At 43.8% G+C, this 71,126-nt stretch overlaps 6 protein-coding genes across 9 annotated transcripts in view; 5 read left to right on the top strand and 1 right to left on the bottom strand.

Moving 5' to 3' along the window:
• LOC306714293 (NLR family CARD domain-containing protein 3-like) overlaps window positions 1-6,962 on the top strand; it is a 17,216-nt gene extending 10,254 nt beyond the window's left edge. For 2 of the 3 annotated variants that reach the window (XM_079184278.1, XM_079184279.1), the window contains 7 exons: window positions 1,357-1,461; window positions 1,856-1,932; window positions 2,121-3,894; window positions 4,050-4,223; window positions 4,400-4,573; window positions 4,857-4,903; window positions 5,103-6,962. In XM_079184278.1, coding sequence (XP_079040404.1) covers window positions 1,357-1,461; window positions 1,856-1,932; window positions 2,121-3,894; window positions 4,050-4,223; window positions 4,400-4,573; window positions 4,857-4,903; window positions 5,103-5,626 — 2,875 coding nt within the window. In that variant the 3' untranslated portion in view covers window positions 5,627-6,962. The remainder of the gene's footprint in view (window positions 1-1,356; window positions 1,462-1,855; window positions 1,933-2,120; window positions 3,895-4,049; window positions 4,224-4,399; window positions 4,574-4,856; window positions 4,904-5,102) is intronic. The other variant, XM_079184280.1, reaches the window with a different exon arrangement.
• A 5,194-nt stretch (window positions 6,963-12,156) lies between these two features.
• Window positions 12,157-22,571, top strand: LOC306715022 (serine/threonine-protein kinase DCLK2-like; the record flags this gene model as incomplete). The annotated part of the gene is made up of 15 exons (XM_079185240.1): window positions 12,157-12,598; window positions 15,246-15,703; window positions 18,342-18,468; window positions 18,632-18,766; window positions 18,904-18,992; window positions 19,178-19,250; window positions 19,379-19,484; window positions 20,223-20,280; window positions 20,782-20,901; window positions 20,994-21,140; window positions 21,238-21,371; window positions 21,467-21,544; window positions 21,639-21,735; window positions 22,232-22,312; window positions 22,446-22,571. The coding sequence occupies 15 exons, from the start codon at window positions 12,157-12,159 to the stop codon at window positions 22,569-22,571; spliced, it is 2,271 nt and encodes a 756-aa protein (XP_079041366.1).
• A 5,577-nt stretch (window positions 22,572-28,148) lies between these two features.
• Window positions 28,149-29,759, top strand: LOC306714518 (E3 ubiquitin/ISG15 ligase TRIM25-like; the record flags this gene model as incomplete). Its single annotated transcript, XM_079184561.1, has 1 exon — window positions 28,149-29,759. The coding sequence occupies one exon, from the start codon at window positions 28,149-28,151 to the stop codon at window positions 29,757-29,759; it is 1,611 nt and encodes a 536-aa protein (XP_079040687.1).
• A 520-nt stretch (window positions 29,760-30,279) lies between these two features.
• LOC306714372 (uncharacterized protein) lies at window positions 30,280-45,839 on the bottom strand. 2 transcript variants are annotated; one of them, XM_079184390.1, is made up of 17 exons: window positions 45,343-45,839; window positions 41,279-41,315; window positions 39,426-39,466; window positions 38,706-38,799; window positions 38,191-38,326; window positions 37,946-38,114; window positions 36,762-37,871; window positions 35,827-35,898; window positions 34,893-35,109; window positions 34,504-34,810; window positions 34,130-34,321; window positions 33,895-33,953; window positions 33,468-33,739; window positions 33,269-33,300; window positions 32,788-33,013; window positions 32,516-32,604; window positions 30,280-32,242 (listed from the first exon to the last, which is right to left on the bottom strand). In XM_079184390.1, the coding sequence occupies exons 1-17, from the start codon at window positions 45,422-45,424 to the stop codon at window positions 32,135-32,137; spliced, it is 3,243 nt and encodes a 1,080-aa protein (XP_079040516.1). In that variant the 5' UTR covers window positions 45,425-45,839; the 3' UTR covers window positions 30,280-32,134. The 2 variants fall into 2 exon arrangements, 1 of the variants encoding a protein (XP_079040516.1); XR_013767622.1 differs by lacking the exon at window positions 30,280-32,242 and having other exon boundaries at window positions 32,520-32,604; window positions 33,468-33,762.
• Window positions 45,840-49,235: 3,396 nt separating this feature from the next.
• On the top strand, window positions 49,236-60,249 carry LOC306714517 (FHF complex subunit HOOK-interacting protein 1A-like; the record flags this gene model as incomplete). The annotated part of the gene is made up of 15 exons (XM_079184560.1): window positions 49,236-49,340; window positions 49,941-50,424; window positions 50,635-50,797; window positions 51,386-51,497; window positions 53,943-54,044; window positions 54,955-55,011; window positions 55,086-55,172; window positions 55,752-55,919; window positions 56,055-56,134; window positions 56,267-56,439; window positions 56,522-56,633; window positions 56,956-58,178; window positions 58,802-58,980; window positions 59,064-59,184; window positions 59,673-60,249. The coding sequence occupies 15 exons, from the start codon at window positions 49,236-49,238 to the stop codon at window positions 59,903-59,905; spliced, it is 3,399 nt and encodes a 1,132-aa protein (XP_079040686.1). The 3' UTR covers window positions 59,906-60,249.
• A 6,482-nt stretch (window positions 60,250-66,731) lies between these two features.
• Window positions 66,732-71,126, top strand: part of LOC306715053 (uncharacterized protein) — a 6,388-nt gene continuing 1,993 nt past the window's right edge. Inside the window, exons 1-8 of the mRNA XM_079185277.1 lie at window positions 66,732-67,031; window positions 68,194-68,247; window positions 68,817-68,953; window positions 69,181-69,310; window positions 69,758-69,790; window positions 70,360-70,439; window positions 70,550-70,640; window positions 70,740-70,847. Of these exons, the coding sequence (XP_079041403.1) occupies window positions 67,001-67,031; window positions 68,194-68,247; window positions 68,817-68,953; window positions 69,181-69,310; window positions 69,758-69,790; window positions 70,360-70,439; window positions 70,550-70,640; window positions 70,740-70,847 (664 nt within the window). The 5' untranslated portion in view covers window positions 66,732-67,000. The remainder of the gene's footprint in view (window positions 67,032-68,193; window positions 68,248-68,816; window positions 68,954-69,180; window positions 69,311-69,757; window positions 69,791-70,359; window positions 70,440-70,549; window positions 70,641-70,739; window positions 70,848-71,126) is intronic.

The following is a 71,126-nucleotide window of genomic DNA, read 5'->3' as shown; positions in this document are numbered from 1 at the left end:
TTTATACCTGGGCCTTCTGTGCTGTCCTACTACACTGGAGCCATCTCCTAATAAGCTCATAATGACGCCACAGCTACGGTTATTTGTTTCTCGGGGTGCAACAATACACGTATTAGTATTAAACCGTTCGGTACGAGGCTTACGAACCAAACAATACGTTTGAATAATACTAGTGCATTTGGAAAATGCAGAAGCTTAAATTGTGGGAAATATAATGTTCTCGGTGGACTGCGCTCACGTAACAGACAACGGACTGTGACCTCTGAACCCAAAACAATAACAAAAAACAGCTGAGGCTGCGGCATCGCACGTGTTTTCAGGGAGGCAAAGCTAAACTAGCTTAGCGGGGAAACAACAGCCCGAACGGAATTAATTGTCTGGACAATAACCCCGCGCATGACGGCATGCTTCGTAATTAACGGACAATGCATATCGTCCAAATCAATGTAAGTAATACAATGACAAGAACAAACTCACAAGAACCAGTCACATGTATTTATATGACAACAAATCAACAAATCAATGCAGCAACACTGCAGCGCTAGAGCACGAGCCATTCATATTATTCATAAAGACAACACGATAGACAAATGAACGCAGTATAAACGCTGCTGCAGATGTAAAAACTCAAAAGCAGTTCACTTACAACCCCACAGCTAGCAGGGCTGCTAGCTGTGGGGTTGACCGACCCTTTGATACGATGTCCAGTTTTTCTGTAAATGTCCTCCAGAAATCCGTTTCTCCTCCTTCAGCCATTGAGTGTTAAAAAAAACACAACTAGGTAAAAAAAAGAAAGAATCTACACCAAGCAAAACGCGAAAAATTTCATAACTTCTCTTACATATGTTTCAACATGCACTCTTAGTAAACACTGAGATCTGCTAGCTAGCTTTCTGTTTGACAAAAGTCACGCTAGCCCACTGACCAATCACGGCGCACGTTAGTGGCACGTCAAAGAATACGCCCAACATGTCAAACTAAAGATGTGATTGGTTGAAGACTATGATAATCAACAATATCGTCCCCATTTACTTAAACTGCAAAGTCTACCTAGAGGGCATCAGGCCTCTCTCCTTACATAGAGACATAGGGGCTGAATCTGATTGGATAAAAGCTCTCCTCAAAACAAGCTGGAAGCAGAGCAACTGAGGAAGACAGTAGCTGTGCAATGAGAAAATAAGATAATGGGAAAAAAATAAAGAATACATTTGTGAAAAATTATTAAATTATAAAATAGCTATAATTTTGTGATTCCGTTTAGGCCAGCAGAGAAGGCTTAGCTGGCCCCGACGGCCCACCACTGCTATATATATATATATATAATATATATATTTATTCACTCTCTTCTCTTAATAGTTCACAGACGAGTGAAGCTGAGTCCTCGGGTCCCAAACGTGTCTCTATGAAGGATGATGCATCCATGTACGAGCCGCTCAGGTTTGGTGTTAAAAAGAGACAAAGGTAAGTTTACTGAATAGTATTCCGCAAACTAAATATCACGCATCTAAAAGCACATTATGGTTCATCAAAGATTCGTTCTGCTAAGCACTTTGACACACATGTCATATATTACAACACAAAACAACAATCACCACACATGCTGTAGTCTTCAGGAATGATCTACTACCAAGTACGAATGAACACGTGCTATAGTCGTCCAGGAATTATGAATGACTGAGTCGTAATTATTTACTGTCCTGTATGAATAAACGCTTTAATTGTCAAGGAAAGTATTCTTTTTGAAATAAATGGAAAAAAATATCCTGAAACTGAAAGTGTACCAAACTGTGGCCCCAAAACCGACAACTGACACACAACTGACGGACTAATGTTGGTATTTTTGATCACCCTTCAGCCAGCGGACTGGGGAACCGTACAGAAAGAAACTCAGAAAAGATCCTGAATACCAGAGAGATACTGAGGAAGACCCTGGTAAGATTAGTTATCTGTACTTTTTGTGTTACTCCAACTAATGCTAGTAGTACATTAATACTTGCATCAACAGTGTCGGAGGTCAAATGTTTGCTTGTGCGTTTGCAGGACCTAGCTAAACATATTTGACAGTAATCATTTATTGTTGGAACTTTGGACTTTGCTACCATTCATTTTGATTGTTTCAGGATGCAGCCATTTTTTGAAAGCAAAGAAGAATCTTAAAGAAGCAATGGAGAGGAAATTTACCTTGACATTTGAAGGTAACGGTGACCAAGAGAACTCCATGAACAGCATCTACACAACACTCTTCATCACCACCGCAGAGAGTGAAGGGAAACATGAGGAACAATCGTTCAGACACACCAAACAACCACAATCTTATGAACATTCAGTCGATCTCAGTAACATCTTGAAACCTTTGCCAGGCCAAAAGACACCAATCAGAACAGTCCTGACGAAGGGTGTTGCAGGAATTGGAAAGTCGTTTTCTGTGCAGAAATTCATCCTTGATTGGGCCGAGGGGAGAGAAAACCAGGACGTTGACTTCATTTTCAATCTCGCTTTCCGAGACCTGAATTTGAGTAAAGATGACAAAAGCTTGCACCAGCTCCTGACTGAACTTCACCCTGCAGTCCACGATCTCAAAGACTCAGAAGATTTCGTCAAAGCCAAAGTTATCGTGATCCTGGACGGTCTGGATGAAAGCAGACTTCAGCTGGACTTCAAAAACCAGCGGGTAACATCTGTCAGTGAAGTAACATCAGTGGGTAACCTCCTAGCAAACCTCATCCAGGGGAACCTTCTTCGTCATGCTAAACTCTGGATAACGTCCCGTCCAGCAGCAGCCAATCAGATCCCTGCAGAGTTTGTCGACATGGTGACGGAGATAAGAGGGTTCAGTAACCCACAAAAAGAAGAATACTTCAGGACGAAGTTTCTTCAGGACTTGGGTCTAGCTGACAGGATCATTTCGCACATTCGCTCCTCGCAGAGTCTCGACATCATGTGCCAGATCCCGATCTTCTGCTGGATTGCTGCCGTATTGTTTCAGGAGATCTTTGGGGGAGACGAGAAAGCTGAAACTCCTCAAACTCTGACAGAGATGATGGCGCACTTCCTGTTTACCCAGACAAAACTCAGAAGCAGAAAATATGACCAGAAGACAGAGAAAAACGAAGAGAGACTTCTGAAGACACACAAGGAATTCCTTCTGAAACTCGGTAAGCTTGCATTTGTTCAGCTGCTGAGGAACAACCTCATGTTCTATGATGAAGACCTGGAAGAATGTGGCATTGACATAAAAGAAGCAACCGTCTGCTCTGGATTTTGCACCACCGTTCTTCCGGAAGAACAAGTCTTTTCCCAGAAAAAGGTCTTCTTCTTTGTGCACCTGACCATACAGGAGTTCTTTGCAGCTCTTTTTGTCTTTGAGTGTTTCACCAACAAGAATACAAAAGAGATCGGCAACTTCCTCGATCTGAAGGACAAAGAACATACTTTACTTGATCTTCTAAAGATGACGGTTGACAAAGTGTTGGAGGATAAGAACGGCCATCTGGACTTCTTCTTGCGATTCCTTCTTGGCCTCATGGTCGAACCAAACCGAAGAGTCCTTCAGGGCCTGCTGACGCCGCCGGACTCAAGCCAAGACACCGAAAAGAGAATCTTGACTCACCTCAAAGCCATCCGAAGAAAGGCTCTCTCTCCAGACAGCTGCATCAACCTCTTCCAGAATATGGTCGAGATGAGAGACCACAAAGTCAAAGATGAGATACAAGAATATCTCATATCGCCCGATCGTTTAAAAACAGAGCTGACTCCTCTGCACTGCTCTGCGCTGGCCTACATGCTGCAGGTATCAAAGAACGATCTGGATGTGTTGGACTTGAAGAGTTTCAACACATCGGAGGAAGGCAGAAGGAGGCTGATACCAGCTGTGAGGAGCAGCAGGAAGGCCATGTAAGTTTACCTTCTCTGTAATATGTCACATAATCTGGTTGCATTGGTTCTTTCACTCCCGAGTAGTGTACTGTAGTCTTGTCTTATTTTATGTATATCTTTACACAGTTTCACCTTTTTCTTTTTCATATAATAACCCTATCATCCACCCCTAGACTAGCAGACTGCAAAGTGAATGAAGAGTGGATTAAGCATCTGGCCTTTGGCCTGAAGTTCCCCTACTTACCGCTGAGAGATCTGGATCTGAGCAACAATGACCTGAAAGATTCAGGAGTAAAGCTCCTCTGTGATGGACTGTCGAGTCAATGCTGCAGACTCAAAACGCTGAGGTATGCATGGTTTCTGCAGCAGAGTTCATTCTTTGCACTGCTGCTTCGTCAGTCTGAGCTGGGACACAATGCTTCCGGCTCATTATGTTAAGCTTACCTTCTGGACATTCATTCAGGGATGCAAGAAACTCACTTCTAGAACCTGCATGCTAATAAACCAAACATTGTTTCCTCAGCTTGTCAGGTTGTCAGATCACAGAGGTTGGCTGTGGTTCTCTGGCCTCGATTCTACGTTCAAAGACCTCCCAACTGATGGAGCTGGACCTGAGCTACAACCATCCAGGAGAATCAGGAGTGAAGCTGCTCTCTGAGCTGAGGAACGATCCGGAATACAAGCTCAGCAGACTCAAGTAAGTATCATGCTAGATTTTTGACTTTTCTACTGAACTGAGAGAGAAGTACTGCTGGAGTACCTTTACAAACTATCTAGAGTGAGATGGAGTTTACTGCCAACTCAAGGGTACCTTCTGATCGGACAGAATTCTACCACAATGTCATCACATGCTGTAGCTGATAGCAACAACAACAACATGCAAATAATAAAGATTCACAATGAACACATCTGATAGCAAAGGTTCTGAGACCAACATCAGTTAAATGGTTGTTCTTTGTCTGATTGTCATTTCTCTTCAGTCTTGCTCATGGCGGAAGTCACCGGATGAAACCGGGGTTCAAGAAATGTAAGAATCAGTAGAAATCCTGGACAATTGCTGAATGTTGTTACCACAGTGATTCATTTGCAGATAGTAATTTCAATGAATTCTTTCGGAGGAAAGGCCTTGTGTCTGATGGATATCTTTGTAACTTGCTGACTGTAGTGCAGCCCAGCTTATTCATCAAATATTTTGGTTCTAAAATAAAGTGTTTTCTTACCTCCAGATGCCTGTGAGCCCACTCTGGACCCCAACACGGCCCACAAGAACCTCCTTCTCTCTGAAGGGAACAGAAAGGTGACCTGGGTGGAAGACCAGCAGCCCTACCCCCATCATCCAGAGAGGTTTGATCGCTGCCTACAGGTGCTGTGTGAACAGGGTCTGGAGGAGCGCTGCTACTGGGAGGTGGAGATGATGGAGCCCTTCAACATTGGGTTAACGTACAGAACCATTGGCAGGAAAGGGGATGTGAATGATTGCAAGCTGGGACGCAACGACAAGTCTTGGTCCATGAGTTGCTCTGATGGTGGTTGTTTTGTTTGGCACAACAACGAGCGTATCTGTGTATTATCCCAGTACTCACGCTCCAGTCGGGTGGGGGTGTATCTGGATTGGGCGGCTGGCACTCTGTCCTTCTACAGAGTTTCCTCCGACAGTCCGATCCGCCTCCATACCTTCCACAAGGCGTTCAAAGAGCCCCTCTATCCTGCTGTTGAGCTTCACCCTCATTCCTCTGCATTATTTTGTTAGCTGACGTAGCTCAATCAGCAACCGAAGGTGTAGATTTTTTTGTGGATGTTTGGAATCATCACACAAGCTTGATGTAAGACGCGTTTGTCCAACAGGGAGTTAAAGCAGTTTGCAACTGTGTGTAAATGTAAGTGTTTAAACCAGGGGTCCCCAAACTTTTTCCTGTGAGGGCCACATCACTGAACATATCGTTTGACCTAGGGCCGCACGATTATGGGGGGGGGGGGGGTGCTACGTGCGTGCTACTCGCAGGTGAGCGACTGTTGCATCGTGCGCGCGGATCGGGGCGGAACACCGCCGTGCGCGATACAGAGAGCAGTGGAATTGAAAACGCGCGACCATGTAGTGACAGACATGACATGCCGGCGTGTAAATAAATTAAGCACAAGTACTCGTCCTTCAAGCTCCCGTCTCTCTGCTCTACTACTTCTTCTACTCTTCTACTTCTACAGGGTGCGCGCATGACAGCTCTCATCTCGTTCGCCCCCTGGTGGTTGGCTGATTCAGGAAGCGTTCAAATTCGATTAATTGTGCAGACTGAAAAAAAATCATAATGCGTCTCTGGTATTGTTCAGGGTTAGGGTTAGGGTTAGGGTTATCTGCTTTATGTGCTTTACTCTGTAAGATTTGACAAAATCACTTTTAAATGGTTACGTTTGACCAACTTTAAGTTTTACGGGTTTGATAAAATAGCATTTAGCACGTTGGGGTTATAAATAACTTTTATTTTTATTGCAATAGTTTGAGGAGTTGTTCAGCCGATTGTCTTCTTTAATCTCCTTCAAACACGTTTTATACTTCGTACAAAAAATATAGCGCAGCATAAAAGCATTAAATAAGCTACAACATTAAAATGTGTGCATTGAAAATAAAAACATGTAATCTCTATAAACTGTTAGATTGCACTTCCTTAAGCTCTCAGTTCATTCGTTTGTTTCGCTGTGTGAATAATAATCTACATGTTTTAAGTCATAGAACGAGAATCAGATCTCAACAGTTGACTTTGTGTAATATTGAATCTGTGTGTGTTACGCTGGAGGTTTGTGTCGTTATAAAGATTTGTTATAAAGAGTTGGTATAACCTTTGTAGGAGATCGTGTTTCACTTTTTATCCGTGTTTATCTGCATTTGAAGTGTTTACTTTATCGACGGTATAAAACAATGTAATCATGTTTCACCTCCTCAGATTTGATGATAAAATATTTAATCCAGATTTTACGTGTTAATGAACACAAATGTCAAATATTCATCTTCATGTTTTGGTTTTCACGTTTCATGTGAAGCGTTGATGCACAAACACAGAAAAACGCCATTTTGAATTAAAACAGTTTGATTGATATTTATTTGTTTCTCAATAAATCGATCAATAAAAATCAAAGTGTTTCCTGAATGTTGATGTAAACGCTTCACTTACTGCACGTTAGATCCTCTTTCAACATTATATATATATATATATATATATATATATATATATATATATATATATATATATATATATATATATATATATATATATATATATACATAATGGGGATATATATATATATAAATTATCTTTCATAATGTGCTGAAAGAGCTTCAGAGAAATTAAAACACATTTATAGTGCCGGTTTATCTCTTTAATAGATCATTTTATTTACACATTCACACAAAAACCTTCCGTGGTGTGAACAGTGTGAACGCTGGTTGATGATAAATACAAACTGAACATGTACTCACGAGGTGTGGATGTGGATGTGGATGTGTCACAGGAAGCTGTGAAAAAAAAAAAACATACAAAAGTTTATTAAAGTGAAGTAATAATTCATAATCACATTATTCTTTATCATTTTTAATTCAGACTTCAGTCACAGTGAGTCTGCAGAGAGGAAAGAGAATGTCGATGAAGATGAAGAAGAAGATGATGATGATGTGGTGACATCTAGTGGAGGAAAACAAACACAAAGTGACGGCACAACTGAACTGCATACAAAGGACGCTGCTGCAACATTTATTCTAATCTGTAGCAATAAAACTGCAATAAAAGCACCAATAACACCGTGAAAATACTCCAAAACCTGAAGTAAAAGTACTCTCTACTTAATGTACTTCAAGTAAAAGTATTTATTGTCACTATTATATCTGATGTGTTTAGATTAATATTAGTTCTGTATTATTAATGCATCATATTCTATCAGATCGTCATGTGTTTGCAGCGTCGCTGTGCTGTGCTGGACCTCCGAAACAAAGACCTGAAGGACTCAGGAGCGGAGCCGCTGTGTGCCGGACTACCCGGTGAACGCTGCAGACCGGAGACACCGAGGTATCGACACTGACACGAAGTGCGTGGACAAACGTTCATGGTCCCCAGAGGATTTGGATCCTAATGACTTTGAGGATCCCCTGACGTCTATCCAGTGAACTCTCTCAACATCTCCAGGACGGATCGGCACAAAAACGTGTCCAGACGTTCACGGTCCCCAGATGATGAATCCGTCAGACGTAAAGTAAAGTCTCATCCCACCAACACCGGTTCCACAGCGTCTGATGGTTTCTGGCGTCTTTCTCAGGTTGTCGGGTTGCCAGATCACAGAGGTCGGCTCTACGGACCAGCACCTCCCGTCTGGTGGAGCTGGACCTGAGCTACAACCGTCCAGGAGACTCGGGAGCGAAGCTGCTCTCTGAGCTGAAGAACGATCCGGAGTACGAGCTCACTCTGGACCCCAACACGGCCCACAAGAACCTCCTTCTCTCTGAAGGGAGCAGAGAGGTGACCTGGGAGGAAGACCAGCAGCCCTACCCCCCATCGTCCAGAGAGGTTTGATCGCTGCCTACAGGTGCTGTGTGGACAGGGTCTGGAGGAGCGCTGCTACTGGGAGGTGGAGGTTGTTCGGACCCTTGAGCGTTGGGGTCACAATACAAAGAGACCGACAATAAAGGGACGATTGAGGAGTTTAAGATGGGACACGATGACAAGTCTCGGTGTCTGGTTTTGCTCTAATGATGGTACGTTTTGCACGGCAACAAGAAAGTCGATGTGTCCTCGCTTGGACGGCGCTCCGGTCGGGTGGGGGTGTATCTGGAGTCTCCTCTGATAGTCGGACCCGCCTTCATACCTGCAGAACAAGGTTCACAGAGCCGCTCCATCCTGCTGAGCTGGAACACACTCGGTCTTCAGCGTCATTTTATCAGCTAATGTAACCGACCGTTCAATGCATTCAGAGAAAAGCACAGACTCCTGTTTATTTCCATAGAAAGCCTTAAAAATGTTGATATTTGTAGTGCAACAAGCTCACAAAGACGTAGACTCCCAGAGTCCAGCAACGTTTCTAAAAATCTGTAAAATATGTGGGGGAATAAAACACATTCTGTCAGGTGAAAACTAATTATTGTGTTTGCAAAATATTTCTAAATTCCTTTTTTTTTGGTTGCCAGGATCATAGCTTCCATACTACAGTCGTTTACTGTAAATATACACGTATAATACATTTTAATACATGTTTATGAGAGTAAACGTTGAGGTGTGAGTGAGTTTCTTTTGACTGACATTAAGACTCTGGTTACTTCTCTTTATAATAAACTATTTCTCAGTTTCTCCTTTGACTTCATTCACAAAGATGAAAGAAAAACCTTTGAACCTCCAATGAGAACAGAAACAGCCTCATGAAGCTCTGAACATGCTGCAGTGTTCACCGTGTTGGTTCATGTGGGAACATAAAGGTTTGTTCAGCAGTCATATTGGGATGAATGGTTCACTGGTTTGGCTGATGGTTAAGGGGGGGGGGGGGGGGGGGGTCCCAGCTGTCGCCCCTCACCCCCTCACCCCCCCACTCACTGAGGAAGGGTGGGGCGTCTCATCAATGTTTCACAATAAGAGCCCTGACTCTGAGACTCTTAGACGCGTATCGGATGCACAACATTGAATTAATGTAAAGTGTTGAACAGCAGGAAGCACTGATCAACACGTCGCGTCTCGTAATATAATTTCCAAAATAAACAATTGAATTAAGTCAAAGCTCAAGCAGTACACATACTTCCCATTGTTTTAACCTTTTGTTATTGTTGTTTATTATTATTATGATTATTATTATTTCACTTCGTTGATAATATTAAATCGGTGTCAGTATATCGATTTAAAAACAATATATTGTCTGATATTCATTTCTAAATAAATAACTAAATATACTGTATACAGCCGACATGAACTAGAAGTTATAAAGTGACATAAGTTAATATTTAATCACTCGTCCCATAATTAGCTCTAACGGAGGAGAATTATTTATGACTTCAGCCATTAGAGTCATTTATCATCATTTATTTATTAGCTTTGGCTCTCAATTGCTTTTCAAGTCTGTTTTGTAACCTTTTGTCAAATTATTATTTTAAATATTGATGTTGCATCTGTTGTTATTACAAACCCTGCTGGAGGTAATAACACAAGCCGAAGCAGTATATTAGTATATTAGTATATATATTAGTATATTAGTATATTAGTACTAACAGAAGTAGAAGTACCTGCTGCTGCAGCTGAAGCAATAATAGCACATTTAATAAGATTAATAGTTTAATTTCACACCTTCATAATTACTTTTATAAAACATTTTCTGTTTACTCGTAAATATAGTTCCATAACTTACTCATACATATTTTATTGAAACATTTAGTTATTGATGTTAATGTAAAGAGCTGCAACTATTTATTATCTTTCATTTCACTCATTCATTATTAATTATCATCTTTATTGGTTTGTTTGTCAGCCTGAAGGTAACAACATGTAAATGAACACATTATTGTTAAATTAGTATTAAACTGAAGTGTAAACATGTTGTGACTATTTCCTAAATGAATTTAATACAGAAAGCTATTTTATGAATGTATTTCTGATTCTTGATGTCATTTAATTTCATTTAAGGGTTTAATTAATAATGATGATTATATTATTGTCATCATGACAACTAACTGAATTAGAGTTTCAGAGAGAGAGAGGGAGACAGAGAGAGAGACAAAAAGAGAGACAGAGAGACAGAGAGAGACAGAGGCTGTCATCACGTACATGAGGGAGGAGAAGGGAGGGGGTGTTCAGCCGGTCTCTCCTCCCTCTCTCTCCTCCCTCTCTCTCCTCCCTCTCTCTCCTCCCTCTGCTGCAGCGGCCATGCTGCTGTCCGCCGCTCGTCTCGGTGCATCCCGGTCCTCCTCCTCCTCCGGTGTAGCCTGACCCTCCCGCAGCATCCCTGAATCCCGGGTTAGCGGACCGGCTCGGACCGGGTCGTATAGTTCGCGGTTCAGTCCCGCCTGGGATCCACCGGAACAGACCGGAACACCGCAGGAGGAGAAAAGCCTCCTGCATAGCAACAAAACCGGTTCCACGGCATTGTCGGTAGGTGCCTCCCTCGCTGTCAGCTCGGCTTAGCAGCGTCCGGACGGACGGATGAAGCGCTTCTTTATCAGGTTTTAGAGGTTTGAGCTGTTAGAAGCACGTGATGCATCAGCTCAGTCTGGCTGCAGGTACATTTAATGTGCATGCAAATCAGCGGAGATCTCTCACTCTGGCCTCTGCAGGACATTTCATTTCACTGAGACACGGTGGGTGCGTTTCACTTGCAACCTCTCTTTGCATGTTTGATTTGGCTGTGAAATATTAATAATGTGCATGAAGTCTGTGTGTTGTGCTCAAAATTAAACCTTAATTAAAAGCAAGCCTGCGTTCAGTAGCTTACATCTTCCTCTCTTTCTGCACCAGTAGAGATGTGTGAAGGCTGCACATCTACCTCATCAGTAACACCGTGTGATTATCTTCTCTTTCTGTCAGTGGAAGAGTGTTGAGGAGACAGAAAACCCCCAAAACCAAGAAGATACCAGGACTACACACCATCACACCAGGTGCACTGCTGGGACTCCACGGACTTGTACCAGGTCTGCACAACCAGGGCACAGCAGGAAGGTCACTGTGAGGGCACATTCAAATCATCAAGGAGAGAGTTCTGGTTCCAATAGACGGATAGTGTCCATCTACAGACCTTTAGCAAGAAGCTCCACCTGATCTCAAAGGATTAAAGCATAAATGAAATAGCTACATGTGGACAAAAGGCTGTTCGTTGCGTTAAATACAATTTAAATAAGATACCACTGGATTTACAACACTGGAGCTACATTTACTACCTTTTCACTCATAAACTTCAGTTAAACTAAAAGGTACAACAACCAGGACCAGATACCTACTCTTCTTCAAACGGGTTCATTGGGGCAACTGGACTAGTAGAAGTCTGACCCCCAAAGGGATTACAGCTGGGTTTTTGAGAATTGAAAGCCACATTTTGAGGACTACAACCAGATGACTGTGTCTACAAAAAGGCTCCAGAGTCATTAAACTCAAACTCTAACACGCTAGAAGCCAGGTAGCCAGGTAACCAGGTAACCAGGTAACCAGGTAACCAGGTAACCAGGTAGCCAGGTAACCAGGTAACCAGGATAAGAGTCACGGTTTATGGTTTTTGGAAGATGAACCTTATGTAGCAGGGACTCTGTTTAACGCTACTGGACCGGTATTCACCATGTCTTTGAGTAAGACACTCGAGCTGGAGCACTTTGATGAACGCGACAAGGTCCGCCGGGGACGCTCCACCCGCACCAAGAGAGACCACTCCACCGCCAGCGCAGGCGGCGGCGGCGGCGGGTCTGGACCCAGTTCCCGGGGAAGCAGCCTGGTCCCCAGTCCCGCCCACAGCGCCAACTGCAGCTACTACCGGACCCGAACCCTGCAGGCGCTCACCTCTGAGAAACGGGCCAAAAAGGTCCGGTTCTACCGCAACGGAGACCGGTACTTCAAGGGTCTGGTGTACGCCGTGTCCAGCGACCGGTTCCGCTCCTACGATGCGCTGCTGATGGAGCTCACGCGCTCTTTGGCGGATAACTTGCATCTGCCACAAGGGGTGCGGTCGATCTACACCATCGATGGCAGCAAGAAGATCACCAGCATGGACGAGCTGGGGGAAGGTAGGACTCAAGGCTTTCTCTTTACTCTGCCTTCCCTTAAAGTAACACTTCAACATTCTGACTCAACGTACGCTCCCTGGTTAGCAGTCACGTCTTGGTCCGGCCCTTAGGATTGGGATAAAAACCGATGCTGGCTTTCTTTACTGGATTTATATTGGTTATATAAAATCAGACGGTAACCTCCAGGTCTTTAAAGTGCTTCATGTGTTAAAGCTGCATTCTCTCTAGTGTCCACCAGGGGGCGACTCCTCTGGTTGTATAGAAGTCTATGAGAAAATGACTCTAATTCTCTCTTGATTTATTACCTCAGTAAACATTGTAAACATGAGTTTATGGTCTCAATCTCTAGTTTCAAGTCTTCTTCAATACAGCATGATGTTCATTTAGTAAATGATGGTCCATTTAGAGTCAAACAGACCATAAAGCAGGGGATGCTTTAGGGGCGGGGCTACACAGTGATTGACAGGTCTCTACCACGGTGTTGTCCAGTCTGTGCGTTCCAATAGACTACCAGACTATTTAGAATATTACTAAAACATTTACTGTGTCCCGATACGTAGGATGTCAAATGCAGTTTGCCAAAAACACCGCTACACTACATCCGGTCACATTTCGCCAGCGTCCTTTTCTGGCTATTCTGACCCACAATCCTTAGCGCAGCAGATAATCGGGACAACTCGACTCTTATTTATGCAAGAAAACCGTCTCGCAAAACTGAAATTTAAATACATATCGAGGTGTCTTTGTTAAAGTAAAGCTGTTGCCGTTCAAGGTGCCCACTGTCACGTCTGTCTGATGGTTTTTTTAATGACTGAAGAAAACACCAACGTTTCCCGTCTTTGCTGCCTTTAAGTAAAGAACTGCGTTGTCACTCTGCCTGAACCGTCTCTCATAGGATTCAATGGAGTTCTGGTGTACTGTAACATGACATCACAGTCCACCACCCCTGAGTCGAGATCATCCAGACTACTTGTCACTCTCTCCATCGATCGATCGATCTGTCCTCTAAACCTCCTCACTGTCTCCTCTCTGCTCTCTGTCTTTGCAAAGTTATTTATTTCTGCACATCATAAATTCATGATATATATACAGATACGGATACATACTGAAGTCACAATGCAAAGAAAATCGACTTTATATCTACAATACATCTTCCATCCACAGGGATCCCACTTCACTGTCCACTCATCTCATGATATATTCTGGAGATCTTGTCTGACAGCGACTCTGAATGTCAGATATAAACGTTCATTTCTTTATAATGTAACCGCTGTAACGTCCGGTCTGCTCCTCCTCTCTGTCGAACATCACTGAACATCAATATTGATGCGTGACCGGTTGTAATGTCCACTAATGAGTGTGAGAGCCAGGAAGCTGCTCAGCCAGAGACGCACTAAAGGACGATGCATCGCTCTTCAAGAGTTAATAAACTCCAAACAGAACCTGCCAGAGAGAGAAACTACTTATAGATAGTAAAGAATACCATTTATTTTAATATCTCGAGAATGATGCATATCATGATATAGGTCCTTTTATATTTTATATTAATTAAGAACTTTAGTGCAAAATAATCAGACTATCTAAAAAAATGTAGTTAGTATGTTCTTATTATGAGTTTAGACGACGTCATTGTGTATCACGATATATATTTCATCACGATATGATTCCATTGAAAATGATCATGTCGAATTATCGCCCGGCCCTATTTTTATTCATTTCAGATGTTTAATCTTTTTTTTTTAATCTGTCCCATCGGTCCCGTCTGTGCTGGTCTTTAACCACAGTCCATGAGCAGACCTGTCCAGCTGGTTTGAATAGCAATGTTAATGTCAGAGACACACACACACACACACACACACACACACACACACACACACACACACACACACACACACACACACACACACACACACACACACACACACACACACACACACACACACACACACACACACACTACCTGGCAGTGTTTGTGTGAACACGTAATAAAAAAGAGGAAGAGGAAGAGGAAGGTGTGTTTTTGATGGTTACGGAGGCTGACAAGTTAGTGTGAGAAAAAAGAGGAAAGATAGTGAGCTCTGTCTCCAGATTGAAATATATATATATATATATATATATATATATATATATATATATATATATTTATATATATATATATACACATAGCAAGAGAAAGACAGAGGCGATAAAAAGACTAGGAGAGAGAGAGGTGAGCCATTTGTGACCATATAAGGTCAAACAGGAGATTTATATGCTTATTTATTATAGTATTTATGGTCTGTTTGACTCTAAATGGACCATCATTTACTAAATGAACATCATGCTGTATTGAAGAAGACTTGAAACTAGAGATTGAGACCATAAACTCATGTTTACAATGTTTACTGAGGTAATAAATCAAGAGAGAAGTAGAGTCATTTTCTCATAGACTTCTATACAACCAGAGGAGTCGCCCCCTGGTGGACACTAGAGAGAATGCAGCTTTAACACGTGAAGCTTTGGCTTCACTTAAAGAACCGGAGGTTGCCGCCTGTTGAGCCCACCACCATCTCTTGAATATGAAACGAAATGATGTTTTACTTCATACAGTATTTTGTCAGATAAACAGTAGTATAACTGGTTCTTCCCGCTCTCTCTCTCTGCTCAGGCGAGTGCTACGTTTGTGCCTCCAACGAGCCGTACCGAAAGGTCGACTACACTAAGATCTCCGTCCAGAGCTGGAAGCCAGGTGCCGGTGCCGGTGCCGGAGCCGGTGCCGGAGCCGGAGCTGGAGCCGCGAGCTCGAGCTTGAGTCGGCCCTCCACGGTGTCCGCGGGGGTGTCGGCGAGCACCGCCGCCGGCTCCTCCAAAGAACGTCTCGAGGGTCGTGAGGGTCGTGAGGTCCGCGAGGGTCGTGAGGGCCGAGAGGGCCGTGAGAGCAAAGACTTCATCAAGCCCAAGCTGGTGACGGTGATCCGCAGCGGCGTGAAGCCTCGCAAGGCGGTGAGGATCCTGCTGAACAAGAAGACGGCGCACTCCTACAATCAGGTGCTCGCCGACATCACGGAGGCCATCAAGCTGGACTCCGGGGCCGTGAAGAGGCTGTACACGCTGGACGGGAAACAGGTGAGAGGATGTTTTGAGTCTTTGGCGGTTCAGGTTTAAAGTTCTTCACATTGATACGAGGTCAGATGGAGATGCTGTGATAGAAACTTCAGATATTCAGGTGCTTCAGTGGAGAAAGTGTTTGTTTAGACATCAGGTTTTGGTTTCAGTGGATCATTCAACAATCAAACGTTTACCGCACAGACTTCTGCTTTTGTAATTCCTCTTTTCAAAAATGGGTAAAACTGTTGTTCTCATACAAATGAATGAAATTTTATGTTTTTTAAAATTTAAAATTTATGTACAAATTTTATGTTTTTGTTTTAGGGTTAAAAGAAGAGAGATTACAGGAAATGGGGAAGGACAATGCTTTAAGTCTGTAGTTGTTTATAAAACCTGACATCCAGCGATTGGTTGAACGTGGCTCCACCCTCTTGTGTCACCTCTGGTTGCAAAAAACCAAGATGGCGACCGCCAGAAACCAAGATGGCGATTGCCAAAAAGTAATATGGCGACTAAAGGGTTCAAAGCTGTAGTCCACAACACAATGGGGGAATATACAGTATATATATATATATATATATATATATATATATATATATACTGTATATACACAGTATATATGATGATGATGTCAACCGCTCAGCCCTAAACTGAAGTAGAATCAGAGAAAAGAATCATATTACTGCACTTTATTATAAAATTCCTGCTGGTTTGCTGAATATCAGGATTGATTTATGTATAAAAGAGTCGTTAAGCTTTCCTTTTTTAGTCTCCAGGGAGCTCGGTCTCTTTTGAAGCTTAATATTTGGTACTTTTAGTGAAATACAGCGTCTGTTTTAAAGCCCTGGAACTGCAACAGTTCTGATCCTCCTGAAACTCTTTTATGTAACTCATATAGAGTTGAGGATTTAAAACACACACACACACACACACACACACACACACACACACACACACACACACTTTGAAGGTACAGATAAGGCTGTCTGCTGTGACACAATGAGCTGAATAAAGAGTCGGTGTGACTGAATTAAAGTTGTTGCAGCTCAGATTCAAACATCGGCGTCCACCAACAAACACACAACACTCTACACATTTACACATTTACACATCTACACATCTACATTTTGCTCAGTTGTTGCTGCAGCGTCAGCCTTGTGTGCTGCCTTCAAAATAAAAGCATCCATTACATTAGAACTCTTCAGCTTTCTTATTCTTTTACTTTTTAAATGGTTCTTACTGATAAATACTAAGCTCATGTTTTTATGAATTGCTGAAGTGTCACTAAAAAAGAACACAGAATAAGCAGGTGTGATACACCACTAAGTATATAAAGATGTTCAGTGTTCGGCACTAAAACATGAAGATGAAAGACGTCTTTAAATATTTATTATTACTTATTACTTATTTTAGATGAAACCTTGAAGATGAAACCTTGAATCAATAATGTTGATGAGTTATCTGCAGACCTTCACTTAGCTGCATTTCTTGGTTATTTAGATTCTAGTGTTGTTTTAATAAGTTCATATTGAGTTCATATTTTGATGGACAGAACCGGGTGAAAATAAATCTAAAATACCGATTAGTTTACTCTAAATGGAGGCTTTTATTTTGAAGGCAGCGCGTCTTAATGAAGGCTTTTATTCTTTGTCTGCCTCAGACGGCTTTCAGACTCCATCAGTCTGAATGAAACGCTGTGTGTGTGTGTGTGTGTGTGTGTGTGTGTGTGTGTGTGTGTGAGAGAGAAGCAAGGACGGGGTGGCTGGTTACCATGGTGACCACACTGCAGTGTCAATGTGTGTGTGTCTGTGTGTGTCTGTGTCTGTGTGTGTGTGTGTGTGTGTGTGTGTGATGGGGTTTTCCGTCCCGCTGCTGGAAGTGGCTGCACAAACTGAAAGGACGAAGGGAGGACACACACACACACACACACACACACACACACACACACACACACACACACACACACACACACACACACACACTGCAGTTCCTGAGGCGTTGAAGCGATGGGAGACAAAAGGAGGTGTTATCAAGGACTAAAGGAGGTGAAATCAAGGACAAAAGGAGGTGAAATCAAGGACGAAAGGAGGTGAAATCAAGGACGAAAGGAGGTGAAATCAAGGACAAAAGGAGGTGAAATCAAGGACAAAGGAGGTGAAATCAAGGACTAAAGGAGGTGAAATCAAGGACTAAAAGAGTTGAAATCAAGGACAAAAAGGAGGTGAAATCAAGGACAAAAGGAGGTGAAATCAAGGACAAAGGAGGTGAAATCAAGGACTAAAGGAGGTGAAATCAAGGACAAAATGAGGTGAAATCAAGGACAAAGTTCATTTCGCTCATAGTACTAATGTAGTTTTACCTCAGGAGAATTATGAATGCAGGACTTCTACATGTTATAGTGTACTTCTACTGTATTGTACTTTTACTGTAGTAAAGGACCTGAATACTTCTGTGTCTGTCTCTTTAAATCTGGGACGTTTTGATGCACAATTTGTATTTTAATCCTCAAGACATTTCTCAGAGATCAGCTTGTTTCTGTGAGTCCATCTGTCGTCTGTCTAGTCACACTCACACGTGTGTGTACGTCACAGCACTGCTTCCTAAACGTTGATTATTTTGTGTGTGTGTGTGTGTGTGTGTGTGTGTGTGTGTGTAGCTGACCTGTCTGCAGGACTTCTTCGGGGAGGATGACGTGTTCATGGCGTGCGGGCCGGAGAAGTTCCGCTACGCTCAGGACGACTTTGTGCTCACACAGTGCAGCAAGACACCGGCTTTTGTTAGCGGTGAGAGACACACACACACACACACACACACACACACACACACACACACACACACACACACACACACACAAATATATTACTGTCTTTAAATAACTTTAAGCATTAAATCACACCATAAAACTCTGGTAATAAATAACACTTCTCTCTCTCTCTGTCTCTCTAGAATGCAGAGTGAAGGTACCTCGCCCGACCGCCCATCCCAATCCCAAAACTACAACTCCCAAAACCCCTAGCGGCTCCAGCCTGTCCTCTAAGACTCCTCCCAAAGGCCTCTCCAGAACGAGGTCACCCGGTCCAGGTGTGAACCAACAGGAAGTCACTGCTCTACGTGAGCCAGAAACGTTTCTACAGGTGTGATGAGCAGATTGTTTTTGACCAATCAGATGGCTCCTTTCTCTTGTGTGTGTGTGTGTGTGTGTGTGTGCGCGTGTGTAGCCAATGAGGCCTCAGGATCGCAGTCAGCTGGGAAGCCGTCCAGGTCAAGCCCCTCCCCCACCAGCCCCGGGACACGACGCAGCCTCAAGGTCTCATCCATCGATTGATTGATTTTAGCAGTAACGACTAGGTTCTTCAAATATTATGTTACTTTTATAAACATTTTTTATTTTATTAATATTTTTTATTAATATGTTTAACTTTAAGCCGGAGACTCTTTCTGATCAGATTCCTTTCAAAATAAGACTAAATCTTCTCTTGTTTTACTCTGAAGGTCTCTCCTCGTCGTGCTTCCTCCACAGATGTGAACGGAGAGGCTGAGCAGCCGGACGACACCGTGGTTGAAGGTGTGTGTGTGTGTGTGTGTGTGTGTGTGTGTGTGTGTGTTGATCTCAACACAAGAAAAGACTGAAGAGCCCTTAAAACAAACTAAAGATGTCTCCTCCTCCTCCTCTTCTTCTTCTCCTCCTCACAGTGAACGGGAATCGGTCCGTTTCCTCCTCCACCATCAGCGACAAGTACAACGTCGGTAAAGTGATCGGAGACGGGAACTTTGCGGTGGTGAAAGAGTGCGTGGAGAGGTGAGGAGCGTCAGTTAGACCCTTTATTAATGTGCATCAGTGTGTTAACCGCACAGACAACAACGAAAGAAATACCAAAAATAAATACATGTAACTAAAACAATAACAAGCAGCATAAAAATCTCAATAAATAAATAAATAATAATACAAGATAAATGTAAATGTTGTCTTGAACAGATACTATGAGTAACGTTCATGTTGTGTTGGTTTTGGCGCCCCCTGTGGACAGAAGTGATATTGTTTTCTGAGCACCAGAGTCCCTTTAAAAAAGCTAATTTTACTGCGATTATTAAAAGTTTTGATTTAAAAAATATATAAAAAATTGTTATTAAATAATAAGTCAGATCTGTATTGTTTCCAAACTTCAAGTCATGTTTTGGGTTATTTTAAAAACTCAAACGATCCGTCAAGTGACAGAAAATAATTGACACAATTGTTCGTCATCAATCAATAAAAAAAATCAAAACATTTGCTGATTCCAGCTTCTCAAACGTGAGGATTTTCTGTTTCTCTCGGTTTTATATCATCAAGTATTTTGGGTTTTTTTTGGACTGTCGGTCGGACAAAACAAGACATTTGAAGACGTCTCAGTCATTTAATAAATCTTTTCTTTTCATTTTCTGAAATATTAACTAAATGATTATTAAAAAGAGTCATTTAAAGCAGCAGCCAGAGTTACTGAAGTTGTGTCTGCTTGATGGACGGCTGTAGGAGTGTCTGTTGTGTTTTGATTGACAGGTCGACGGGACAGGAGTACGCTCTGAAGATCATCGACAAAGCTCGCTGCTGTGGGAAGGTAACACGGATTATCATCACTCTCCTGCATTATTATAATAACTATAAATGAAAGATGAATCAGATCCACACCTCCAACTTCTACCGAGAGTTAAACCTTCAGCCAATCAGGAAGGAGCAGTTATCCGTCACATCCAATAGAAATGTGCTGTTTTAAACCATGTGGCAGCAACACACACACGTTTAAAATGTTACTTTTCTTACAAATTTAATTAATACAAATTTAAAAAATAAGTACAAATTGTAAAAAATAAATAAATACAATTTAGTGTTGTAAGTGAGCGCTGAGGCCATCATGCCCGTCATGCAGCTTCTAGTGTCGGGTGTCAGTTTGTAGCTTCATGTCACCGGCTTCCTTTGACAATAACAAACAGCAAAAACCTCAACACGACATGAAGTAACAAACCAGCTGAAGAACTGTGGTCATTCTATGTAAGAAGACGGTAAAATGTTCTGCACCTTTATGAGTTATTCCTCTGTGAATGTGTGTTTGTGTGAACAGGAGCACCTGATAGAAAACGAGGTGGCGGTGCTGCGAAGGGTTCGACATCCCAGCATCATCCAGTTAATCGAGGTGGACGAGACGCCCAGTCAGCTGTTCCTGGTCATGGAGCTCGTCAAGGTGCCTCTTCTTCTTCTTCTTCTCTTCTTCCTGTTTGTCTTTGTAACCGAGAACACGAAGACATATTTACGTTACTATTTTCACGCCTTCAGGGCGGCGACCTGTTCGACGCCATCACCTCCTCCACCAAGTACAGCGAGCGAGACTCCAGCGCCATGGTGTTCAACCTGTCCGGAGCCATCAAGTACCTGCACCGCATGAACATCGTCCACCGGGACATCAAACCAGAGAACCTGCTGGTACACACACACACACACACACACACACAACTATTACAACCTTTACTTTGGACATACGAGTGTGTATTCTGAAGTGTTGTGCTTGTGTGTGCTGCAGGTGTGCGAGTACCCAGACGGCACCAAGTCGCTGAAGTTGGGCGACTTTGGTTTGGCGACGGTGGTGGAGGGGCCGCTGTACACCGTCTGTGGCACGCCGACGTACGTCGCTCCGGAGATCATCGGCGAGACCGGGTGAGGAAATCAGTTTCTGGGTGCTAGCTAAGCTAAGCTAAGAAGGTGAACAGACACTTTAATAAGAAACGGTGTGTGTTTGTGTGTGTGTGTAGCTACGGTCTGAAGGTGGACATCTGGGCAGCTGGAGTGATCACCTACATCCTGCTGTGTGGATTCCCTCCATTTAGAAGGTCAGCGTGTACAAGGTTTGGGTCATCAACAACGTCAAAGTGTCATTTTTGGTCCAGTTCATTCATAAAAGTTCGCTCTTCTTCCGCTCCTCAGTGAGAATAATGTCCAGGAGGAGTTGTTCGATCAGATCCTCAGAGGGAAGCTGGAGTTTCCGTCTCCGGACTGGGACACCATCAGCCTCCCAGCCAAGGTAAAGAGAGTTTAAAGGGCCAGTGTGTAGGATCTGACTCCATCTAGTGGTGAGGTCACAGAATGCAACCAACTGAAACTTCTACGACACAAAAACGTAAATATCCCCCTCTAGAGCCAGCGTTTGGTTTGTCTATTCTATTCTTTTAATGATGTGTTTTTTTATCCATATGAAGCTGTTGGTTCGTCTGGTTAACTTTAGTTGAATACTTTTTGTGTACTAAGTGAGTTGTTATCACCGAATCTAGTCAGATTGTTTTCCTCTCTTATTTAAATTATGATTTTGTTGATAAACCATGTTTATTTAGAATAAAACACAATATATTGTCTGTGTGTAATAATAATTAAACCAAAACACTTGTTGTTTTTAAGTTTCTATGATTGACTGCGGCATAAAAAAATCGAAACACCATTTATGTGAAATTGCCACCAGGTGTAGAATATGAATTCAAACCGTTTACTGCCGGCTGTTAACAGTCACGTGACCTGATCCTCAGATGCTGATTAGTCAGATGCTGCAGGTGAACGTGGACACTCGATTCACCGCCGAGGAGGTCCTGTCCCACCCCTGGGTGACGGTAAGAGCACAACAGCAACATTTTCAAAGCTTGCACATTCAAGTAACTCATAACAAAGTAAAAACAAGCATATTGAATTATAACTTAACAGTGAAAAAAGTAATCTGAGTACTCTCATGTTAACTTTGTTCAGGATGAGGCTCCGGTAGACTCCACCACTGTGAGCAGCACTGAAGAACCGACCGGTGGAGACGCACTGGACCCAGAGCAGGAATCCCCAAAACTGGAAACCAAACAAGTTCCTTCCCCTCTGGTTTAAATCACATCAATCTTCCATCAACTGGAAACCAAACGCAACGCAGATGTTTCTTTTTTTTTATCAACTGGAAACCCCAAAAAGGCTTCCCCCCCCATCTCTGGTCTAGAGCCGTCCAGGAAACCAGATAAGTTCCCTCAAATCTGGTCCGGATCTTGTCCTGTTTTTTCATCACCATCAGTTAAGAACACGTCCTGTTTGATCTTTTGGAAACCAAATGAGTTTCACCTCCTGGAAGCCAAACCACCATCTGGTCGAGTGAAGGACCTGTTTACACCTACTGGAAACCAGATGAGTTCTCTTAAACCTGAACCAGAACAAACTCCCCGTTTCTTCTACTGGAAACCAAACATGTTCCCTCATTCTTGGTCTACAACAGATCCCCGTTCATCCACTGTTCCCTCTAAACTCCCTCCTTCAGCTCTGGTCTAGAATTGGTCCCGTTTCATCTCATGGAAACCAAACAAATACCCTGCCCCCCCCCCCCCCCCTAGCTCTGGTCTAGAATATGTCCAATCTACTTGTTTCCCTTTGCCTGGACACAAAACCAGAAAAGGTCTTCTTTCATCTACCGGACACTGAACAAGTTCCCTCACCTCTAGCCTCGGACTTGTTCCCTCTCCATCCACTAAAGACCAAACAAGTTCTGGTTCAAATCTGGTCTAGAATCAGTCCTCTTTTAATCCACTGTAAATCTAACATGTTCCCCAAAATCTGGTCTAGAATCAGTCTTTTTGGAAATCAAACAAGTTCCCTGAACATCTAGAACTCGTCCTGTTCTTTCACTTAAAATCAAATAAGCTTCCTCAGCTCTTTATAGAATAAATCCCTTTTAACAACTGGAAACCAAATAAGTTCCCACACTCTTGTCTGAAACATTGTCCTTTGCATGTACTGGAAAATAAACAAGTTCCTTAATCTTGGTCCAGAACACGTCCCGTTTCACCTTCTGGAAACCAGAAGTCTAGAATCAATCTAGAATTGCTTTGTTGCTTCAACTTGACACCAAATGAGTTCCCCTCTCCTCGGTCTGGAGACTGAACAGGATTCTTCACCTCTAGCCTAGGACACTTAGCGATTGCTATACTGAAAACAAATTAAAGTTCTCCATTGCCATTTCCAATCTATCTCCTGGAAACTGTCGGTCTAGACCAGCGTTCTATCTACTGAAGACTTTCACAAGCCCCGCCTCTGCTGCTGTACTGGAAAGTATTTACATCTTCTTTGATGAGCTCCATCAAGAGATGGGGTCCCATTTTACTGTTGGCAAGACCCTACTGAAGTCGCCTCACTGCTACTTGAAGGACACGCACTATATCGACACTGGGAGACCATGAAAGTGATATTGGACACATGAGTGTTTCATCACCCGGTGTCTCTTGGGACTGGACCCATTTCCTGAGAATGGCCCTTAACAAAGGCCTCGAACCACTTCCACAGGGAGCAACTGATTCCATTATTTTCTCAGTAGCCCATGCCGCCTGGCGACCAGGATGTCTTCCACTTATTCTGGGAAACGTGCCGTTTATCCTGCCTTTACCCTCCAGCTCTCCTTTGCGCTGACCTGAAGGACGTTTCTCATTTCTTCTACTTGGCGCCCACCAACCCCGAGGAGATATTTGAGTACTGTGCCTGTTTACGCTGCTGATGAATTACCCCTTAATATCCTAAATCTCAGCCCTTTCCTTCCATAGGATCCACTCTTCAGACCCCCCCCAGCACTCCTCGTCATTGGCTGTATAGACGGCCGAGGCTCATTGTTTTGTGGTTTTTACAGATTTCCGCAAAAAACCTATTGATTGATTGCCTTCTTGTCAAGATTTGGGTGAGAAGACGTCAACCATTCCCATGCCGGTACATAAAGCGTGGAGGCAGTTCAAAATATCTGCCTCTAAAGCTCACTAATAAACCCATTTCTGTAGAAAAGACACATTGTGTTCTTGTTCACCAATAAATTGTTAAAGATGTAACTCCTCATAAAACCACAAAATGTTGTTTTTACAGCCCGATTTCCACTTGGATTTTGGTCGTATTGATTTTTCCAAAGCCAAATTTTGAGCCAAACACAAATAACCCTTAAAATAATGAGCCTCGTCTACGTGGACTCAGTGTTCTTCACTGAAGGACTATCACCATCCCCCATCTACCGTCCTTCACCTTTTCTCCAGCCTTCGTACTGTAACTCAGATTTACTGAGTGACTTCTAAGCCTCACAATTTAAAAAGGGGCGTGTTTCAGTCCAAACTCCGCCTCTCCTCCCGCCTGCAGATACCGGAGGATAAAGTACGTTGTACATACTGTAAATATCACTCTGTCTGTTGGTGTCTGTCTGTGTGAGTCAGTTGTGAAGTAGGGAAACAGTAGCAGTTCTGAACAAAAATAAATACAATGAAAAGAAACAATCTCATCATAGACATGATGTGTCAGCATCCCCCCAAAAAAACCTTGTTTTTCTCCCAAAAGAGACAATTAAAAATATATACAGTGGTGGAATGTCACTGAAGTACTTTTACTACAGCACTACTTCAGTATCAGTACTTTACTTGAGGCTCATTTCATTACACTTATTATAAATTTGCAAATTTTGTACTTTTTAAAAATCTAACTACAAACGCCATATACAGTTTGAGAATGAATGTTCAACTATCAAATATGAATCAGTGATTGTTGAAGTAAATTTTTCATGCAAAAAAAAAGCCAAATATTTTGACTTCAGCCTCTCTAATGATGATTTGCTGCCTTTTTGTCCTAAAGACTTTAAACATTTGGATGATTGCGACATCATTTCCTCACTTTTATCTTACGATAATCATAAGTTGCAGCCTAATATACAACAGTTAACTGTACTCCTGCTTTAAACATGAATACATGAGTAATAATAGATAATATACACTATATATACTCACAGGGGACACTTTTGCATTGTTTACGTTTTAGTTTTTATACTTTAAGTACAATTTCCTGATTATACTTGCATATTTTTACGAAAGTAACATTTTCAATGCTGTACAACTACTTGTAAAGGAGTATTTCTACAGCGTGTTATTGGTACTTTTACTTCAGTAAAGGATCTGAATACTTCCTCCACCACTGACAATGTGTTTTAGCCCCTTATTCAAATATAATAACAAGGTTTCTGAGGGACGTTGACGAACTGATGAAGGAGTTCTTCACCTTAAAGTCGAGCTGCTGGTAGATCCGGTAGCACCAGAAGGACAGCGACGGATCTCTTTCCTTATATGGTCATGTGTCTGTTGAGCGGTGACGTTAGCGGGTCATCCATCAATCATGTCGCTCCATCCACACATCCATCACGTCGTCTGTTGATGTTTGTGGTTATCAGAGGACGAAGGACAGATGTGTGTGTGTGTGTGTGTGTAAATACGTGTGTTTGATTTCCACAGTGTGACGTTTAAACCTAAAAGAGATCATGTGGACAGTATGCGGTTCAGTATGAGTGTTCAGTGCGTCTGCATCAAAGGAAGAGTAAACGTGAAATGTTGAGTGAATAAATCGTTGACCTGATGACCTCACCTTTCCATGGCCTTGACCTTTAGGCCGGAGTCGCCGATTAAGAGTTTGGCGAGGATGGGAGCGGAAGATTCAGCATCACGCTCACCGGAGTTATGTCAGTGGAAAACATTCAAACGAGAGCTTTTTAAAAGGCTGGATCCATCAAGCTTTGTTGATGTCACATATTTAGCTCGGTGTGATTATTTTCGATGTATTGCCGACAGTATCGATGTTAGAAAGTTGCTGAAAGTGTCATTCCTCACGGCTGAAGAACTCTTCTGATCGGCGGCTCGGCCTTCGACCTCCTATGCCTGCTATGAACCCAGTCGTCTTAATTCCTTTTTCTCTTTGCTTTATACCGAAAGGAGCCTTCTGTTGGTGTTAGCGGTGCAGCCACGCCCGGGTCAACGAGCAGCCAAAATCTTTAGTGTTACCTTTGACTGTCACCTGACGCTAACTCACGGTTTGCTACAAGAAGAACCAGATCGTACGTACTGTTTGTTTTACCACATTTTATCAACTTCATGTTGTTTTTGGTTCATTTCTTGCAAAACCTCGGTTGGCTGTGTCGCTGTAAGTCAACCTGAACACTTCTGTGGTCGCCGTTTGTTACTGCAGTGACAAGAAACTGTTTGGTTTCTTTTCTTGCATGCAGCGGTGTTCAAATATCGGAGAAATGACAAAATCAAACTGATTTCAATCAAACTGTCGAGTCAGAAACTCGATTGAACCGATCAGTCAAACACTGAATGAGTTTGCAGTTTTATCCCGACGGCACGTATCTCAACTTTAACTGACTTTTTCAATGTGTTTTGAAATCTTGTTGCATAATTGTGACTTTTCGTCTCCGTTTCCTGTTTCGTGCTGCATTCACTTCCCAGATAAATGACGGCATATTGGCTTCATACCGTGCAGGTTCATCTGACCCGCCTCTCTCTCTCTCATATAAACTCACTATATTAACTTAATGTTTTGTTCAGGACCAACTTAAAATGAGCTCAAAATAGCTTCAAAAACTCCCTCAAACCGTGACTTCATTGGGACTTGAATGCAGCTTTGATTGACAGGTGGGCGGAGTTAATACATCAGAGATCAGACCCGGGGTGGCTGTAGTTATTAGGCCCTTTGTGTGTTTCTATCAAATGCAGAATGTGTGTTTGTGAGTGTGATCATTTCACATCATGCCTCATCTTAGACAGGAACTGATTTTTTTATGAAGTGAAGTAGAGAAATTAGGATTTTGAACCAAACTGGGCTGCTTTCCCTGAAAGGAATCTCTTGATTTATGCTCAATCAGCTAAAAATGATTTTTAAGACAATCTAATTCCTCAAATGACGAGACTGAACTTTGAACATTTAAAACGTGTTTTCTTTGAGCATTATAAAATCTAAAATGTTTCTTCTTACTGAGATACTTTTAGGAAAACTAGTCCAGAGTTGAAGTGTGATGAGACGTGTTTTAATGCCAACAATGATCTGTGATGTGATGTGTGTCGATATGAAACATGTACGTTTGTTGGGATCAGGGTTCGTCCTGGTTCGGTTTGGAGAAGCGATGCGTTCAACTGTGAAAATAAAAACTGATGCTGTGGCGTCACGTTAACCTGGTCGTCTGTTTGACTGTCATTACATCGTGTTAAACGTTTAGCACAAGAACAACTGGAGCAGAATATTGGGTCAATGTTACCTCTTAAAGCTTTTCCTTTTGGAATTATAGAGGAAGTCGCTCTGCAGATTCATATTTTAGATTCAACATAAGAGCTCATAAAGTAAAGAAAATATCACTTTTGTTCAATTACTTCCTTATTTTCTCCGTTGCTTCCTCTTTCCTTTTTTCTGTTTGTCAATTTACCAGAATTTTGCATCACTGATAGCCCCTCCCTTATCTCAAAACACAAGAGTCCACCTCTGACGGTTTATGTCCTGGTTTCCCTGCACCTTTCCACACATGCGGATCAGCTGACAGTTATGTAACAAAGAAAAAGGGGTTTGGCTTCCTGTGAGCTGCTGTTATTTGGCTGCCAGCAGCATGAAAACGACACTCCTTGTTCTGTCGAAGAAGGTGAAATGGCGCAGCGAGCCCATCGAGCAGACGAGGTGCAATTCTGCTGTTCCGTCTGTCTGGATCTACTGAAGGATCCGGTGACTCTTCCCTGTGGACACAACTACTGCGTGAGCTGCGTTACAACCTCGTGGGACGAGGAAGACCAGAAGAAACTCCTCAGCTGCCCTCAGTGCCGACAGACCTTCGGCCCGAGGCCGGCGCTGGCGAAGAACTCCTTGTTGGCCGAGTTGGTGGAGGAGCTGAAGGAGACCGGACTCCGAGCCGCTCCGGCCGATCGCCGCTACGCCGGACCTGAAGATGTGGCCTGTGACGTCTGCGCTGGGAGGAAACTGAAAGCCTTCAAGTCCTGTCTGGTTTGTTTGGCCTCTTACTGCGAGCAACACCTCCAGCCTCACTACGACTCTCCTGCTTTTAAAAAGCACACACTTGTCGAGGCCTCCGCCAACCTCCGGGAGAACATCTGCCCTCGTCACGACGAGGCGATGAAGATGTTCTGCCGCACCGATCGGCAGTCTGTCTGTTATCTCTGCTCTGTGGATGAACACAAAAGCCACGACACGGTCTTGGCCGCAACAGAACGGACCGAGAAGCAGGAGGAGCTCGATAGGAGTCGGCAGAGGATCCAGCAGATAATCCAGCTGCTCCAGATGGATGTGAAGTCGATGCAGCAAGAGGTCGAGGACATCAATCGCTTTGCTGATGAAGCTGTGGTGGACGGCGAGAGGATCTTTACCGAAATGATCAGTTTCATGAACAAAAGAATCTCTGATGTGAAGAAGGCGATCAGATCTCATCAGAAATCCAACGTGAGTCGAGTGAAAGAGCTTCAGGAGAAGCTGGAGCAGGACGTCGCCGAGCTGAAGAGGAAAGACGCCGAGCTGGAGCAGCTCTCACGCACAGACGACAACGCCCACTTTCTTAAAAGTTACCCCTCGCTGTCACAACGTACCGAGCCTCCGTACTTAATGCAACCTTACTTTGAACGCCTGGGGTTCTTTGAAGAAGTAATGGCCGCCGCTACAGCAACCAGACCAAAAATGCAGACCGTCCTCACTGAGAATTGGCCCGTTCCAGAGATCAGTGAACGAGACGAGATGTTACAATATTTCCAGGAAATCACGCTGGATCCAAACACAGCAAACTCTTCTCTGGTTTTATCAAAGAACAACAGAAAAATAACACGTAACGGCAAACATATTCCGTATTCTAAACATCCAGACGGATTCACCTTCAGAACTCAGGTCTTCAGTACAGAGGAGCTGACTGGACGTTGCTACTGGGAGGTGGAGATGAGCGGACACGCTGTAGTAGAGGTCGCTTACAAGAGGACATTGATGGACATTGATGAAGGTGCATTTTACAAGTCTTGGGCATTATTTTGTCGCGATGGTTTTACCTTCAAGCAAGACGAATACTATGTCATCATCTCAGCTCCTCGGTCCTCCAGAGTAGGAGTGTTCTTGGATCACAGAGCAGGGTTTCTGTCCTTCTACAGCGTCTCTGAAACCTCGACTCTCCTCCACAGAGTCCGGACCACGTTCACCGAGCAGCTCTATGCCGGACTCTGGCTCGGTTCTACAGGAGACACGGCTGAGTTCTGTTCACTCAAGTAGACAAAGACCTTCTGTGCGTTAGGATGAAATTATGAATCAATAACTTGTTAAATCTGTTCACTTCCTGTGTATAACTTCATATTACTGTAGAGTCCTCTGGAATATTGCAAAGCTTCTACTGATGTGATTTATTGAGTTTAGAAGAAGTAACAAGAACATTTAATCAACTAAAGGATGTTTTCTTTTGATGCAACGTTAGCGAGAACGATGACGAAAATGTGAAAAGTGTTAAAAGTCTCATTCTTCTAATCTTAGACGTATTTACATGAAGTAAGCAGTAGAACTGCTGCATAATTAAAGCACAAACCCAAACAAACTTGACCTACTTTAACGGACATAAACATGACGACAAATACAACATTCAACGATATAAATCAGAGACTGAAAAATGATTTGAAGTGTTTTGTTCTCTCGGGTGTAATTTTAACAGTTAATCTTCTTTTAAACATGTTATCAGAGACCTGAAACAAATCAGCTGATGAAAGAAAGAAAAAATAGACAAATTTAACTATTATTGAAATGTCTGAAAGTTTTATTTGTTAAAAAGTTGGAATGTTTGGTTATACATAAAATATGTCTCACAAAGTAAAATCTCTCTCGTTGTGCGTCTCTCACTACACTACGCTGCTGCGACAGCATTAAAGAAGACAGATTTATATTTACACAGAAACAAATCAGTTTCACTCATTGATGGATAAAAGCAGGAAATACAGATCTCTAATAATTTAAATGTACTAATATATATATATATATATATATATATATATATATTTATATTCATGTAAAATAAACTAAAAAGCTGCTGTAGTAAATTAAAATCTTTTCTTTTGCTCATTAACTAAATATAAACGTCTTCACTCGTGTGCAGAAGAAAGTTCATGAACCAAACACCATCGATCACACGTCTACTGATCAATGAGACGGTTTATTTATTGTTTCTTTATCTCCAGAATAAAAGCAGCAGCTTGAATCTGCCTCCTCAGTCTGGAGGAAGAGGAAGAGGAGGAAGAGGAAATGAGCTCTTTGTAAAGACGCTGAGCGGCAGGAATGAGAGTAAAACGTTCGTTTAATCAGAGAAATTCATCCTCCAAGTTCCATCTTTAACACAAACACTGATACGAGTTCATTCAGTCTGGAGATGTTTTTAGATGTTTCTACACGTTAAGAAAGAAGAAGCTACAGAACTTTATTCATCATTTACACAACTTACACAAAACCGTCATTAAAACAGTTTGTGAGTTTTGTATTTATGGACGTTTATGTTTCATGACGACGTCTTTAAGTAGGATTTATAAAGCTTGTTTTTAAAATCTCAATAAACATCGTCACAATAAGCGTTTTGCTGCTTTAGTGTCAAGCTTCAGCTGCACGTTTACTTTAAACATCGTGAATCAGTTTGGAGATGAGATGAGACGCTTTAGTGTTGTGTAAAATGATCCGGGTCAAAGGTCAGAGCTTAGTGATCATAAAACACTTCTTGTGCAACAATAAGGAGCTTCTATAAATAGCTCCGCGAGACTAAAGACGCTCACGGTTCATCAGAACCAAACGTCTGAAAGACTTCTAGTGGCGACGCGACACATCTGATGTTCATGTCCCACCATCAGGATCAAAGTCTCTGAAGGTTTGAAGTTTAAAAAGTATCCGACACATAAAACATGTTAAAAAGCCGTCGGTAGAGCTTTCTATAGCACGTCTGTGATACATAAACATTATAATGCATCATAATCTGCTCACAGCACTGTTTCCATGCATTGATATTCATCAACGCTACACACCAGAGCATCAGGATCATAAACTATAACGTGATTATGAGTTATTATAAGTTATTATAAGTGGTCATTGTTGGTTTGATTCCAGTAAAGTGAAAATATTAAATCTATGAAAGAATAAGAAACCAAATGTGATACAATTATAAAAGACAAAGTGTTGTTATTGTTGTAAAGCATTGTGTTTGTGAGTATAATCAAACAGCTGGAAGCAGATATTAACGCACTAAACGTGTGTTTTAATGCGTCACAGACGTGAGAGGAAGTGTTCCAGAGAAGCTCCTCAGAGCAGAGCCTTTAGAACCTTTAGAACCTTTAGAACCGGTGTAGGTTCCACTGCTCACTGGTTCTTCAGCACTAATGAACCGAGGACGAGTCGGTGAAAGACAAACTTTAGTGCAGCAGCTCAGAGAGCGACGATCCGATCACAACTCAGAGCTCCAGTTTATACTTTAGTGACAAAAAAAAAGCAGATTTTGTTTCATTAAAAAATGTCTGAAACATTGAAACTCTGGACTTCAGTGAACGCATCACTCAGAGGAGCTGCAGAGACTAAAATAGAAGAAGAAGAAGAAGAAGTTTTCTCCTCATTAGACGTTTTCCTCATCAGAGAAGTGAAATGTAGTTTTTAGGAACAATCCCACGCCTCCCGCCTACAACTCCCAGAATCCACTGCTCATCCACAAACTCCACCTGCGTTATGGCGTCACCGACCTGCAGGAGGAAGAGGAGGAGACGAGAAGGAAGAGAAGAAGAGAAGGAGGAAGAGAAGAGAAGAGAATAAGAGAAGAAGAGAGGAAGAGGAGAAGACAAAAACAATGAGAAAAGAACATGAACTGGTCTAAATAAATATTAAACATAAACAAACATCCCACACACACACACACACACACACACACACACACACACACACACACACACACACACACACACACACACACACACACACACACACACACACACACACACACATACACACACACACACCTTTAAAGTGAGCTCATCTTCGCTCTCTGCTGTGAAGTCAAACTTGGCCACTCCTTTAACCGCCGACTGCTGGTCTGTGATTGGCTGAGCTGGAAACAGGAAGAGAAGTTTTTATCCTTTAAAGTTTATTCACTTTTACTGAAATAACACTTTCACTGCAGGAGAGTATACAATACTGTGTGTGTGTGTGTGTGTGTGTGTGTGTGTGTGTGTGTGTGTGTGTGTGTGTGTGTGTGTGTGTGTGTGTGTGTGTGTGTGTGTGTGTGTGTTACCCTGGCAGGCCTGTGTGAAGGCAGCAGGGTAGATGCCCTCCCTCCCCTCCACTCTTCCTCTCCTCCACTGGGCGTCGATGTGCTCCGTCACCCTGATGATCGCCCCCTTGTGGAAGGAAAGGTCGTCTGCAGTCTGACCGGGGAAGTCGAACAGAGCCTCAGCCCACTGCGCCTCCTGCTCCTCCTGCGCCTCCTGCGCCTCCTGCTCCTGCTCCTCCTGCGCCTCCTGCAGGAGCACGAGTATGAAGATCAACGTATAACTAACAGAGAAAGAACGTGACTATAAAAAACACAATGAGACTAGAAAGACAATCTCTTGTTATCTTTATTGAAAACAACTTCAGACAATAATGAAGCTCTCTCACTCACACACACACACACACACACACACACACACACACACACACACACACACACACACACACACACACACACACACACACACACACACACACACACACACACACACACACACACACACCTCTGAGTCGGGGTCCTGTGAGGTCTTTGGTGCTGTTGAGACAAAATGTTTCCTTCTTCAATGTTTATTCCGCTGCATGATTTCTATTGTTCATGATGTTGACTCTTATGAAGACATTGTTGCTTTTAATATTAATCACATCTATACGTCTCTTTCTATAGTTTTATATCATTCGAGGTGAAACCATCTTTCTGCTCACCGGTACTTTCTGTAACCGAGTTCTCTGTTGACGTTGGTTTTCCGTCTGGCGATGACGATGATGATGATGAAGACGACGACACCGCCGCCGGCGCCGGCGGCTCCAGCACCTCGGCGAAGTTGAGCGGGAACACTCCGACCCGCCCGTGGATCTGGCCCCGCCCCCACTCCTGCCCGATGAGCTCCAGGAGGGCGATGACGTCGCCCTGAGAGAAGGTGAGCTCGTCGTCCTCCTCGCCCTCGTAGTCGAACAAGGCGACGCAGCGAGGACCGCTGCACACACACACGCACACACACTGTTAAACACACACACACACACACACACACACACACACTGTTAAACACACACACACACACACACACACACACACACATACACACACACACACAAACAGCTGTTTGTATGGATGAGTCTTTGAGCGTCTGACCTGACAGCAGGAGGGTCGGGCTGCTCTTTGGGCTCAGAGGGCTGAACAGGAAGAATGGACTGAAAACAAAAACACAGAGAAATAAAAAGGTTTACTCGTGTTTTATTATATTAGTATACTTAATTAAGTTAATACTTAACTTAGTATACTTACTTAATGGCAGAAAACACAACATTTAAATGAGCAGGAAGTTAATTATCGGCAGCTCCGCGTTGTCTACAGTCTGTTCGGGTACCTGTGCGTCTGATAGGCCGAGGCCCCCCAAGGAGGCTTTTGATTGGCCGTCCTGATCTGGGGCGGGCTCTGGTCGGGGGTCCAGGTCCAGGAGACTCTGTGACGGGTCGATGACGGCGGTCTGACTCCTCCCTTCACCCGATTGGTGCTCCGAGGGACTCGGGTCGTCCAGGACGATCAGGACTTCCTGTTTCTGAGACAACATGAAGAAAATGAAGAGAATGTCTATGACGGCGTGTGTGTGTGTGTGTGTGTGTGTGTGTGTGTGTGTGTGTGTGTGTGTGTGTGTGTGTGTGTGTGTGTGTGTGTGTGTGTGTGTGTGTGTGTGTGTGTGTGTGTGTGTGTGTGTGTGTGTGTGTGTGTGTGTGTTCATACCACGTAGCTGGTATAGAGCGGGTGTCCAGGTTTAGGGCGGGGGGGCAGAGGCGGTCCTCTCTTTGACGCCCGTGGAGGCTGCGTCTGATTGGCCGGTACAGGAGAAGGGGGCGTCGTCGTGGTTTGCGAAGGCGACGACCGGCCGGCCGGCGAGGACACGGAGGGGGCGGGGCTTGTTCTGGACGGAGGAGGCGGAGTCGTCTGGTTGGCCGAGGACGCGGAGCCGACAACGGCCGGAGGCGGCGGTCGCCCCGGGCTGGATTTGATTGGAGGAGGACGAAGGGGGAGGAGCTTCGCGCTGGAAGGTCTGGAGAGGAAGAGGCAGAATGAGTTTTTTTTAACCCTTTGACTTCCCTTAGTTTCTGTTAAAGATCAGGTCTCTCAGTTACCGTGGAGGCAGAGGAGGGTCTGAGGGGTTCTGGGTTGGAGGGGTGGGTTCTGGTCTGGTCTGGATCACGGGGCCTTTCCTGAGGGCCGGAGCCGGAGCCGAGGGTCTGGGCGCCGGTGACGCGGCGGCGGCGGCTGTAGGTTTGGACGGGACTGCCGGGTTGGGATCCGGAGGCGTCGGCGGCGAGGCTCCGGCGGGTTTGGGGGCCAGATTAGGAGCTGGAGGTTTGAGAGCAGAAGACAAACTGTGTTCTCTCATTCTAAACATTCAGGATGATCCTCACAGATTAAATGACATAATATTAGTCAGAGCACCTTTAGCGTGCTAAGCTAACAGAAACACCTCTTGTGTTTATGTTACAGAAAGGTCAAACGTTTGGATATCATATCACACACTTCACAGCTTCTTTAAAACTGAAGGTAACAAACATTGTGCACACACACACACACACACACACACACACACACACACACACACACACACACACACACACACACACACACACACACACACACACTTCTCTTGAGACACAACAGAGAGCACCGACTGTAAACTTCCTGGTTTATGGAGCAGCCAATAAGAAGCCTGGAGAGTTGCATAATGAGAATTCTCTGTCCAGCTGACCAATCACGAGGCTTGGCTGAAGATAACACAAACACACACACACACACACACACACACACACACACACACGTAGAAATCACACAGCACTAACAAACAGAGGAGGCTTCTTCTTCTTCTCACACAATCGCTGCATTTTTCTTTCACAAGCTTTGGATTGAATACAAGAACCCCCCCCCTGTTACACACACATAATGAGCAAGTTCTGCGTCTCTAAGCTCTCAAACGATCCATTGTACTAAAGCCCCCCCCCCACACACACACACACACACCACACACATACACACAGACCACACACACACACACACCCTTACCGCTGGCTCTGCGCGGTGACGTCAGCGCTGCTGGTTTGGTCGGGACTCCTGGACGAACACTTCCTACTTTCACTGAAACAAAGAAATCATGAAAAAAGTCAAATATAAAAAGTTAAATGATGATTTAAAAAGAACAATAACATGTTTTGTTCTTTGTTCTGGTGCTACACGGCTCACTGACTACAGAACAGGAAGCTAACCGCTGCACACGCTTAACAGTCGTATAAAGACTTCAGCGTCTCTTAGCTCACAATTCATTTTTACTGAATGGAGCTTGAACGCATCACGATGTAACTCAACCTGCGCTAGTGCTAAGCTAACTCAAGGTCTAGTTTCCGTATCGACCTGCAGCCTGTAATCAGGTCTGAGGTTCAGGGAACGGCTGAACTCTTTATCAGCAGCTTCTCTCTGTTATCTGCTGGACGAGCTGTGAGTGACGAGCGGCACGCTTCAGCCAAACCTCAGGTCAATGTTAGTGAAACAGAGGAAGAGGAGGAGGAAGAGGAGGTCACCAGCTGAGGCTTTAAAGGGACGTTCAGTCCAAACCCAGCTGCACTGAGAGCAGATTAACACCAGCGTGTCTCACAAAGACGTAATAACCTTTTACACATCACACAGCCTACATTTAATGAGTACACTTAGTGTACACATGTAGATCAACAAAAGAACAAATATACATATTTAAGAACGGAGGAGTCTGTTTTTCTGCTCATTGACTCATCTCTAGATTTAGAGTTTGAGGTCCTGTTGCCAGTAAAAACACGTCTGTCATTTATTATGAGTCACTCTGTTTAGCAGCAGAAAGTCTTAAATGTGGAGCAACACGGAAACACATGTGGAAACCCTTTGTGGCTCCAGCTGCTGTTGGAGCATCATTGTTGTTGTAGTTCCCACCCGCTGCCTGCAGAGGGCAGTGAAGACAGAAACACACTCACCGGTCTGGTTTGCGTTGTCCAGCGTCTCGTCCGGGCCGCCGACCTCCACAGAGGGTCTCGGGGGCAGAGTCGGGGTGTCGCGCCCAGCTGTGGCGCTCCTTTCCCGGTGTGGAGCTCCTAGGCTGGCCCTGGGGGCGACCGGAGGTCTGGGCGGAGGTTTGGCGTTGGCCGGCTCACTGACGGAGGAGGCGAGCTTGGGCGGAGCGGGTCTGGGGGCCGGGACGGGGGCGGAGCTCCCAGACTGGAGGAGGGGGTCCGTGGCGGACTGGGGTTTTGGTGCCACCGAGGGTTTCTCTGCGGTCTTGCAGGGCCCCGAAGCCGGAGCGGATTTCGGCGGAACCGTCGGTTCGGTCGCAGTTTGAGCCTCGGCGCGACTCGAGTCCGTCGAACTGCCGTCCTCCCAGAATCCCTTGCTGGACGGTTTGGGTGCTTGTGAAAGGTTTTTAGGTTTCGGGGCGACGGCGGGCGGGACGGATTTGGCCGGCTGCCCCTGAAGACGAGGGCGCGGCCGAGGTTCGGGTCTCTTTGCGACGACAAAGTCGGCGTCGCCGCCATCTCCGCCGCTCCCGTCGGCCCCCTGCTGCTGCTGCTGCTCGAAGGCTTGTATCCTCGCCTTCAGAGTCGCCATGTCGTCGTCCTCGTCCTCGCTCTCCGATTGGCTGTCCTCACCGCTGTCGCTGCGGCGGTCGGGGAATCCCCAGTCGTCGTCGCCGAAGGCCTCGAGCAGCTCCTGGAGGTACGTCCCCCGACCCGCTTCCTGGTCGGCGGTAGCTCCCGCGCGGGCGGCCAGCAGCAGCGTCGCCGCGCCGTCCTCGCGCAGCTTCACCAGAGTCTGAACCCTGACGTCGCCGTCGACGGGCCGAGCGTCGAGCCGGGTGCGGGGGCGGGGCCTGGGGCGCTCCGACGGGACGCGGGAGGAAGCGGCCGGAGGGGTTGCCACGTCAACGGCGGCGAAAGACGGATCCCATCGGTCGGTCTGAGCGCCGGAGGTCGAGGTCAGAGGCGGGCAGAGTTCGGCGAGGAGGTCCGGCGACGATCGGCTGGCCGCGACGGTGATGTCATCAACGTGAGACGGTCTGGGAGGGCGCGGCGGTCTCACCGGTTTTCTCGCTGAACACAAAAACACACAAATATTTACAATAAATAAATGAAGAACTGAACTAAACGAGGAGCTTCGCTCTCACCAGGAGAGGCCTCGGGGTCGGGGGCCGGTCCCGGGTCGGTCTGGGTGGCGATCGTTATTGAAGACGCCGGACGTGGCGAGGAAGAGGAGGAGCAGGAGGACGGAGGAGGAGGAAGGAGAACCTGCTCCTGGGTCTTCTCTCTGATCACCTCCTCGTAGGACGGAGGAGGCTGAGGAGGAGCAGACAATATGATGTCACAACAAACTCATTTCAGCACATAATTAGTAGAACATCTGGTGCGTTACCTGTACAGACGGGGGGATCGTGGGTCCCCAGATCTGCGCCGCGGGAGGAGGGGGAGGCGGGAATCCTGCCGACGCTCCGGGGAACCAGGAAGTGGACGACAGCGGCTCGGCGGACAGGATGGTGATCTCCGGTCGCCTAGCAACGGGTAACACAGGAAGTCAAACGACAGAGAAAAAAAAACGCACGTTATCGATACGCATCAGCAGAGCGAACGAGGAGATTAACGTGAGGACGCCCGTGTTATTACATCATTATTATTAAATCATCTGGAGACAAAGAGTGTCTTCATGACTCAAATCAGAGAGAATGTGAGGAGGAGGAGGAGGAGGAGGAGGAAGAGGGTTTAAACTCTACGTGAGGACTATTTACTGTAAACATGAGATCACGCTCGCTTGTTGACCACAAACATCGTCTCTCGTTGTTTTCCTGACTCGACAAATGAATTAAAGAGAAAACCTCAAGAGACAACAAAGAGCTGCTGAGGGACGTTCTCTGATGAATTGAAGTGTCTCACCTCCTGTCTCTCTCTCTGTCTCTCTCTCGCTCTCTCTCTCTGTCTCTCTCTCTCTCTCTGGACGGCTCAGAGACAGACGTGGACCTGGTGGAGGCTGAGGACACACAGACAGGAAACAGATGGATTCAAAGCATCACAAAGCGTCTGAGTGTCGCAGAATAAACACAGAATAATAAAGTCATCAATGCAGAAACATGCAGCGTTTATTCAAACCCACAGAGCTTTATTTAAAACCACAGTTAAGCACAAACGTTTAAAACGTAGAATATTGAGACGTGTATAAAATATAAAATCAGCTGGTTGAACAGAAGACTGTGTGGCAGCTGCTGGATTTGAATCACCCAAAAATAATGAATTAGTTTTTCACGAGTTAAAATAAAAAGTAAATTAACTCGTGAATTCCATTTAGTGTCCAACATTTCTTTACCCGCTCTGAAACCTCTGAGCTTCTACCTCGATGTTCCTCTGTCTACATGGAGTCTATCTGCAGACATGAAACAGAAGAACGAAGAAGAAGCAGGAGGAGGAGGAGGAGGAGGAGGAGGAGGAGAAGGAGAAGAAGAATGAGGAGAAGAAGAAGAAGCAGGAGAAGTAGAAGTAGGGGAAGAAGTAGAAGAAGGAGGAGAAGAAGAAGAAGTAGGAGGAGAAGAAGAAGCAGAAGGAGAAGAAGAAGAAGAAGCAGGAGGAGAAGTTGAGGAGGAGGTGGAGGAGGATACTCACTTCTCTTGATGGCTGCTCTGATGGAGGAGAGAGGCCCGTGGCTGCAGAGAGAGAGAGGATGAGAAGAAGGAAACCATGAGTCACTCCTCTCTCCTCGTCCTCAGCTTCTACAGTTTGGATTCTCTGATCATTCCGGGCAACGACAAGTTAAAAAGGTATTTCGTCTGAAGCGCAGGAAGGAGGTCAGAGGGTCACCGGTTCGATCCCCCAAACAGCTGGTGTGTCCTTGAGCAAGGCATCGGGGAGAAAACCCCCGTGTTCTAAAAGGTTGAATGACTCAATGGAGTCCGGTGTGACAGAGAGACACCGCTCCTCTCAATCCTGATGAATTAAACGCGTTTTCATCCAAACTTCTTCCTCTTCAAATAGAAGTAGTTGTTGCTAGGCAGGATAGGAACCATCACACTCACCCAGACGACAGAAGGAGGTCGGACGTCTAAAACTTTTGTCTTTTTAAATCCTCTTTCAGTCCGTTTTCTTTGTCTCTCTCTCTCTCTCTGCCACAGAGCTGCTAACTATGAACAGACACACATGACTCACCGCTGACCAAACACACACACACACACTAAACTCTCTGCTTTACTTTAAACACTGATGGACAGTAAGCTTGCATCCTCGTCTACTGACAGGAGTTGGACATAAACACCAGAAACTCGTGTCTGTTTGTTCATTTTGTGTTTTAGTGAGCGTTTTAAACACCGCCCCTCTTTGCTGATGTAGTTTTTCCGTGTTGGAGCCTTTTTCCTCTCGTTCCCATTACGTCACTTTTAGGCGTGTGTGTGTGTGTGTGTGTGTGTGTGTGTGTGTGTGTGACCAGCGGTCCAGCAGAGAAAGTGAAGGCTTTAGTTCTTCATCGGATGGATAAATCACAAGTTACACACTCATCTTCACCAACGCGTTCATGGTTTGAGGTTCGACAAAAGGTTCCAGAAGTAACTGTGTGAGGAACAGAGAAACATCGTCTTCATAACTGTGTAGAAGAAGAAGAGAAACCGTAGCGACACACAACAACAACCACAGCTGTGAAGAAGAAGAGCGCCGGCCAACAAACACGCACAAAGCACGAAGTTAATGTCTTTAGAAACACGGTGTTTGTCTTTTACAGGACCAACGTGTCTTCATACAGCAGCTCGTATGAAATCAGCCCTCGCTACATGCGTACAGTCTTTAGTCCGGTTCATCTATTGCGATGTTAGCTATTAAGATGAAAAGAAAGCTGAATATGGCTTTTAATATGAAGTGTAAATATCATTTCCTTCTTCAATAAACACTTCTTGTTGAATTGATGAAGGCACTAAATGACCAGCGAGTTCAACATGTCAACCGTACTTTGCTGTTTCATTTTTACAAAATATACAGAAACACGACGTCAGGTCGATAATAACGAGAATAAATATGAAACTAAATGTAAATCAAACACTATTACGCTCTTAAATAGAGTTTAAACACGCTGCTGTTCATTCATTCATTCATCAGGGGATTTTGTGTTTCACAACCTTCTAACAATCCCTGTAGTTTCTCTTGTTACGTCTTAAGTTAAAGTAAGTCAAACTGAGGCTCCGCCCCCTGAGGCTCCGCCTCCTCGTGAACACAAAGTCTCTGAACTCGCTGACTTCTCTCGCTGGTTTCCATGCCAACCGGCCAACAGAGAAAAATACTTGTCGGAGTGAAGAAGAAGAGGAAAGTAGTTCCTGCAGCTCTGAGAGGACACCACACAGAAAATAGTCTCTCTCTCTCTCTCTCTCTCTCTCTCTCTCTCTCTCTCTCTCTCTCTCTCTCTCTCTCTCTCTCTCTAATAAACCAAACCTCCTGGTAACTCTTCCTCATCTAGACGAGGAAGAGGAGTCTCTTACCTGAGACGATGCTCCGGCTTTCTTCTGTCGGGTCGACCTGTGAAGAAGAAGAAGAGAAATAAATGAATAAAAGACGCTCTTTGATGAAACACTGGTGTTTTGGTGCAGAACTAACTAAAGAAGCAGGAACTGCAACAGTCAGGAAACCTACATATAGAATACAAATATCATAAAGGAAATACTACAAAGCAAGTAGAATATGTGTTTTAAGAGAGATACCAGTCCAGATGTGTGAGTGTAACATGACACCTGTGTGTGCGTCCAGCGTTCACACACATGTGTGTTCATTCATGCAGCTCCTGTGACTCACAGGTGACTTCATGTGAGCCCCTCTCTCACATTAACAAAGCTATTTAAACACTGAGGCAGGAAGACATTTGTTAACAGAAACAAGAAACAAACGAGGGTTGGAACTCGTATGAAGAGCGTTGTTTGTTGACGATAAAATCCTGAAGAACTACAAATAAGTTGCAAACACTGAAAACCGTCATTAAGCCGTTGATTCTAGGAAGAACCTCACAAAGAGGATTCATTTGACTGTTTTGCATTAAATACAAGCCTCCACCTCACAGGAAGTGATGTCATTTATGTTTCCAGCTTGTTTAGAATACACAGAAGAAGAACTGAATGTGGTGGTGGAGCACACACAGTAAATAGCGCCACCTACAGGAACTACACCCAAAGACAATCCAAGGAAGGAGGACGTCAACGTCCTGGTCCACTGATTGACAGGTGATCTCTGGGAAATGTGGTTTAGAACGACGATGAGAATCAATGTGTCCTCACCTGAACCTCCAGAGACAGTAAAGGTAGCTTCTAGTTCCTCTCTTCTTGCCTTTTAGCGTCTCCTACCTCCTTTTCCTCGGCTTCTCTTCACACCAAACTGATAACCAGGTCGGCTTCTCTTCCTGCAGCGTCCAGAGAAACTAACTTTACTCGTTTCTAAAGTATAGAGACGTCTTTCTTCTTACTCCACTATCTGTTCTTTTCTGTCTTCTCTCTTTCCTCCACTTTTCTCTCTCTCTCTCTCTTCGTCTCTAAAACTCTAAACTGGACCGCCCATCTGCTCCGTCCAAGCTTCCCGATTGGCCGAGAGCACCCAGGAAGTGAGGCTGTGATTGGCTGCTGTGGGATTCTGCTGCTGTCATCAGGAGAGGTTTTTTTTAACACTTCCAGATGTTTTTTCCTGCCTCAGCTGGAGCTGCGTTCAGACGTGTAAATGCACACGGCAGCAGATTTCTCCTCAGCGCTTGTCATCGGTGTGTGTGTGTGTGTGTGTGTGTGTGTGTGTGTGTGTGTGTGTGTGTGTGTGTGTTTGTGTGTGTGTGTGTGTGTGTGTGTGTGTGGGGGGGGGGGGGGGGGGGGGGGCACGGTTAAACAGTTCATTATTAACATCACTACTGCAGAGACCTGTGCTCTGTTTGTATCAGAAAAACACAAAGATGAATGTTAAAATGTCAGCAACTACGTATTATTATTAGAACTGTCATGGTATTCAGTACTGGAAAGTACTCAAATGTAAGTACTTGTACTGACAGCTTTAACACATATCTTTGTATTAATAATGGATCAAAGGTGACAAACTCCAGCTTTTAGTTTTACGGTCTGTAACGTTACGGTGTTTGTTCTCTCTAACTGCTCTCATCAAACTCAATAAAAAGCTTTGATGAAGTTCTGCTCAGCAGCAAACAGACAACTAGAGAGCAGCTGGAGGACATAGTGGAGCATTTAGAGGAGGAGGAGGCCAAAAACAGAGCAACAAGAGAATATCAGACGAAGAACACGACTACGACTAAGTCTTTTCATCATTGATTGGTCTGTAAAATGACAATCGCATTGCTTTTTACCCAGAAATCATCACCTAAAGATACTTCATCATCACAAACATCTCAGGCTGGTGGGTCACTTCGTGCTGGGGGGCGTGTCCCAAAACCTTTGAGTTTGACTGGCTGAGGAACTCTATCAGTGAAAGACTTTCACCTCCATCTTTCTTCTTTCTTTGACATGTGATTATCTTCACTCTCTCGTTAATAAAAAGCTAAAACTTTGTTTTGAGGTGGTGTTTTTAAGCTGAAGCTAAAAGGAGCCGATGAGGACAAACACTGGAAACAACAAGACTTCAGATGCCACAGAAATGACTCACAGACCGCCTTCAAACCAGAACCACGGAGCTGGAGCGCTGCTCTCAAAACGCAGATCATTTCCAGAGGTTCAGTTCATGCTGAGCCTCCGGATCATTTCCATGATTTACTATTTAATTCCCTGCGTGTTCAGATGAAAAGCACAAATGAGAAACACTGCTGAGGTCAGCTCGTCACGCTCACATGAGTTTCATTACACAACAGATCGGAGAGTTTAAGCCTCTCTCCTCCTGAGAGAGCGGTGGTTGATCAATTAACAGCGTTTTTAACAGCGTTCATCGGGACGTTTGAATGTTCTCCACTTCCCCGTCAGGTCACCTGATCACCTGTCGAGTGAGTCATAACTTCCTGTTTCTTCTTCTTCTGTTAATCAAATACAAATCATGATATCGCAGATTTTCTGGGACATGTTTGCCTTAAATTTGACAGCTGATTTGATTATTGCTCGACAGAAAACAATCGTAACCACAACATTTGACCTGATCGATCCATCACCTTGTATTTGGGTTTGTTGAGTTTCGATTGGTTTAGTTTTCTGTTAAGACGCTAATAAATCTCTCATTCAACTTTTTATTTGTTATTATATTAACAAAGACTAATGTAGGAAAAACTCCGGTAGCTTCACACCATTAATCAGGCTAGCTTGAGAAATGCTAATATAGCAGCTAGCACTAAAGCAGTGGTGTTTTAGAGGTTTATACCTTTAGCTTCTTGCGAATGATGAAAGTTAAACCTCAATGGGTTCCATAAGTAGATGAATTCTCTGGATTTGGAACCATAATGTTATTTATCATCATACTGCTGAACCCTGACGTCATGAAGTATCTCCTTTCAGAGCGGCTATTTACCGAACACAGAAGGACAACGTCAACAGATAAAGGTCTGTCCTGAAGGAACCTCTGTCCTGTTCACCGTGAAACTAGATTTAAAGAATAATTTCAGGTTCTACTGTATTCTCTCGGTTCTAAAGTCTGGACCGAGTGCTCGGTGGTTTGGGGTTCTAGTATCACTTCAAACAGGAGCTGCTTTAGTGTTCAGATGAACCCGGAGGCGGTGGGATTACATCACTCCTCTGGTCTCACACACGTGAAGAGACACGTTGATTAGAACCTGTGTGTGAATGAGACGTAAAGACACTTCAGCCCTCACGGCTGAACGTCCTGGCTCAGGCCTGCACCGCTGCCACCGGGACTCTGTGTGAATTTAAGCCTGCATGTGGGAACTTTGACCCACATCTCCACATGTTCATGCAAGAATTTATGGCTTTGGTTTCCAGCAGACTACACCCACACTCTCACAGTACGACTGGCCTGCAATGTGAATCTTCTATACGTTCATATTCCTGCAATATTCTCTTGATAAATCAATAAAAGTCTACGGATTGTCAAAAGAAAGTAAATTCTGTCCATCGAAACGTGTAAAACCTCAAGTTTGTGTTTTGTTTACCCGAGAGTCCAAAACCTGGAGATATGTATTTACACATCATGAAAATAAGACAAAAAACAACAAATACTCACATTTAAGAAGCTGGAAACGCACAATTCAGCACATTAAACCAGCATGTTACTGGTGTTTCAGCCCAGTCAGCACATTAAAGGGCCACGTTTGTACAAACAGCTGCATCACCATGAGAGATTTAACAGCGATACTACAAATACCACAGAAGAAGAAGAAGAAGTACTGAGGAGGTAGAAGTACCTTTAAGCTCACCGACATGACCACACAAATACTGCAATGCACCACAAAGAAGAAGAGTTCAAGGAGTTTGTGAGCGTCCTGGTTACAATGTATCAGTCGGTTTGTGTTTGCAGTGTTTAGCTCGTGACAGCTTATTGCTCACACACATATTGATACATTGTATCGACGTCACGTGGAAACAGTTTAGAACAGTCGACATAAAGTCACATTTTCTGTTTTTTTTACCTCCGGCGCTCCGTCGAACCACTTGTTCCCTGTTGTCCCTCATCATGTTGTCCTCCTCCTCCTCTGACCGGGCTTCGGCCATTTCTCCTTCCTTCCTTCCTTCCTTCCTTATTTATTCCCACTTTAGGAAAATGGAGCCGGGTCAGAACAGAGACATTATCCTCCTCCTCCTCCTCCTCCTGCTCCTCCTGCTCCTGCTGCTGTTGTATTCGACGCTAACATGCACCAGCACGAGCCTCCGGAGCAAGTTCACCCACAACACACGGCGAAACTTTAAAGCCCCGGAAAACGAGCGTCCCGGGTCGGTTGAACGCTTCGGCTTCACCGTCTACCGGCTCCAGAGACGTTAAACGGGTTAAAATTAAAAACGAGAACTGTCGTAGTGATATTTGTTTTGGAGGCTGAAGAGTTTCTCTCCGAGCTTCCCTGTTTACCCCCCCCCACCACCCGACAACCCGGGTCGCGAGCTCTAGATACGGAGCCGCACGCGCTCCGGCTGCGTGACGTCACCAACTGAAAAAGAAAAGGAGGACAAAACAATTACGACTTCTGCGACTTCCTGAAACAAACCTTTTTTTTTTTTTAACCATTCTTTCTGACTTTAATGCGCATGGCACATACTGTTGTGTGTTTTTATTTATTTATTTTGGATTTAGCCGAAAATCCAGACCCCCATTGAAACACATTTAAACTACTTATCATTATTCATTACAGCATTAAAAACATGCTTTGTTTTTCATCAGTGTTTTTACTATTTTCACCATTTATTTACATTTTAAATGACGTGCTATCTCCCTGGTCTCCACGAGGGGGCGTCGCTGCTGTATTCTGGAGCACTGCGGTGTTTGATGCAATGCATCAACATCAATGCTGTTACTAATAATGAAGATATCTTAAAGAAAAAGAAAAACTAGCATTCAGTATACAAAAAACAAAAACATAAATACAATTAATATAAATGACCAGGACTCAAGTTGTTTAAATATTTAACCCAGTGAAAGTGGAAAATAATAATAATATATAATATATTTATGGCAGTTTTTAATGTAAAGCAGTGAAATATATTGTGAAGAACACATTGGTGGAAGAAGCACTCAGATATGTTACTACACGTAGCAGCACGAGTACAAATCCTGCATTCAAGCGTATACCTCATAAACTACGTTCACATGATGGGGACTCGTCTTGATGTTGGCAACAATTAAAACACATTTTAGAGTAAATTGTTACTGTCTGAATATACTGCAATATCTATGTCATATATATGCTGTAACACAGTAATTTCTCTTTGGGATTCATAACATGTCTATTAATGTATTTATATATATTTGTATCCCGGACCTAAATACAACATCTCTGCAACTGTATTTTATTTTACATTGTAATTATCTACTTTATTGCAGAACTCTATTTTCTTTTTACAAACCTGTATTTTTTACACATCTTAATCAAATTTTTCTATAAAATTATTTTTCATAATCTGAACGTTTAAATGTTTATAAAAATATATATATATATATATATATATATTTTAATCTCTGTTAATATATCTCTTTGTTTTGTTTTTGTAATGACTCTGGGGTATAAATGAATGAATGAATGAATGAATGTAAGTGCAAAGTGAGTAAAACATCCCAGTGTGTGGTGAGAAACAATCATACAATCTATAACTTACTGTTTCATGTATTTAATGGTCTGTTTACATCATTAAAACGGTCAACCCTCTCGCTCACTCTGGGGGGGGGGGGGGGGGGGGGGGGCGTGGTTTCCTGTATATGTGGGCGGGGCCAGACTGTTGCCTAGCAGCGCAGTGATTGACGGCGAGCGGCTTATCGCCTCAGAGAGAGCTGCGGTCAGAAGCGACACGAGCAGCCGGTTTAGAGGAGGAAACCTCGGGACTCACGAACGTCTCCTGCAGCCTAACGGACTTTAAATCCACTTCACGTTCGTTTTCCTGCAACAAGAAGTCACAGAAAGTCAGATTCCTTCTTCTGTGAGCAGCGGAGGTGATCCGTCCGTCCAAGCCTCCAGGTGAGTAACCTGTGAGGTACACAAGGTACAGAGAGTTTAACATCAGATACACATTCATGCTGTAGTATTAACATTAGTACCGCACAACAACAGCAGCTGAGTCAGTTAGAAGAACACTAAAGAGAAAATGACACGAGAAAAAATAGAAACAGTAAATAAAACATAAACACATTTAAAGCGTTTAGACTGGATTAGAAAACCAAAGTGCAGAACTAAATAGAGAAACTCTTTTATATGAGACATCTGTGTGCTTTTGTTATTACAGCATTATATCATCTTCTACTTTATTCTATTGACTTTCCAGGTGTGTGTGTGTGTGTGTGTGTGTGAAGCATTAAGCTGTAGCGCGCTCGTGCTCACATTCTTCAGTTCAGTGACCCTCATTGAACCCGCACACGCTGTCTGTGGTGGTGCGTTCAGGGTCAGTAATATATTTTATGATGCAGCGGCCTCGAGCAAAACAGGTGTTTCATTATCAAATGAATTTAAAACTCAATCAGCTAAATGTCTGAAAAACGTGAAAAAACAGGTCAGAACATCTGTGTGTGTGTGTGTGTTTAATCCCTGGTGTGTGTGTGTGTGTGATGGCATGCAACACACACACACACACACACACACACACACACACGGTGGTGCTTTGGGATTAAACATCACTGTCTCATCTCAGATTACTCCTCTCTCTCTTGCATGGTGAGGGTTTTTGTTGCGTCTCTGATTTTATGTTTTATTGTGAAGCGAACAGAAATACATTTAAAATAAACTGCTGTTGTTACGACGATAAAACACTGAAAAGTATTAAATCTAATCCTCAAGAAACGCCTAACACACACACACACACACACACACACACACACACACACACACACACACACACACACACACACACACACACACACACACACACACAGATTAGAGGCCCAGATGGTGAAGGATGGATTTGTAAAGTGTGTGTTTGTATGTGAGCCAGACAACCTTTCATATATCTCCGTCTCTTCCTCAGGACGACGATACTCGTCCATGTCGTCCCCTCAGCAGCTGCAGGACAAAGGTACAGTAGAGTTTACAGTAGAGTTCTCTACAGTAGAGTTCTGTACAGTAGAGTTCTTTAGGTTTCTTGGAGAGCTCTGTAGGAATTTGTGGAATGTCCCGAGGAAACACAGAGGGTGGGACTCGGGACGCGTTTCCCGTCTGCTTGTTGCTGCCGACGACCCTCACTTCCTGTTCCGGGCCTCGGCTCTCGTTAGTGTTGAGACAGAGACACAGAGAAACACGATGACATGAAGGCAGAGATGGAGACGATCGGCTGATTGGTTGTGTAGAAACGTAGTCAAAGCGATGTAATACTGGAGTCTCAGTATTTAGTTAAGTTTAAGACACACACACATAAACAAGGATGCACAATGCTGCCATGGAGTCGGTTAATTGTTTGGCTGCACGAGCAGGTTTCTTCAGCCCATATTTGTTTATGGGTTTGCAGGATTAGCCGTTGACATGCAGCTCCTGTTTGCATTGAACCCGTGAATGTTCAGACAGCTGTCGCTGAATTAGTTTGAAAGAAAACTTTAAAACGTGACGATTCTCAGCCAAGTTCTGCAGGTAAAAGCAACAAAATGTCTGCGTGTACAGATGATGACCCAGAGAAGGATGACTTATCATTACCACGGTAATTAGAGGAATAATAACAAAGCGTCCACTCTCTCCACCTCCACCTCCTGCAGGCCAGCAGCTGCCACGTCAAGCCCAGGAAAAGAGCCCGATCCTGGGCTGAGAGAGCCAGCTAATGCCCCTACACCCCTTCGGTCCAGCCAACCATCCACCACACTGATCTGAAACACGCTATGACCACCTGACTGCCAATCAAAATGATGGCCTCGGTGGTCGTCGGAGGCAACCGGAGAAGGTCTCTCATGCTGAGAGGGGTGGACCCCGAGACCTGTATGATCGTGTTCAAGAACCACTGGTCACAGGTAACCGCCTCATCTAATCAATCAGCTAATCAACCAATCAGAGACATTCTGTCCCCCAGTGTCCTCAGTCTGTCCTGTTGTCCTCATAATGTTGGCAGAAACAGTGTGTGTGTGTGTGTGTGAATTACTGACCCAGACTTTGGCCCTTAAACACAGGATCCATTTAGAAACAAGCCTCTCTCTCTATGGCCGCCAGGAAAACACACACACACACACACACACACACACACACACACACACACACACACACACACACACACACACACACACACACACACACACACACACACACACACACACACACACACACACACAGATACTCCGTGTGTGTGTGTGTGTGTGTTGTCCTTGTCTGAAGCAAAGGTTAACACAAGTCCAGAGAGTGAATTACATTCTTCTGTGTGTCTCTTTTCATTCATGTATTCGTTCCTCCCACAGCGATCCGTTCTCTACTGTATCTTACATTTCTTATAGTGATGATTTAAGTCTTTGCTGTTTATAAGTATGAATATTAACGATGCAAAACCAAAATTCCACAGTTTTACAGGGGACGTTATGAGGCCTGTAATTTAGGTCCAATGTCCCGTCTCTCTCTGCTAGGTAGTGAAGATCCTGGAGAAACACGAGCCGGGTCGTAGCCTCGCGTTGAGCTTCCTCTCCGGCCACGGCGGCGGCGGCAGCGGCCCCGGAGCGCCGCGCCTCGGCCCCATCCCGGCCGACGAGGCCAGCGCCGTCCAGAACTACGTGGAACACATGCTCTTCCTGCTGATGGAGGAGGAGGCGGGCTACGGTAAGAGAGCAACAGAAGAAAACGTGCCATCGCGCCACTATCGTATTTGGTCTCATGCCTGTTTTGGCACAGGAGGAGCGATGGGTCCCATCCTGGAGTTCGTGGTCGTGGAGGGCGTGATGGAGAGGCTGTTCCTGTGGAGCCTGAGGAGACAGTTCACTGAGGACATGAAGCTGGAGCAGCTCAGGATGTACCAGATGCTTCTATCTCAGGCCAGGCAGCCTCTGCTGCACCACAAACCGGTTCTACGACCGCTCATGATGCTGCTGGCTTCCTGTGCCGGAGCTGGAACTGGTGAGTCGGTGGCCCGAGGTCCTTAAAGTAACTAATCAGTTTAACGACGTTGGATTCGGTTCAGCTGTCTAAAGGCATCTAATCTGTCTTAAGTTGTTAACAAGGAAGTGCTTTCAAATGCTGCAGGTGTAGCTGGTAAGATGTTTAAGCAGTTACCTGGGTAGTTAATCACCTGAACCCCCCCTCCCCCCCCCCCCCCCCCCCCTCCAGACAGCGGCGGCGTGGTGGAGGCGGAGCTTGTCCTCCTGTTGAACCAGCTGTGTGTTGCTCTGGTCAAAGATCCCTCAGTGCTGGAACTGTTCTTCCACACCAGTGAGGACCAGGGAGCCGCCAACTTCCTGCTCTTCTCCCTGCTCATACCATACACACACAGGTATACACACACACACACACACACACACACACACACACACACAGGTATACACACACACACACACACACACACACACACACAGGTATACACACACAGGTATACACACACACAGGTATACACACACACAGGTATACACACACACACACACACACAGGTATACACACACAGGTATACACACACACACACACAGGTATACACACACACAGGTATACACACACACACAGGTATACACACACACAGGTATATACACATACACACACACACGTTGTACCTGCTGCACGCACAGAGGGACACACACACACACACACACAAGTAGATATACAGTATACAAATATATGACATGCCGTATATACACAGGTAGTGTACACACACACACACAGGTGTGGTGTACACAAGCTGACGCACACATTTGTTGAACCCACAGAAGTACACACAGTACCCAAACACAGGTATATGCACATACATAGGACACACACACGTATATGGTGCATAAACAAATATGTTGCATGCACAAACAGTATATATACATATATATACACACACATATATATATATATATTCAAACTCTATTATCTCTCTCTCGCTCAGACAGGGTTCTGTCGGTCAGCAGGCCAGAGACGCTCTGCTGCTCATCATGTCTCTGTCGGCCTCCGATCCCCGAGTCGCCCTGCACATCGCCGAGAACACGTTCTTCTGTCCTGTGAGTACACAAACATGAACCGAACTACAGACGGACGACGTCACGTCGACGCTCGAGGTCAGATAGTTTGCGTCCTTCGTCACCGAACCTCGACGGTTCATTCCCAGACGGCCGAAGGAGACGACGTCTCACGGTCGTCTGCTCGTCTGGAAATGTGAAGGACTTGTTGAGGATCAGCGTCGCTCAGTCGATGTGGATCACAGAGATCAGCGCGCTGCTAACACGACCAGAGGCTAACAGGGTTTAGTCTTTAACGTTCATGCCAATAAAACTCATTTAATTTAAAAAAACAAACAAAAAACAATGTTGCTAAAGCATCAACATTAAAAACGTAAAGTTATATTAATAATAACACAACATTGTTATATGATTATATATATATACAGTATTACAATTACATGCTATTTTCTGAATTCATAATACTACAACAAATATAAATATTGCAATACTTTCCTCAGTAAATCACTATTGTTTCACCTCCTTTGGCAATAGACTTAAAAGACATTTATTTGAAAGAGCATTTCTTTGAGATTGCCTCTTTAAATACATTTCTACACATTTGAGGAATTTAAAGTATTCTGAGATAAACCTGAGCAGAGCTGCTGGTTCACGTCCTGCAGCTTCCACATTCTTCTCAAGAAGTGAGTTTCTCTGAGTGTGTGAGTGACATTCTCCTCCTGACATGAGGAGTTGTAACGCTTTACCAGAGTAAGAGCTTTGACTCAGATTTAGTTTTTATTTTCATGATTGAGCTGTTTGAATGAGTTTCGGTGCAGCGGATGAATCCGTTCCTCTATTCATTCATTACTCTGCATTGTAATCTCATTATCACGAGTTATGCAATAAACTAATGAGCTCACACTGCGTCCTCGGGAGAGTTAGAGAGCGGCTGAGATACGCTGTACGACCACAGCGGTCCGTTCAACACCGAGCTGCTGGAGATGTGGAGCCGGTGGAGACAGAAGAAGAAACAACCAGGAAACACAGACTCAAACCATCTGAATCTGGTTTTCAGGGAAGTCAAAGTAATAAAGATATGAAATACAGCATTGTGGAGAAAGCAAAGAAAAAGAATAAATACAAAAATCAATTAACATTTATATAAAAGAATGTATAAACATATAATGTATACATATTGATCCCGATATTTAACTTCTGTACTATTTCATGTCTGAAATTCAAATTTTTACTTATTTTACATTTTCATTGCCATCGTGCACATGACAACAAATAACTAACAACTTAAACTTAAACCCAACAACAACAATAACAACGACAACAATAATAATAATAATGATACAAAATATGAATTAAATAAAAAAACATGGAAATGTTAAAAGACTACAACCAGCGGCTCTATCAGGCTGCACTTATACTCAACAGCGCTTTGAGCTAAATGCTAACGATTGGAAGTTTAGCATGCTAGCATGCTATCGTGAGCTAATTAGCACAAAGGCTTTAGAATGAATGTATAATCATTGCAAACCCTAGAGACCCGTTGCTAACACGGCTAAAAACTCCTGATGAATAAATAAATAAAGACTATAGAAAGATAAAAAGCATGCTGCTTACATCACTGCAAGTTTCTGCTTTTACTGTCTGTGTGTGTGTGTGTCTCTGTGTGTGTGTGTGTGTGTGTGTGTGTGTGTGTGTCAGATTTAAGCCCATGTAACCACACTCTGACCTCAATCTTCATGCAGAGAGCAGATTAGTAAATCAGGGTGAGATTGGCTCGTACACAGAGAGGGATTAGTAAGTCTGCACGTGATTGGACGGTTGCCCGATTGTTAGTGAGACTCAAGACTGCAGCTGTTGTTGTTTATGTTGTTTATGTTGTTGTTTATGTTGTTTATGTTGTTGTTTATGTTGTTTATGTTGTTGTTGTTGTTGCTCTGCATTCCTTCTTATTCCGTCTTTTATTCAAGGAATCATTTAGGATTTTCTGGGAAACACTTGTTTGCTTCAATGCAGAAAGATGAATGATGCCGCTCTCGTTTTCTTACTGTAAATATAAGGCTACAGTCGGTTAGCTTAGCTTAGCATAAATAATGGAAACAGCTAGCCTGACTCTGTCCAAAGGTCACCATTACCAGCAGCGCTAACCAGTACATAAATCAAAGTGTGATGTGCGGATGTTTCCAGCCTTTATGCTAAGCTAAGCTAACCACTGACGGCTGTAGCTTCACATTCACGGTGACACAATGCTGAACTATTCCCTTAATGGATCTGTAAGTTCATTAATGATGTTAAATGAATCAATGAAACACTTTAAAGCTTTATTCTCTGCTATTTATGGAACGAGCGTCACTAATCTGCACTGCAATTTCATTTTCACATAAGCTTGTGTGTGTTCATGAGTGAATGTTTGTGTGTGTGTGTGTGTTTACCTCACCTGTATCCATCTTACCTGTGTGTGTGTGTGTGTGTGTGTGTGTGTGTCTACAGGTGCTGGCCACAGGTCTGTCCGGTCTGTACTCGTCTCTTCCGGCCCGGCTGCAGGTTTACAGTGAAGACTGGCACTGTCTGGACCAGGCCGACTGGCAGCAGGTAACCATGATGACCACACAGTGAGTGAGTGAGTGAGTGAGTGAGTGAGTGAGTGAATGGATGGATGGATGAATGAGTGAACAGAAAAGAGGTTCCGTGAGTGAATAATAAAAGGATTAATAGCTGACGATCTCTTTGAGTGAATTACTATACTGTGGATCTGATGACGGCGATACATGAAAACTTAAGGAGTTGAGTTATTAGAATTCATCCTGATGGGAACATGAATGTGTGAACTAAACTTCCTCCTGAAGTTGTTGAGATTATTTCACTCAAAACCACATAAATGTAACCTCATGGTGGCGCTAGAGGAAAACTCAGAGGATCAGTAAATTCAGTAGGATTCATCCTCTGGGGAACATGAATGTTTGCACCAAAACTCATGTCAATCCATCCAATAGTTGTTGAGATATTTCAGTCTGAAACAACCCAAAAGATTGTTTCCCAGCATTTATTTTCTCCTCCAGAAGATAATATTTAAAACCAATTAGTTGCCTTCTGGTCTCTCTTTCTGCACCTCTGCTCCTAAAGTAAACTAAGAAATAATAGAATAGAAATAATAGAATTTTCACGAGGAAACGGATGGCAAAATATTATATTTTAAGAGTCAAAACGACACGAATCAGCTGGGTAACGTGATCTATTAGCAGTAAACAAAATGCATTAAACTTACCTTCAGCAAAGCAAACGGCACAGAAGAGAAACATTGATAGAAATAACTCACCATTAAATGATGAATACAATTCACAAATGCAAATTGTAAATAAGAATCAATAAAGTGCGTTTTTAACTCAGTACACCAGCAAGCCTAAAACATGAATGACTAAATCTAAATATTAATGAACGAGAGCATAAATAAATAAATAAAAGGCCGACCGACGTCACTCCTACCTGGTGTTTGGGTCCACAGGTTCCAGCTCTCGTCCACTTCCTGCACTCCCTGGACTTCTGCAGCGCTGTTACCAAGGTAAGGTAACACACACACACACACCCACACACACACACAATGATTGATGCTACAGCCAGCTGTCCGTCTCTCAGGTGGCTCATCCCTCCATCCGGTCTCAGCTGCTGGGTTACATCTACAACGGCTTCCTGGTGCCGGTCCTGGCTCCTGCTCTGCACAAGGTACGAAGACTCGTTGCTATTGGCTAACGTGTTGATCGGCGATGCTGATTGGATGTTTCAAAGTTAGTAATGTGCAGCCACAGAGCTCGATTGGGTCCACATATTTGAACGAGACTTTGAGGCTTTTATTTTGAAGTCCTCTTTAGACGTAGTTTAGTAGATGGAGAACAAAAAGGTGTTCAATGGTTCAACCAGACAACTGAAAGAGACAAAGATCCTCTGAGCGGAGAAGAAAAACAACTTCCTGTTTCAGTGTCAAGAGTTTCACAATAAAAGCAGCCGAAACCAAGCTGGAATTAACTCGATAGAAGGTTAAGGTGTAATTGAAATATCAGTTGAACTAATCACAGTTTAAGCCTCTTTAAATCAATATTTACAGTTTAATAATGAAACTAATTCAACATCAAGTTCAACAGGATTCTGTCCTCTGACTCTGTGAGGAAGTTTGAATTATTTATTATTACATTTGGTGTCTGACCTACACAGTTTGTATCTGTTAGACTAGTAAAAGTAAAGAAGCAGCACGTGGTTTAAACGCTTCACGCTTCCATAAACGTTAATGTGAGCGTTGACGTGCAGCTGACGGTGGAGGAGGTGATGACCACCACGGCCTACCTGGATCTGTTCCTGCGCTCCGTCTCAGAGCCCGCCCTCCTCCAGAGCTTCCTGTCCTTCATCCTGCTGCACGCGCACGACAACGTGCACATCCTGGACACGCTGGTCAGCAGGGTCAACACACCTTTCCAGGTAACGCACGTTTCTTCTTCCGCTTCTTCTTCTCCTGTTTCTTCTTCCTCCTCCTCCTCCTCCTCATCTTCATCACCTCTTCATGCTTCGTCGCTCCTAATGAGATGAACCTTTAACCGTTTGCGTGTCCTTCAGTTGGGCACGGTGTCGCTGGCTCTGTTCAGGACTCTGATTGGTCTCTTCTGTGAAGACGTCATGCTGCAGCTCGTGTTCAGGTCAGTCTCTCTGAACGTAAACGACAAACACGAGGTATTCGATGTTGCTTCAAGAGAACCAACGGTGCTCGTAGTAACTCATGTTTCGGCAGTGATGCATGCTGGGACTGAGCGGCGTCCGTGTGTCCTCAGGTATCTGATTCCCTGCAGCCACCTGAGCGGGAAGCAGCGCTCGTCCCTAAAGCGGAGGGACTGTTGCTCCTCCGGCGCCGCCTCCTTCCTGCTCCTCTTGCCTTCCTGGTGTCCCGGGAACCTCCTCCCCGTCACCACACACTCCGAGCACATCCACTGGCCCAAAGCAGCAGGTCGGTATCATTCAACGTACACATGGAAGTACTGTCTTAGCACGTGCTATCACGCTAACTTTAACCTTTCTGTCTGCGTCAGATCTGTCAGTATCAGACAGCGTTGGTTACTATCGGGGCTCAGACTTTCTGACGGATGTAAACTACCTGCACTACCTCTGGGACGCCCGGCAAGCCATCTCCACTGCCCTCAGGTTAGTGCGTCCTCACCTCCTCCACCATGGAATCAGGGGACGGACTACAGATCGACCTGTTTAGATGCTACTGATTGGAGTCATTAATGGTTATTATTTCGTAGTTCTGGCCATATTTCTGTTGTTGGCATAACATATTACTCATTGTCAGAAGGATTCGTCCTCTTGGGGACTTGAATGTTTGTACCAAATTTTATGGCACTGCATCCAGTTTTTGTTGCGTGAGTGGTGAATCGACAGACAGATGATCCGTTCATCCAAATAAGATATGATTTTATATGTCCAGCATCTTCAGTTCTGATGAGTTTTGTTTTGTCTGCAGGGCTTGTCGGCTCTGGTCGTCTCCGTATGACGGGGTCGACCCTCCACCTCAAGACTACCGATCGTACACACCCGGGGACGACCTAGAAGACGAGGACGAGATCGTACGGCGAGTCAACAGCGACTCCATCTACTCTGTCGTCATCGCTCCTCCGCCCTCAGCCCTCTCTCCGACGCCGTCCTCCTCAGATACCGTCTCCACGAGCAACCGGGCAGGACGAGCCAGCTCCGCCGTGGAGCTGGAGTGGGACGACATTTTTGCAGACGACGATCCCTCTTCGCCAGCGTTGACGGACGTTGTGACCGCGGAGGTCGACAGATGCGTCTCGACACCTCAACACATCCAGGAGATGCGACGCACCGCGACCAAGCTGGTGCGTGGCTCATACGTGGAGGAATCAGAGTTCGAGGACGACGTTCTGGTCTACAACCTAGTCGCCCAGAGGGAAACGAAGGCGGCCATTTTGGAGCGAATCATGGCGGCAAACCGGCGGGCACGCGGGGGCATCTCAAGCGGCCAGCAGGTGTCGACAGCGGCGGCGACGACGACGATAACAACAATGTTTACGACAACGGGAAAGACCGTCATGGAAACGGTTAACAGTATAATGTCGACAAGGAGGAGCGAGGACGGAGGGAAGGAGATGGGGAGAAGGACGGAGGAAGGAGAAGATGAGATAAAGAGGATGGATGTACAAGGAGGATGTCAGTTTTTCACCAACGGCTTTAATGCTCAGAACCGCATCATCGACGAATGCGGTGATACCGACAAAGACAACAAGACATTTAGGCAAAACCCGAGTGACTTTGAAGCTGCTGTCAATCACGAACATCGCAAAACACAACATCCCACGCCATGTTTAGCGACTTTACCCAATGAGCCACGTGACCCTTTGGCGACCGATGCAAAGTCTCCAAGTCCGCCCGGCAACAGAGTCGCCAACAACGATGACTTCCTGTCCCGATACCACGAGCTCATGCTCTCTTTAGGGGTGGACCCGGACTGTGACGACGTCACAAACGACATCAACACTTTCAGGAGGCGGGTGCGAGTGCTGAGGCAAAAACTGGAAGAAGAGGAGGAGTCCTTTTTCAGCTCCTCGTGGGATGACGGAGAGGAGGAAGAAGGAGAGGAGGAGGCGATGGAGGAAGTGGAAGAGGAAGGAGAGGAGAGGAACGGTAGCAGTAAGAAAGGCAGCAGGAGGCATGGAGTTCCCTTTACAGGTCTGTGTTTTCAACCACGACTGAATAAGGTGTTGAAGTGAGTAGAGAAGCATCCTGGAGCACCTTGAAGGGGCTTTGTTGTTTCCTCAAATATAACGAGCTAACAGAAATGAAAAGTGGAGCAATTGAAAAGTCGGCCATCAAAAAGAGGAGGCAGACACAATGTAAATGTAAAGATAGCTGTTTAACAATGCAGCAGAATAACCAATCATTTCTTAATGCTCTACTCTGGTGACCCAAAGTCAACATAGAAGGATTATGCAAATATCATACAAGTGTGAATCCAACTGTTGCCGCGCAGAAACCTTATTTGATGAAGACTGTAAGTTGAAGAAACGTTTGTAGAGCTTCATTCATTCTGTTGGCAGTAGAAAGAAGTTGCACATATTCTAATTTACTGAGATATATTCTGTAGTTAACAACAGTTGGTTAACATTTTACTTGGTGACCCGTTAAAAGCCCACCCACCCAAAGACAGTGACTTAAAGAAGAATACATGAAGTAATTAAGAGGAAAATGTCAGATGTCCAAAAAACAATAAAGAGCTGCATCGCTGTCAGGTCATCACAGTTGAAATCACTTCATTACTGAATAATCACTTTTATTGGTTCACTAACCTGCAGGTCCGTTCATCAGCGTGCTGTTGTCCCGCCTCGAGAACCTCCTGGAAAACTCCATCGCCGTGAACCTGCTGGTGACGGGCATCCTGGCCCAGCTGGCGTCGTACCCGCAACCTCTTCTGAGGTCCTTCCTGCTCAGCACCGACGCTCGCGACCAGCCCAACGTACGCACACTGCACCAGGTAACATCCACGCGTCATGTACGTCCGATGCCAATGTTTCAGGCCTCTAAATGATAACGACGCGGACGCCTTTATTCTCGTAGGTGTTGGTGTCGGTGCACGCTCAGATTGAGCGCTACGTGGCGGCCAGGCCAGACTTCCCCGCCCTGGTCACTCAGGCCTGGAGGTTCTTGTTGGCTAAAGACCAAGACAGCAAGTTTAGAGGTTAATGAACACACACACACACACTTTACAAATCCTACTCAGGCGGTAACCTCCGGTTCTGCCGAGTGCCAAAACCCTGCATTCTCTCTAACGGCCACCAGGGGGCGACTCCTCTGGTTGTATAGAAGTCTATGAGAAAATGACTCTACTTCTCTCTTGATTTATTACCTCAGTAAACATTGTAAACATGAGTTTATGGTCTCAATCTCTAGTTTCAAGTCTTCTTCAATACAGCATGATGTTCATTTAGTAAATGATGGTCCATTTAGAGTCACACAGACCATAAAGCAGGGGATGCTTTAGGGGCGGGGCTACACAGTGATTGACAGGTCTCTACCACGGTCTTGGAGCCGTATGGCTTTTTGTTGAGGGAACCAGTGATGCTAACTTCCTGCTGGCAAACTAAACTGCATGAATTCAAGGTTGTATATTTTCAGACACAGTTTGTGGATCTTTGTCTGAAGTTTCTTGTCACGCTCGTGTCCCAGAGTGCCTCCAGTCTCGGGGCGGAGACATCATCCTGGACCCGTCTCCCCCCAACGGCTCCGTGAGGACCGCGCTGGCCTTGCCTCCTCTCGCCGTCCTGCCGCCATGCCCTCCCATCCCCCCTCAAGCCAAGAGCCGAGTGTTCGCCATCGTCCTGTTTGGCGAGTTCCTGAAAGAGCTGGCCGCCATCGCCCAGGAGCACAGCGTCGCACTTGAATCCACCTCGGAGGAGTGACTCACCGCCCCCGTCCGGCTTTAAATATCTGAGAAACTACCAAGCACAGAACATGCAACACGAATGATATTACAGTAAAATATTTACATGTACAGTATGTTTATATTTCTAGCAGTACTTGAATATTTTCTTGTGTGAATACGGATGATATTTATATGTTGATGAATATTATTATTTTGAAGAGAAATCAAGTTTTCTATATATTTGTGGGATCAGTGCAAATAGTTTTCTACCATGTTTTCTGAAATCTTTGCACTTACTTCTTGATACGGAACAAATGTTGGTTATTTAAGCGTTTTATTATTATTTAGTGTTATTTCAAAATGCCTGAGCGGCCATTTTAATCAACCTCATGCTAGTATGAAAATAAAAGTAAGCTTAATCAAACACATTAAAGTGACTTTACAGCAGATGTTCTAAACATGTATCAACACGTTAACTTGTCTTCTAGCTATAGCTGCTCGGGATAAAGTTTTGGAAATTCAATTTGGAAATTTAGACGCAAACCAGATGTTGTTCAGAATGTTACGTTTTGAAAAGAAAAGCTTTACCTGCTCAACTTAATCCCTCATTGGAATCATTGTTCATGCTTTAACAAGCTACTTCCCTCTTGTTGCTCCAAAATGTCTTCCTTTTTTTAATTTAGAAATAATACACAGCATGCGATAGTTGCCGATTGCAACCAGCTGAAGCTCCTCCGCTCACTCCTCGCTTTACAAGGCTACAGATCGAGAGCCGCAGAGTGCAAAACCGTGGTAACGCAGTAACGCTTTTATAGTTTGTAGACAACGATGACGTAAGTGTTAGCAACGAAGTTTGGCAACAAAAGTGCGGTGGAGTGCAACAGCTTGACGCGTGTTCTGGTTGTCGGCTGTAAACGGGTTCACGATGAGACTACTTTAGCAGAGGAGGTCAACCGGCGGCTCACGTTACCGCAGTTTCACAAGCGTGGAGAGAACTACGGTGGCCTTCAGGTTACCTAAAAATATATGTGTTTGGTTTGTCCTTTCTGGGCTACCGTAGAACGTGGCGGTGCAACGTGGCGGACCCCGCCACTCGCTTCCAATGTAGATATGAAGGGCTCATTCCAAGCTACCGAAAACACAAGGATCCTTAGTTTCAGGTGTTTAAACACGTAGTTATGAATATTATATTATTATATATTCTAATAACAGATCCCCTGACATGCTACACACTGGCCCTTTAATTTAATGTCTGGATTTTAAACAAACTAAAAAAGAGAAGCTCTTTCTCAACTGATTTTTACAGCACTTTGAACCGGATGTGTGACGTTTTATTACCTACGATGAAAAAGATGAAAGGGGAAGAGTATCTGTGATTGATTATGTCAACCTGTTTATGTTTTCCTGTTGTGTCTTTATCCACAAACACACACACACACACACACACACACACACACACACACACACACACACACACAGTAATGTCGAAGCCTTACTTTAACCAACACTGATATTTTAGTGCAAGAAACCAAGATGCAAAAAAATGAAATGAATCTAAATTCTTATGCAATTATCAGATGTTGATTTTTCTCATGTGCACTTCTATCAATGTGCATTTCCTTGTTTTTAGTGTAAAGTGTGTGATGTGTTTTTTTGTCATGCTTCTACGGCGTTCGCTCAGGTCGAGTGGGAAATCAGACGTCGTTCAGCAGATACGGTAGAAAATACTTTTCTTCTTAAAACACTAAAAAAGTTTCCAGCAACTGCTTTTGCCGAATTTGATGCGACTGCAGCCTTCACACTACCAGCCTCTCTGCACAGTGCACACTGTGCTACCATGGAGACGTTATGGGATGCACTGCCGTGTGTTGATGCTGCTGCCTGCTGGTGAACCAGCGGGGCCACGTTTCTGCTCTTTACTGTCTCTCGTCTCTGCTTTTGGAATCAATTATTGCCAAAATGCCGTAAAAATAATAAAACTGACTTTGATAATCTGATTTTCAGAAAACATCCTGGAGATGTGTTTGTTTGTCTCTTGTTGTATTTGTTATTAATTACAAGATGCATTAATTTAAAAGGGTTCCTAAATGTATTTGGCTCCTGTCCAGTGAAAACCTCGTATCTCCAGATGTGTTGATGCTGAATGTTTGTGATAAACTGAAGAATGAAGTGTTTCCTTTATGTGTTGATAAAATCCTCCTTCTTCTTCTTCGGCTAAATAAACTCTTTAAAAAGCCTCTTAGATCAGCTGAAAAATACATCGTCACATACATGTTTGTTCTCTTTAGAGATACGAGGTTCTCACAGGACGCTACAAACACATCATCTTATAGAATATGATGCATTGATGAAGATTGAACTAGTTTAAAAACATGCAACATACACATTCATGCAGCAGGAATATTAATCCAGAAACCAGATTAAACAGGAAAACATTTTACTGAATAATCGATATGTTTACTTTAAGTACATTTTACTGAAATATTTACATACGTATCTTTACTTACAAGCATGGTTTTGAATACTGAACACTTGTAGTGGAGTATTAGTACTTCTACTGCAGTCAAATATTGCTGTCTGCAGGGTGGAACACTACTCTTTGATACAAGTACTTCAATATAAATCAAAAAGATATCAGCTAAGACGGCAAGTCAGTCTCCTCTTTGAGAAACTGTGGTGAGCTAGTTCCTGTGTTGGTAACCTGATTATACATCCAGGTTACACAGACGGCACAGACGGCACAGACTCGGTAAACGTTGCTGTTTTTCAACGTTTGGAGGAGAAGAAGAGGAGGACAGGAGGTGATGATGATGATGAAGGTTTACCTGCTGATATGGGTTCTCGGTGAGTCAGAGAAAGAACTGTTTGCTCTGAAATATCTCTGCTTCATTGTAACACAAGAATCTTATTTTAGTCTGGATCAGTGAGGTAAATCTGAAGTATTGTTACTTTTTCATTGATTGATTTGATTCACAAACAGTAAACCAGTAACCATCCAGCTTCCATATCAAGTCTTCTTTTATTTTGCTGCTTTCTCTGTTTGCGTCTGTAGGTTTATCTCAAATCCACCAAAAGTTACCATCACATAATGCCTCATTAACATATTTAAACATAACATTTTCATAGAACTTGTAACACAATAAATCCTCCTCTTAGTGCGAGTGATGAAGTGGTGAAGCTTCATGGTGATCTCTATGAGTTCATGTGTTAACTCTTCACCTGTAGAGTCTCTAAACGTCTGTAATGAACTAAACGTCTCTTTAAAGGACGTTTTCTCTGAATGAGTTTGTTCTCAGACTCTGATGATAAATCTCCTTCAGCAGCTCTTACACACCAAACTCTACACGTTCATTCCTCTCTATGTGCTGAAGGTTCACACATCACTCACACACTCATTTATACTACATCTCCTCTTTAAAAACCTTTGACTCTAATATGTCAACAAAAGAAAACAAGAATTATGAACATCTTTATCCAATGTTCAGATTTATGTTCTGGATAAACAAAACTAAATTCTGTTTATTTTTCAGACTTCTCACTTATCATTTTCTGGGACTCTGGAAACGTCCATGAAACTACTCACAACTGACGTAATAACTTATTCTCGCTGTGACAAGCGGCCATAAGCAGACATGCTTTGTATTGAGGGGTCACAAACCCAAAAAGCTAACATTGTTGTGGCATTTTAACACACTTTGATTGTTCTTCCTGTAGGTGCTGCAGCTGTTTTATTAAGGGGAGACGATGATTATGATAACTCGGATTTTTCAGCATCTGGCAGCGGTGAATTCGACCTATTCATACCTGAAAACTGGACACTCACACCTCCATGGCTAGTTAAAAATGACTGGTCCTCTCTTTCTTCCTCAGGTAACCTCAATCCACTCTGGTCCATGATCACTCATTTGTTTTATTAATGTCAATACTATGATAACTAACGTAGCCGATCCGTCCAACTCTTTAAGATGGACTTGGGGGAAGTTTACAGGTAAAGTTGAAAATAGAAACAATAAAGTTTAAAACAAAATCAAACCCCTGTTCTGCTTATCCAAGTATGTATTTCTAAAATAAGCTTTATCATACTGTAATATAAGAGTATGTTGATAGAGGAAGTAATATGCCATGCGTGGAGATGTGGATTGTAAAGGAGCAGCGTTTAGCTTGGTGGATCGGTGTTTTACATTCATCTTAAACCATAATAGATTCTTTGGCCACAATCACAGTCGCATTAAAAAGCGAGAAAAATTCATTGGTGTTTTTGCAGAATTCTCCAGTGTCTACGTTCTCGTCAACCATACATTTTATTTGCCACATGCATTTGAGCTTAGATTTCCAAACGGAGTAAGTTGTACCAATCACTTTTATTTAACTTCCTGAATTTTCTATATTACAGTTAGCAGCTGGCTGGCTTGGAGTGCACCTTTGCCCCTTCAGTAACTCTTTCTGTGATGAAATGTGGTACAACTCTGAGAACAAAATGTCAGAGAAACCAAAGCTTGTGATTAAATAGCACTAGCATTTTTCTGGCTTGCTAGTGTGTTAGCTGTTAGCTTACCAGCTCCTAGAGCCAAATACAGGTAAACCTTGCTGTGCCACTTTCTGGTGTAACTGGGCCTTTTACTCATTCATAACATGTTCTGTACCTCATGTTGTTACATTTGCATGGCTCACCTGTCGTCTCTCTCTACCTACAGATGCAACAAACACCACCACGGACTCTTCTTCCTCCTCCACAGCTAGCCTCCACCCGCTCTGTCTGCCCTATGTTCTCTTGCTTCTGTTCATGTTAGCATATTAAAATAGCATCTTCTTTAATGACAGACTTAGTGAATACACTTTTATCTCTGAATGTCTTTATTTTATCCAGCCAGGATATGATTTTGTTCGCATTGCTTGCTGGAGTTTTTGCGATGTGTCTATATGCAGATGATGCTGCTCGTTATCTTTAATTTGCTTCCGATGTTCATTGTAAAGTAACTAAAGTGAAAATGTTTAAAAAAACTTATGAGCAAAAATGTTTGATCAATAAACTTTGATATAATTAATAATAATAACGTTTTTATTTTGTTGTGGGTTTCAATAGAGCAGGTCCATGACCTTTGGGTACTGGAACTAATTTCAGTGTTTACTTAATTATTATGGTTTTTACTTACTAAATTAATAATAATTCAATATGAAATACGATCTTCAATTGATTTCACACCGGAATAGAGCAAGAACAGCGGTCCCCTTGGTGAAAGTCCTTTGTTTGTTTCGTGGTATTGCTGCTTTTACTTTACATAAGTGTGGGATCTGAGTACTTCTTCCTCTAAAATCTGACATATTCCACTGGTGCTGCTGTTGACATCACATCTTGGCCAGTTATCCAAAGATAGAAAAAAACAAAAAACCTAGATGTTTTAGCTTTCTTAACTTGTCGAGAAGTAAGACATTCTTAGACTGATCTGAAATCAGTGAAATCTTTAAAGATAAATACAGCTGGTTTTCAATAGCTTTTAGAGGAAGTCTGCCAAATGTAGTTGCAGGGGTGTCACGATGCCGTTTGTCTGCACTGTATGTTGTGGCTGCAAACATGACAAAGTGAAGCTACTGAGGTGGGAAGCCAAAAACTGAGCTAGCATCCTGTGTCAATCTGGAGCTAGCGCTGCGGTTGATTACTCAGTTCCTGAATACTGACAGATACCGAGAAAGAATAAGAGGGTAGAGAGACATAGAGAGTGTAGTAGAGGGAGAGAGAATGAGGGTGGGTCTAGATGTTGAGACCAAGAGGGGGGAGAGAGGAAAGGTTAGGGTAGAGAAAAAACATACAGTAGCCGGAAAGGACATAAGAAATAGCAAGAGGAAGAAGGATAAAAGTGAGCTGGCTTTGTTCAAGGGTTCGTCATCATTTCAACACGTTCTCACTCCCAGCTTGTCACATACGGACGCTTGGTCAGGACGTCACTTTTTAACTCAATGTGTACTCCGATATACTTCATTCATTATCTTTCTCTTATCTAGGGTTGAGTTGAAGGGCAGCAGGCTATTCTCTCCCCAGCAACGTTTTCCAGGGTCTTCCTGGGGAACCCAAGGCGTTCTCAGGCCAGATGAGATATATAACCTCTCCAGCGTGTTCTGAGTCTACCTTTGGACCTAGAACCTGATGGACATGGCAACCTCTAAGGGGAGGCGTCCTAATCAGATGTTGAACCTCCTCAGCAGGTCTCCTCCGCCGCGAAGGCGCATCGGCTCAACTCTGAGCTCCTCGACCTGACCTCTAATGCTGAGCCCAGTCTCCCTACGAATGAAGCTCATTTCAGCCGTTTGTAATGTGTCGGCACCACAAAAACAATTCCCATCGAATGTGGTGGAAGAGTCAACCACTTAAAGTTTAGTTAAGAACATAACTTTACAATAACCCAACAACACAGTTTAGACTACAACCACTGGTCCTGTGGTTGAAGGTCTTGTGTTTGTTTGACTCATCCGTCCACCCAGACCTCCACCCTGCATAGAGCTTTTAGTTTTTTATATTACACCACCCAACTGTCTTCTTTCCACCTGCGTCCATTAGAGGAAGCAAATATGATGCTAGAGGGGTACGTGGAGCGCCACGGTTTGAAACATTGCCCTATTTGACGAGTTAAAGTGAGAACGGGTTGAAACAGGAAAGAGTTGAATTCCCACAAAGTTGGAAAAACATCGTATCATAGTACTACTGTTCTGTGTCCACATACTTTTGGCCATCTAGGATTAGAACAGACAAAAAGCAAGAGAAGAAGAGTGAGAATAAAGCAAAGAAGGAAGGGAGGCAAAATGTGAGTTGTAGGTGGGATGAGAGACACAACAAGAGAGAGGAGAGGGGGAGGAGGTTGAGAGAGAGAGAGAGAGAGAAAGAGAGAGAGAGAGAGAGAGAGAGAGAGAGAGAGAGAGAGAGAGAGAGAGAGAGAGAGAGAGAGAGAGAGAGAGAGGGAGAAAGATCACAAAACAGAAAGCTCACAACAAAGTGAGAGTAGAGGTTGAGGAAGAGGAAGAGAGTTTGTGGAAAAAGGAACAAAATAAAGAAAATCGGACACTCCCAACAGCCTTGCGGATGATCCTCCACCATCTTTAAGAAGATATTTTTAGACAGAGAAGTGAATTCGTCACCGCGATGAAGTCGTGGAGTTGCCTCTGCTTCCTCGGTGAGTTCAGACCAAACTGCGTCCACCTCAGACTTTAACCTCTTGTCCACTTTTGTTGCTTTTCAGAGTGATATCTTGCAGTTATTGATATAGACTAAATTTGTAGGCTGATCTCCCGCGCTCACAAATTCAAAACTTTCAAGGCTGGAGTTCAGATTGTTTTCACACCCGTTGAATCAGACGCTGCAGGAGCCTCGTGGTTTCACTGCTGATGGTGTCGATTCAAGAAGTTCTTGTGAAATCTCTAATCTAGCTGCTCCCGCTGCCATCCGTTTAATTTACCAACACTTTCAAGGCCTTGATTTAGTCTCAAATCAACTCTTCAATGTCCTTGAATGACTTTAAGGTTCATTCAAGGAACAATCGACATATGCAGGAAGTAATGCGGAGCACACAAATGCTTCGATATAACGGGAAACTTAAGAGAAAAAAGTGAATTTTCAGGAAATTACAAAGCAAAACACAGTAAATTATTAATTTTAAACCATTTTCACATAATTAGTCTTTACTGTCACTTTGTCTTTATGTTCCCTGACAGCACAGCCTCATTTAATCTGCCTAACATGTGCAAATGAATGCAGGTATTATTGCCCAATTTATTGATCTTCCCTCTTCAATATGAAACTAAGTACATCTGAATATATATATATTTATTTTTGAAAATGATGGGAGGCATCAAGCAATCGTTAATTAATTAATTAATTAATTCATCGTATTAATCCGATTTCTTCAGCCACAGGAAGTACGAGTCACTGTGTATACATGAAGTATGTTATATGGGGCATCAAGCATTTCATGCATTACATATTAAAATATAAAATAAATCAGATGATCTTAATAGACGATCAAGCTCCAGTTTTCAAAGCACCAAGCAACAGACAGCAGAGGTCAAAGCAGAATAAAGTGTTTTGACGTCTATCTTCTTTACTGCTTTTCTTTTTCTTCACTGATCACATCTTCACACCAACGTTTGTCTGTTCTCACACGTGTGTAAACCTGTTGCAGCAGCAGATCTGTGAAGTTTAACCACCGCCTTCAACAAGTTGACCTGTCAACTCCAACAGAGTCTATGTGCAGAACAGACACTCCTTTAGCTCACATTAGCCAGAATTTGGGTAGTTAATATGAATAAAAACGTTTGCATTCTCTCTTTCTGTTTCAGTTCTAGCAAGTTCTTCAATTTCCAGAGGACAAAATACAACTTCTGCTCCTCCAGGTGAGGGGAAGGAAGGGTTGGGTGTGTGGGATCAGTTGAAGTGTTTTTATATATTAAACATATATACATTAATATATACATTACATATTACAGTGAGACACACAAGTCTTAAGGCAGCCTCGGCTTGTTCTTGAGCAGGCGGCAACTTCTGGTTCTGAAATGTGAAGCCAGCGTTAGCTTAGCTTGTACTTAGCTCCGCCCCCCTCACCAAGACGGCAACGGTCAAAAAACCACGGCCGATAAGCCGAACTCAAGGCTTCAAAACAGCAGTCCACAAACCCATGGGTTCTCTTCTTACATAGAGTCTTGAACCACTTTAGGAGCCACCATGTGTACATGTACCAGATAGTGAAATGTGAATGTATTGTCGGGTAATATCTGGATGTGACTTAATGTGCTGTGTTGTATTCAGCATGTTGTCCCTTCCCCCTCTGCCTCTGAGTCACAGCCATGGGGGACAGGGCCCCACCACCACATCCTGTACCGGTCCTGTATCGGTGGTGTGTGAGGGGAGGTGGTCTCGTGGCCACAAAGTCTGATTCTGTGTGTGTCTTTCACGTCTAATACAGATCCTAAAGTCACCCCTACCCCAACCCCGTTACAAGCTGAACCTCAGAATGGGACCACCGGCACCACGCCGCCCTCCTCGACTCCTCAGACTCGTGCATCACCCAATGCAACAGATCTGCCTCCATCAGTCTCAATGGTAACTTTGGTACTTTAAGTACATGTTGATGCTTTTACTAAAGGTTGTACTGCAGGATTTCAACAGCGAGGTGTTGCTACTTTTACTTGAGTACATGGTAGTACTTCTTCCACCACTGCAATAGAACATCTCCACAGTTTAAAAGCAACACATTAAAAGCTGAATTCACATGAATTGTGAATGTCACTCACACACAGTAGATGTGAAGCTTTAAGCGTCTTTTACAGACTCAAGAAGCAGAGACGTCAGGTACAGACGGCTCGGTTAAGACCACAACGGACAAAGTCAACGGCGGCACGGTGGCACAGACGACTGACGGAGAATCGACGACGGCGGCCAACACCTCATCAACACCAGGTACCTACTGCTGCGGATGCAGAAGGCCTGCTGTGCCTCAGCCTGTCTTCCTGTGTGTCAAACCACAACCATCGCTCACATTCTCTGTAACTGCTAACTGCCACACAAACACTCACTCTGACGCACGACAGCCGGTATGTCACCAGACAAAATAAAAGTTTAAAATCATATTTTCTTTGTGATATGAGAGAAGAGGATGAAAATTCAGCTTCTCGAATGTTGTTCTTCGTTAAACTGAATATCTCTGGATGGTTTGGATAGAACAAGCTATTTGAAGACATCACTTTGGGCTCTGGGAATCTTTCTATTTCTGTTTTCTGACATTTAACGGCTGAAATGATGAACGGCTTCATCGAGAGGGAAGAAAAGGTTTATGTCTGTATGTGATATTTATTTCTGTTCTCCACAAGGGGGCGTGAACGTTAACCAGAAGTCTGTTTCTTTTAGTAAAAATTGAAGACGCGGGTCATTCGTCCTGGGGTAAGTTCATTGTACTGTTACCTTTTGTATTATTAATGAGGGTAAACCAGCATCTATTCTATTCTATTCATCCTTCTGCCCCCTACTGATGCTCCTGCTCCCACTATATCAAACTAACTCATGAGAATGTACATCATTAGTTTTTAAGGTGTAGAACACACTCAATGCGTTGCCCTTCCACACGGAGCCCCGACGTATACGACAGTGAATAAATAAATACATTATGAAATAAAAGAACACAAGAAAAAAAGTGTAAAATATAGAAACTACCAATAAAATGTGAATTAATTTGATCAATTACTGATTATTTCATTATTTATTGAACATTATTTATTGAACTTTTGTTGTTGAATACTTTATTTCATTAAAACAATTTAATTTTATCTCACTTTTTATCTCATAACGAGTTTTGTACAATTATATTGAACACTTACGGGCTCCATATTTCCATACTAATAAAATGTGTGTATCAACTGATTTTTATATCTATCTTTACTTTATAATGCGTTCATTGATCACACAAGTGGCACAAAGACCCTGAGAGCTAATAGAACCGTCTCTGTCTCCAGGCATCGTGATCCTCGTATTGATCGTCTTGGTGATCGTTGTTCTGTGTGCCATCCTCTACTTCCTCAGGAGACTCTCCAGAGTAAGACAACGACGTTTTTCATGACATTTCCTTTAAAAATACATATTTTGCATCCACTCGTTTAATGCTAAGCTGTTAGCTCTGACGTTGCGGTTGTTTTGTTTGTGTAGACGTACTCGTTCGACCTCCATCGTCCGGCTCCCGTCAACCATCTGAACGAACCCATCGGCACCTTTGAACTAGTCTACGAGGACGACCTGGGTGTGTTGTGTGTGTTTACGCTTTTTAAATGACTGTAACATGAGTGTGTATGTGCATATCCTGACGTGTGTTCTTTGGTTTTTCTGTGTGGTATCTCAGATCGACCATCCTCTAAAGACCAAGTGACCACCGGCGACCTTTCACCTCCTCCTGTATCCAACGGCACAACTCTGCCGTCGGAGGAGCGGCGCTCCGATGGAGAGAGCGGTACATCCAATGCTATATTACAATAATGCAATATTTGACATTGTGAAGTCAATACCATTAAAAACTCTTTCGACAGCAAACCATGTGGTGAAAACCCAAACTGTCATCCATCACAGGCTACATGAGTCTATAGGTTACTGATATCAATGTGTAGTCCATGAAAATACCAGCAGCATTTCATGTCATCACAAGAAACAGGAACATATGGATCTAGCATGGATGCACCGAGCCCAGTTTGCCACAAGAGGAAATTAAACGTTTCTCGGATGTGTTTATGTT

The sequence above is a fragment of the Pholis gunnellus genome (genome assembly GCF_910591455.1).
Source record: "Pholis gunnellus genome assembly, chromosome: 23".
NCBI classification, from domain to species: Eukaryota; Metazoa; Chordata; class Actinopteri; order Perciformes; family Pholidae; genus Pholis; species Pholis gunnellus.
This window is presented reverse-complemented; position numbering and strand designations above follow the sequence as displayed.

Coding starts and splice junctions, on each gene's coding strand:
- LOC306714372 (XM_079184390.1), bottom strand. CDS start 45,424: ATGGCCGAAGCCCGGTCAGAGGAGGAGGAGGACAACATGATGAGGGAC. Junction 38,115..38,190: donor CGATCCCCCCGTCTGTACAG/GTAACGCACCAG, acceptor GCTCCTCCTCAG/CCTCCTCCGTCCTACGAGGA. Junction 33,740..33,894: donor CCCGACCCTCCTGCTGTCAG/GTCAGACGCTCA, acceptor GTGTGTGTGCAG/CGGTCCTCGCTGCGTCGCCT.